We start from the raw sequence: 72089 nt of genomic DNA, 5'->3' as shown, positions 1-72089 counted from the left end.
CATGCAGGAAGAGGAGGAGACAGCATGCCGGATGAGAGGGAGACAGCATACTGGATGAGAGGGAGACAGCATGCCGGATGAGATTGAGACAGCATGCCGGATGAGGAGGAGACAGCATGCCGGATGAGGAGGAGACAGCATGCAGGAAGAGGAGGAGACAGCATGCAGGAAGCGGAGGAGACAGCATGCAGGAAGCGGAGGAGACAGCATGCTGGAAGAGGAGGAGACAGCATGCTGGATGAGAGGGAGACAGCATGCTGGATGAGAGGGAGACAGCATGCTGGATGAGGAGGAGACAGCATGCCGGATGAGGAGGAGACAGCATGCCGGATGAGGAGGAGACAGCATGCTGGATGAGAGGGAGACAGCATGCCGGATGAGAGGGAGACAGCATGCCGGATGAGAGGGAGACAGCATGCTGGATGAGAGGGAGACAGCATGCCGGATGAGATTGAGACAGCGTGCTGGATGAGGAGGAGACAGCATGCTGGATGAGAGGGAGACAGCATGCCAGATGAGAGGGAGACAGCATGCCGGATGAGAGGGAGACAGCATGCCGGATGAGGAGGAGACAGCATGCAGGAAGAGGAGGAGACAGCATGCAGGAAGAGGAGGAGACAGCATGCGGGAAGAAGAGGAGACAGCATGCTGGAAGAGGAGGAGACAGCATGCTGGATGAGAGGGAGACAGCATGCTGGATAAGAGGGAGACAGCATGCTGGATGAGGAGGAGACAGCATGCTGGATGAGGAGGAGACAGCATGCCGGATGAGGAGGAGACAGCATACCGGATGAGAGGGAGACAGCATGCCGGATGAGGAGGAGACAGCATGCTGGATGAGAGGGAGACAGCATGCCGGATGAGAGGGAGACAGCATGCCGGATGAGAGGGAGACAGCATGCCGGATGAGAGGGAGACAGCATGCCGGATGAGATTGAGACAGCATGCCGGATGAGGAGGAGACAGCATGCTGGATGAGAGGGAGACAGCATGCCGGATGAGGAGGAGACAGCATGCCGGATGAGAGGGAGACAGCATGCCGGATGAGAGGGAGACAGCATGCCGGATGAGATTGAGACAGCATGCCGGATGAGGAGGAGACAGCATGCCGGATGAGAGGGAGACAGCATGCCGGATGAGGAGGAGACAGCATGCCGGATGAGATTGAGACAGCATGCTGGATGAGGAGGAGACGGCATGCTAGATGAGGAGGAGACAGCATGCAGGATGAGATTGAGACAGCATGCAGGATGAGGAGGAGACAGCATGCAGGAAGAGATTGAGACAGCATGCTGGATGAGGAGGAGACAGCATGCTGGATGAGGAGGAGACAGCATGCCGGATGAGAGGGAGACAGCATACTGGATGAGAGGGAGACAGCATGCCGGATGAGGAGGAGACAGCATGCCGGATGAGGAGGAGACAGCATGCAGGAAGAGGAGGAGACAGCATGCAGGAAGAGGAGGAGACAGCATGCGGGAAGAGGAGGAGACAGCATGCTGGAAAAGGAGGAGACAGCATGCTGGATGAGGAGGAGACAGCATGCCGGATGAGGAGGAGACAGCATACCGGATGAGAGGGAGACAGCATGCCGGATGAGGAGGAGACAGCATGCCGGATGAGAGGGAGACAGCATGCCGGATGAGGAGGAGACAGCATGCCGGATGAGAGGGAGACAGCATGCCGGATGAGATTTAGACAGCATGCTGGATGAGGAGGAGACAGCATGCTAGATGAGGAGGAGACAGCATGCAGGATGAGATTGAGACAGCATGCAGGATGAGGAGGAGACAGCATGCAGGAAGAGATTGAGACAGCATGCTGGATGAGGAGGAGACAGCATGCAGGAAAAGGAGGAGACAGCATGCCGGATGAGAGGGAGACAGCATACTGGATGAGAGGGAGACAGCATGCCGGATGAGGAGGAGACATCATGCCGGATGAGAGGGAGACAGCATGCAGGAAGAGGAGGAGACAGCATGCAGGATGAGGAGGAGACAGCATGCAGGATGAGGAGTAACACTCACTTCCGTCATCATGAAGTGTTTTGAGTTTATAGATAAGAATCATATCACCTCCACCTTACCTGACACCCTAGAACCATTGCAATTTGCATACCGCCGCAACAGAGCTACAGATGACACAATCACCATCGCACTGCACACAGCCCTATCTAGACAAGAGGAATACCTACAGTGCCTTCAGAAAGTATTCGTACCCCGAGACTTATTCCACATTTTGTGTTACAACCTGAATATTTATTTTTTTCTTCCTCAACCATTTACACACAATACCCCATAACGACAAAGTGAAAACATGTTTTTGAAAGTTATAGCAAAATTATTTAACATTTACATAAGTATTCACACACCTGAGTCAATAATGCCATAATCACTTTAAGCAGTGATTACAGCTCAAAGAAAGTCTCAAAGAGCTTTGCACACCGATATTTGCACATTATTATTACTTTATTTCTTCAAGCTCTGTCAAGTTGGTTGTTGTTTTTTGATAGACAGACATTTTCAAGTCTTTCCATACATTTTCAAGCAGATTTAAATCAAAATTGTAGCGAGGCCACTCAAGAACATTCAATGACGCATTGGTATGCAACTCCCGTGTATATTTGGCCTTGTGTTTTAGGTTATTGTCCTGCCGAAACGTGAATGCAGAAGAAAAACTCCAAAAAAACTCCGTAGTCCTTGCTGATGACAAGCATGCCCATAACATGATGCAGCCACGACCATACTCCAACATTTGAAGAGCGTTTCTCAGCTATGTGTTGTCTTGTCATTGTCCCAAACACTTTGTATTTAGAACATAAAGTTAATTGCTTTGCCATATTATTTTGCAGCTTCACTTTAGCTTATTGCAAACAGGATGCATGTTTTGGAATATTTTTTATTCTGTACAGGCTTCCTTCTTTTCACTCTGTCATTTAGTTTAGTAATTGCAGAGTAACTATAATGTTGGTGATCTGTTTTCTCCTATCACAGCCATTAAACAATCTGGGCCTGGGTGTATTGATACACAATCCAAAGTGGTATTAATACCTTCCCCATGCTAAAATGGATCATCAATTTCTGCTTTTAATTTTTTTACCCATCCACCAATAGGTTTTTATTATATTTTAATTATTTAACTAGGCAAGTCAGTTAAGAACAAATTCTTATTTACAATGACGGCCTACACCGGCCCAACCCGGACGACGCTGGGCCAATTGCACCCTGGTTTCCTTCCTGTCTGCACTCACCTCTCCCAAGGTTCAGTTCACATGGTCCCCAGCTGCTTACCAGGCGTTCCGGGTATTCCCTTCACCACAGCTCCCATATTGGTTCATCCTGACCCATAGCACTAATTCATAGTGGAGGCCGATACTTCGGATGTCGGAGCAGGGGGCTGTCCTGTCCCAGCGTTCTTCCCTGGACCTCAAGTTACATCCCTGTGCCTTCTCCTCCCACCACCTCAACGCCACGGAGAGGAACTACGAAATAGAAAATCGCGAGCTTCTCGCGATGAAGACAGTATTGGAGGAGCGGAGGCACTGGCTGGAGCGGGTGGAACATCTCTTCATTGTGTACGGAATATCCCGCACCACCAAGCGTCTATATTCCAGGAAAGCTAGGTGGGCCCTGTTGTTCACTCGGTTCAATTTCTCCCTCTCATACCGGCCGGGATCCAAGAATGTCAAGTCGGATTCCTTGTCACGCCGTTATAGCCCCACGGCTACAACCGCAGAACCCGAGACCATCCATCCCACCTCAGCTGGAATGCACCATCCACAGCACACAGCTGGGGAATAGGGAAGCAGATCCGTGAGGCGCAGCTTTCCCAGCCGGAGGCCTGCAAGACCTGGAGACGACTCTGCTCTGCCTGCTCTCCGCCAAACCCACCACTTCGGAGTGAGCCAACCAAGACCTGGAGACGACTCTGCTCTGCCTGGTCTCCGCCAACCCCACCACCTCGGAGTGAGCCAACCAAGACCTGGAGACGACTCTGCTATGCCTGGTATCCTCCAACCCCACCACCTCGGAGTGAGCCAACCAAGACCTAGAGACGACTCTGCTCTGCCTGGTCTCCGCCAACCTCACCACCTCGGAGTGAGCCAACCAAGACCTGGAGACGACTCTGCTATGCCTGGTCTCCGCCAACCCCCCCACCTCTGAGTGAGCTAACCAAGATCTGGAGACGACTCTGCTCTGACTGGTCTCCGCAAACCCCACCACCTCGGAGTGAGCCAACCAAGATCTGGATACGACTCTGCGCTGCCTGGTCTCCGCCAACCCCACCACCTCAGAGTGAGCCAAAAAAGACCTGGAGACGACTCTGCTCTGCCTGGTCTCCGCCAACCCCACCACCTCGGAGTGAGCCAACCAAGATCTGGATACGACTCTGCGCTGCCTGGTCTCCGCCAACCCCACCACCTCGGAGTGAGCCAACAAAGACCTGGATGTGAATCTGCTCTGCCTGCTCTCTGCCAAACCCACCACTTCGGAGTGAGCCAACCAAGACCTGGAGGCGACTCTGCTCTGCATGGTCTCCGCCAACCCCACCGCCTCGGAGTGAGCCAACCAAGACCTGGAGACGACTCTGCTCTGCCTGGTCTCCGCCAACCCCACCACCTCGGAGTGAGCCAACCAAGACCTGGAGACGACTCTGCACTGCCTGGTCTCCGCCAACCCCACCACCTCGGAGTGAGCCAACCAAGATCTGGATACGACTCTGCGCTGCCTGGTCTCCGCCAACCCCACCACCTCAGAGTGAGCCAAAAAAGACCTGGAGACGACGCTGCTCTGCCTGGTCTCCGCCAACCCCACCACCTCGGAGTGAGCCAACCAAGATCTGGATACGACTCTGCGCTGCCTGGTCTCCGCCAACCCCACCACCTCGGAGTGAGCCAACAAAGACCTGGATGTGAATCTGCTCTGCCTGCTCTCTGCCAAACCCACCACTTCGGAGTGAGCCAACCAAGACCTGGAGGCGACTCTGCTCTGCATGGTCTCCGCCAACCCCACCACCTCGGAGTGAGCCAACCAAGACCTGGAGACGATTCTGCTCTGCCTGGTCTCCGCCAACCCCACCACCTCGGAGTGAGCCAACCAAGACCTGGAGACGACTCTGCACTGCCTGGTCTCCGCCAACCCCACCACCTCGGAGTGAGCCAACCAAGACCTGGAGATGACTCTGCACTGCCTGGTCTCCGCCAACCCCACCACCTCGGAGTGAGCCAACCAAGACCTGGAGACGACTCTGCTATGCCTGGTCTCCGCCAACCCCACCACCTCGTAGTGAGCCAACCAAGACCTGGAGACGACTCTGCTCTGCCTGGTCTCCACCAAACCCACCACTTCAGAGTGAGCCAACCAAGACCTGGAGACGACTCTGCTCTGCCTGGTCTCCGCCAAACCCACCACTTCGGAGTGAGCCAACCAAGACCTGGATGTGAATCTGCTCTGCCTGCTCTCTGCCAAACCCACCACTTCGGAGTGAGCCAACCAAGACCTGGAGGCGACTCTGCTCTGCATGGTCTCTGCCAACCCCACCACCTCGGCGTGAGCCAACCAAGACCTGGAGACGACTCTGCTCTGCCTGGTCTCCGCCAACCCCACCACCTCGGAGTGAGCCAACCAAGACCTGGAGACGACTCTGCACTGCCTGGTCTCCGCCAACCCCACCACCTCGGAGTGAGCCAACCAAGACCTGGAGACGACTCAGCGCTGCCTGGTCTCCGCCAACCCCACCACCTCGGAGTGAGCCAACCAAGACCTGGAGACGACTCTGCACTGCCTGGTCTCCTCCAACCCCACCACCTCGGAGTGAGCCAACCAAGACCTGGAGACGACTCTGCTCTGCCTGGTCTCCGCCAACCCCACCACCTCGGAGTGAGCCAACCAAGACCTGGAGACGACTTTGCTATGCCTGGTATCCTCCAACCCCACCACCTCGGAGTGAGCCAACCAAGACCTGGAGACGACTCTGCTCTGCCTGGTCTCCGCCAACCTCACCACCTCGGAGTGAGCCAACCAAGACCTGGAGACGACTCTGCTATGCCTGGTCTCCGCCAACCCCCCCACCTCTGAGTGAGCTAACCAAGATCTGGAGACGACTCTGCTCTGACTGGTCTCCGCAAACCCCACCACCTCGGAGTGAGCCAACCAAGATCTGGATACGACTCTGCGCTGCCTGGTCTCTGCCAACCCCACCACCTCGGAGTGAGCCAACCAAGATCTGGATACGACTCTGCGCTGCCTGGTCTCCGCCAACACCACCACCTCGGAGTGAGCCAACCAAGACCTGGATGTGAATCTGCTCTGCCTGCTCTCTGCCAAACCCACCACTTCGGAGTGAGCCAACCAAGACCTGGAGGCGACTCTGCTCTGCATGGTCTCCGCCAACCCCACCACCTCGGAGTGAGCCAACCAAGACCTGGAGACGACTGCTCTGCCTGGTCTCCGCCAACCCCACCACCTCGGAGTGAGCCAACCAAGACCTGGAGACGACTCTGCACTGCCTGGTCTCCGCCAACCCCACCACCTCGGAGTGAGCCAACCAAGATCTGGAGACGACTCTGCTCTGACTGGTCTCCGCAAACCCCACCACCTCGGAGTGAGCCAACCAAGATCTGGATACGACTCTGCGCTGCCTGGTCTCCGCCAACCCCACCACCTCAGAGTGAGCCAAAAAGACCTGGAGACGACTCTGCGCTGCCTGGTCTCCGCCAACCCCACCACCTCGGAGTGAGCCAACCAAGACCTGGAGACGACTCTGCTCTGCCTGGTCTCCGCCAACCCCACCACCTCGGAGTGAGCCAACCAAGACCTGGAGACGACCCAGCGCTGCCTGGTCTCCGCCAACCCCACCACCTCGGAGTGAGCCAACCAAGACCTGGAGACGACTCTGCTATGCCTGGTATCCTCCAACCCCACCACCTCGGAGTGAGCCAACCAAGACCTGGAGACGACTCTGCTCTGCCTGGTCTCCGCCAACCTCACCACCTCGGAGTGAGCCAACCAAGACCTGGAGACGACTCTGCTATGCCTGGTCTCCGCCAACCCCACCACCTCGGAGTGATCCAACCAAGACCTGGAGACCACTCTGCTCGGCCTGGTCTCTGCCAACCCCACCACCTCGGAGTGAGCCAACCAAGACCTGGAGACGACTCTGGCCAGTCTGGTCTTCACCAACCTCACCACCTGGAGCCAGCAACTAGTGTGGATCGAATCCTTGCTCTTCCATGGTTTCTTGCAACATCAGGCAAATGTTTTAATACTTGTTATGAGAACATTTATCGCTACGTAACGAATGTTCTGGGAACTTTCACAGAATCATTTTTTTTTATTTTCTGGGAAAACTTTACTGGTATGTTCTTTTATTTATTACCTGGAAAAACAGATGAGAACTTTGAGGAATGTCCTGTGGTGTTTTTTTACAGATGAGATCATGTACCACTCCGAAACAACACTACAGGAACCTGGATGCAGCAAGGACGCGTTCAGAGAGAAGTTGCCCCTCAATCCTACGAGATCCAAACAGAGCATGGATCACAACCAAGTGGATCTAAGGTTTCAGACGTTCACTCAAAGGTCTGAGAATCATCAGGATGACACGAATGAAGTGTCAAAGGGGTCTTCAGCAATGGGGAAAACAGTCATAACACCCCGACTCAAAACGGACATTGTCCAACTGCTTCAGTAAGCACTCCAGCAGAATGACCTAGAGGACTGTCAAAGCCACAATAGAATATTGTTGGACAGAGACTGTTTTGAGTTGAAAGAAAGTAACTGCTTCGTTCTAAAGATGTTTATTGCATCTTTTATTTGCGTGTGTTTTTTTAACCCCAAAAAAAAGGAAGAAATGTGTGTTAGTGAAAGTTGTTGAGTAAAACCATGTAATATTTGATATGTGACATGATTAGTTAGAGGAGAAAAGTAATTTTATTTTAGAGGAAGGACGATGTGTTATGTGTTAATAACATTACCCATGAGGCAATGCTCCACCCATACAGTAGTTGTCGAGAGTATACCTTGCATGGCTACACACGGTACTATTGCTAGCTGAATCGTTATCAAAACTGGTTATACCTACACCCCTGTTTGTCATTACACATGGAGCAAACGTGGCAAATATTATATAGAATCTCTATGGGTAAGTCCTTATCTATGGGGCAAACCATGAGGACATCTCTTTGTTTCTGAATAATCTCTCTTTAAATCTCTAAAATTAAACAACAGGTTATCAACAGGGCAAACACAGTCCAAGAGAGAAGAGCAGGAAACCTTGAGGACATGTATTTTTTCTGAAAATTAGTAGCGGGAAAGAGAAATCCAATAGATGGCCTCATGATTTGATGTTACATACTGTAAACCACCCTGAATCATTGCTTTGCTCTGTGATTCTGACTTTCAAAGTGTGAGATTTGAATGAGGATGGGATCAAATCTGGGACAGGAAAAGCATAACTCCACTCCAAAAAGTTAATTTTTATATGAGTTGCATGGTTTGTATTATCAAGAGTTTTAAAGCTGTGGTAGTGCGTGTTTGTGTGTGTGTGTGTGTGTGTATTTTGTGTGTGTGTATTTGTGTGTGTGTGTGTGTGTGTATGTGTGTGCGCTTGCTCAAAATAATATTTAACACACTTTCATTTCAGCAACTGACAACCCAAATTCCAACATAACTTACACTCATAGAAAAAGGGTTCCAAATGGGTTATTCGGCTGTCCCCATAGAAGGACCCTGTTTGGGTTCCATGTAGAACCCTCTGTGGAAAAGGTTTTACCTGGAACCCAAAAGGGTTCTACCTGGAACCAAAAAGGGTTCTCCTACAGGGACAGCCAAAAAAACAATTTTAGGTTCCAGATAGAACCTTTTTTTTTTTACAAGAGTGTAGTTGTTAGTTACAGATGCAAAAACACTCTTCAGACGTGAACAAACACGTACTAGTAACCAGGCATCTGCCTATATTTCTCATGATGTGCAGATGTAGGATCTTAATTTGATCACCCTGTTGTTACATGAACTTTAATAAACAGCAGAAAATGTTGAACCTGTAGCGTATTTGAAATGTAAAAACGATTCTGAAATATTCCAAGTAACAATTCACTATTCCCGTTGAATAGACATACACAACTCAGCCACACCTAACAACACAGACCTACCCCATACAACTCAGCCATACCTAACAACACAGACTAACATTATACAACTCAGTCATACCTAATAGGTTTCACTGTGTTGTTAGATATCAAGATCTGATTTCTGTTTTTGTTGTCACAGCACACCAACAAGGCCACATCATTGAGTTCTGACCAACATATTACTGGCCATATAATGGAGTTCAGACCAATACCAGCCTGGCCATATTGGTGATTTATGACCAACCAGTCTGGCTATATAATTTAGTTCAGACAAACACCAGACTGGCCATAAACTTCAGTTCAGACCAACACCAGACTGGCCATATCATTGCCTGTGATAATGCCATGGAGTTCAGACAAACACCAGCCTGGCCATATCATTGCCTGTGATAATGCCATGGAGTTCAGACAAACACCAGACTGGCCATATCGTTGCCTGTGATAATGCCATGGAGTTCAGACCAACACCAGACTCAGTTCTAGTCTGCTGTACAGGAGAAAGACATCAGAATGTAACTACTGTTCTATTTAGTTCCAAAACAACACAAATATTATAGTTTAACTTTCCACTTCCAACACTGCACATTTCTTTTGAAAAATCTCACCACACCAAAAACAACATGCATTACACTGCCTGTGATAATGAACCAAGTCAAGGCTTAGTTTTGTCTTCTGTATAATGGAATAACATGATAATGTGCCCACGCTGTTGTTGCTTCCCTTGGACCCCACTTTCAGATGGAAAAGGCCATACAAACGACAGACAGTGTTCTATGTCATTACTGTTCTACTGAGACAGTGTTCTACGTCATTACTGTTTTTTGTTCTACTGAGACAGTGTTCTATGTCATTACTGTTCTACTGAGACAGTGTTCTATGTCATTACTGTACTACTGAGACAGTGTTCTATGTCATTACTGTACTACTGAGACAGTGTTCTATGTCATTACTGTTCTACTGAGACAGTGTTCTATGCCATTACTGTTCTACTGAGACAGTGTTCTATGTCATTACTGTACTACTGAGACAGTGTTCTATGTCATTACTGTACTACTGAGACAGTGTTCTATGTCATTACTGTTCTACTGAGACAGTGTTCTATGTCATTACTGTACTACTGAGACAGTGTTCTATGTCATTACTGTTCTACTGTGACAGTGTTCTATGTCATTACTGTTCTACTGAGACAGTGTTCTATGTCATTACTGTTCTACTGAGACAGTGTTCTATGTCATTACTGTTCTACTGAGACAGTGTTCTATGTCATTACTGTTCTACTGAGACAGTGTTCTATGTCATTACTGTACTACTGAGACAGTGTTCTATGTCATTACTGTTCTACTGAGACAGTGTTCTATGTCATTACTGTACTACTGAGACAGTGTTCTATGTCATTACTGTTCTACTGAGACAGTGTTCTATGTCATTACTGTACTACTGAGACAGTGTTCTATGTCATTACTGTTCTACTGAGACAGTGTTCTATGTCATTACTGTTCTACTGAGACAGTGTTCTATGTCATTACTGTTCTACTGAGACAGTGTTCTATGTCATTACTGTTCTACTGAGACAGTGTTCTATGTCACTACTGTTCTACTGAGACAGTGTTCTATGTCATTACTGTTCTACTGAGACAGTGTTCTATGTCATTACTGTTCTACTGAGACAGTGTTCTATGTCATTACTGTTCTACTGAGACAGTGTTCTATGTCATTACTGTTCTACTGAGACAGTGTTCTATGTCATTACTGTTCTACTGAGACAGTGTTCTATGTCATTACTGTTCTACTGAGACAGTGTTCTATGTCATTACTGTACTACTGAGACAGTGTTCTATGTCATTACTGTTCTACTGAGACAGTGTTCTATGTCATTACTGTTCTACTGAGACAGTGTTCTATGTCATTACTGTTCTACTGAGACAGTGTTCTATGTCATTACTGTTCTACTGAGACAGTGTTCTATGTCATTACTGTTCTACTGTGACAGTGTTCTATGTCATTACTGTTCTACTGAGACAGTGTTCTATGTCATTACTGTTCTACTGTGACAGTGTTCTATGTCATTACTGTTCTACTGAGACAGTGTTCTATGTCATTACTGTACTACTGAGACAGTGTTCTATGTCATTACTGTTCTACTGAGACAGTGTTCTATGTCATTACTGTTCTACTGAGACAGTGTTCTATGTCATTACTGTTCTACTGTGACAGTGTTCTATGTCATTACTGTTCTACTGAGACAGTGTTCTATGTCATTACTGTTCTACTGTGACAGTGTTCTATGTCATTACTGTTCTACTGAGACAGTGTTCTATGTCATTACTGTTCTACTGAGACAGTGTTCTATGTCATTACTGTTCTACTGAGACAGTGTTCTATGTCATTACTGTTCTACTGTGACAGTGTTCTATGTCATTACTGTTCTACTGAGACAGTGTTCTATGTCATTACTGTTCTACTGAGACAGTGCAATCTATGAAATCTATGTAAATACTGTTTGGTTGGAAGCTTGACATTTTATATTTCCAATCGATTGGACATGAATTCATTATTTATTAGGACATGTAAGTGGATCACCAGTTTAGGTTGAGCCATCAGCCCTCGGCCACATTGGCTGAAGAGCCTGGTACTTTCCCAGTGCTTTTCACTCAGCCACTACCAAGGGAATGGTACGTGGAGGTGTTTGGATCATAAATGCTGGTCCAGGTGATTTAAATCACGACAGGGCTGGTATGTCACCTCTCCTGAACACAAACAAACACACACTATTATGAGTTACTAGAAGGTCAGACGGGAGATGACTCTGGGAAGCTCTCCGGCTGGCTAGTTCTCTATACTCTGGCTGGTAAAAACAGCTCTAACAGCAGCCTGGTTGAAAACTTGGAAATATAATAAGGTCAGAGAGGCTATGGGACCTTGTGTCCTGGCTGTCTCTATAACACTCCCAACACCCTAGTCTAACCATAGCTAAAGTAGCCAGTACAACACTCCCTAAACTCCTTGTTCTAACAAAAAACATTCTTTACTCCATATATCAATATTTATATATATATTTTTTTAATGTGTATATATATATATATATATATATATATATATATATATATATATACAGTGGGGCAAAAAAGTATTTAGTCAGCCACCAATTGTGCAAGTTCTCCCACTTAAAAAGATGAGAGAGGCCTGTAATTTGCATCATAGGTACACTTCAACTATGACAGACAAAATGAGAAAAAAAATCCAGAAAATCAAATTTTTTATGAATTTATTTGCAAATGATGGTGGAAAATAAGTATTTGGTCAATAACAAATGTTTATCTCGATACTTTGTTATATACCCTCTGTTGGCAATGACCAAAGGGGTCAAACGTTTTCTGTAAGTCTTCACAAGATTTTCACACACTGTTGCTGGTATTTTGGCCAATTCCTCCATGCAGATCTCCTCTAGAGCAGTGATGTTTTGGGGCTGTTGCTGGGCAACACGGACTTTCAACTCCCTCCAAAGATTTTCTATGGGGTTGAGATCTGGAGACTGACTAGGCCACTCCAGGACCTTGAAATGCTTCTTACGAAGCCACTCCTTCATTGCCCGGGCAGTGTGTTTGGGATCATTCTCATGCTGAAAGACCCAGCCACGTTTCATTTTCAATGCCCTTGCTGATGGAAGGAGGTTTTCACTCAAAATCTCACGATACATGGCCCCATTCATTCTTTCCTTTACACGGATCAGTTGTCCTGGTCCCTTTGCAGAAAAGCAGCCCCAAAGCATGATGTTTCCACCCCCATGCTTCACAGTAGGTATGGTGTTCTTTGGATGCAACTCAGCATTCTTTGTCCTCCAAACACGACGAGTTGAGTTTTTATCAAAAAGTTATATTTTGGTTTTATCTGACCATATGACATTCTCCCAATCTTCTTCTGGATCATCCAAATGCTCTCTAGCAAACTTCAGACAGACCTGGACATGTACTGGCTTAAGCAGGGGCACACTGCAGGATTTGAGTCCCTGGCGGCGTAATGTGTTACTGATGGCAGGCATTGTTACTTTGGTCCCAGATCTCTGCAGGTCATTCACTAGGTCCCCCAATGTGGTTCTGGGATTTTTGCTCACCGTTCTTGTGATCATTTTGACCCCACGGGGTGAGATCTTGCGTGGAACCCCAGATCGAGGGAGATTATTAGTGGTCTTGTATGTCTTCCATTTCCTAATAATTGCTCCCACAGTTGATTTCTTCAAACCAAGCTGCTTACCTATTGCAGATTCAGTCTTCCCAGCCTGGTGCAGGTCTACAATTTTGTTTCTGGTGTCCGTTGACAGCTCTTTGGTCTTGGCCATAGTGGAGTTTGGAGTGTGACTGTTTGAAGTTGTGGACAGGTGTCTTTTATACTGATAACAAGTTCAAGCAGGTGCCATTAATACAGGTAACGAGGGGAGGACAGAGGAGCCTCTTAAAGAAGAAGTTACAGGTATGTGAGAGCCAGAAATCTTGCTTGTTTGCAGGTGACCAAATACTTATTTTCCACCATAATTTGCAAATAAATTAATTAAAAATCCTACAATGTGATTTTATGGATTTTTTTTCTCATTTTGTCTGTCATAGTTGAAGTGTACCTATGATGAAAATTACAGGCCTCTCTCATCTTTTTAAGTGGGAGAACTTGCACAATTGGTGGCTGACTAAATACTTTTTTGCCCCACTGTGTGTATATATATATATATATTACAAGAATGGATCCAAACTTCTCAGACCACAGCAATTTGATTGGAACACTGATTGGTACTAATTCCATTTCTATGCTAATAACAACTTTTACAATATCCTTGTCGAACCATCTTTACCAAGGCCAGAGACATGAAGAGATTAGTTCAGACTAATCAGAGAAAAGTAGGGGCTCTATTCAATCCGCATCGACGCAGTTCAACTTTACAGCGGGGTTTTGAAATTTAAAGGCAATGTTCCCACGGTAGAAGAGACTGCATTCACCGTAAATGCTGCATACGTCGGCTCAATCGGAAATTCCTTTAACGTTACTATGGTGGAATCTGTAAACGCTTCAGCTTCACAAACTGAATAAAGCCCTACACTATGTCTGATTGGGTCAGTAGGACATGGACTTAAAAGCGTCTTCATTCCTGCTTTCATAATGAGAGCTGTGATAGGTTTGGTGACAGACAGTCCAGATCACAGAGCTGTTGTGTGGAACGAAGGATGCCTAGAATAGTTCTAATGTACCAGAGCTCCCTCTCTTTAGGAATATTTCATCCTGCTCACGTCATCTCTCCTCTCTCCCTGTCTCCCTCTCAAAAACCCACAGGAGGAAAAGGTCAGAGGGGCGGAACCTCTGGCTTCCTCATCCAATGGGTTCTGAGAAGGAGTCGAGGAAAGAGGAGAGAGGACACGAGGAGGATGCAATTTGAGATCGTCCCTGTGTGTATTGGAACAACACTCCAACACTCCAAGTTGAGGAACTTCAGAAGGCAGCATTGTAAGGATCATTGGGAATAAGACATGACTTTTAATCAAACGGGTATCCTTTATGATTGAGAAGTCTGTAATGTCTGTCAGCTCTCTGTGTACATTTACATTTACATTTAAGTCATTTAGCAGACGCTCTTATCCAGAGCGACTTACAAATTGGTGCATTCACCTTATGACATCCAGTGGAACAGCCACTTTACAATAGTGCATCTAAATCTTTTAGGGGGTGAGAAGGATTACTTATCCTAATGTAAAACATCAACCTTCATACTCTAGATGTTAGTGAGATGATGTAAAGAGAGGCACTGTAAGAATGAACAGAATCATTGATCAATCCAAATATGTGATTAGTTCGGTGAGAAATCAATATCTACTGTGGTAAACACTGTACACTTTATTTACATAGTACGTTTGTCTTCTTTAAAAAGCTGAAAGGAGTTGGTGCTTTCAGCTTTCAATTAAAGTGTTGTCTTTGAGATCAGGGATGTGCTCAGTAGGACGGACACTCTTACATTAGGATGATAGTTGTAGATCACGAGCAAACAAAATATGAATGGATGAGGGGACAACAAAAATAAAAACTACTGGGCAGAAGTATGGGATGGGGAGTCCTCTTGAACCGCTCAGTTCTCAACTTTGGTATAGTCAGTCGATTTATAGTCAGTCGATTTATAGTCAGTCGATTTATAGTCAGTCGATTTATAGTCAGTCGATTTATAGTCAGTCGATTTATAGTCAGTTGATTTACAGTCAGTTGATTTATAGTCAGTCGATTTATAGTCAGTCGATTTATAGTCAGTCGATTTATAGTCAGTCGATTTATAGTCAGTTGATTTATAGTCAGTTGATTTATAGTCAGTTGATTTATAGTCAGTTGATTTACAGTCAGTTGATTTATAGTCAGTTGATTTATAGTCAGTTGATTTATAGTCAGTTGATTTATAGTCAGTTGATTTACAGTCAGTTGATTTATAGTCAGTCGATTTATAGTCAGTTGATTTATAGTCAGTTGATTTATAGTCAGTTGATTTACAGTCAGTTGATTTACAGTCAAATGTCAATAGTCAATTTATTTATGGTCAGTTGATTTACGATTGGTTGATTTACGGTCAGATGATTTACAGCCAGTTGATTTACAGTCAGTTAATGTATGGTCAGTTAACATATGGATAGTTGATTTACAGTCAGTTGATTTATAGTCAGTTGATTTACAGTCAGTTGATTTACAGTCTGTTGATTTACGATTGGTTGATTTACGGTCAGATGATTTATAGTCAGTTGATTTACAGCCAGTTGATTTACAGTCAGTTAATGTATGGTCAGTTAACATATGGATAGTTGATTTATGGTCAGTTGATTTACAGCCAGTTGATTTACAGTCAGTTAATGTATGGTCAGTTAACATATGGATAGTTGATTTATGGTCAGTTGATTTATAGTCAGTTGATTTACAGCCAGTTGATTTACAGTCAGTTAATGTATGGTCAGTTAACATATGGATAGTTGATTTATGGTCAGTTGATTTACAGCCAGTTGATTTACAGTCAGTTAATGTATGGTCAGTTAACATATGGATAGTTGATTTATGGTCAGTTGATTTACAGCCAGTTGATTTACAGTCAGTTAATGTATGGTCAGTTAACATATGGATAGTTGATTTACGGTCAGATGATTTACAGCCAGTTGATTTACAGTCAGTTAATGTATGGTCAGTTAACATATGGATAGTTGATTTACAGCCAGTTGATTTACAGTCAGTTGATTTATAGTCAGTTGATTTACAGTCAGTTGATTTACAGTTTGTTGATTTACAGTCAGTTGATTTACAGTCAGTTGATTTACAGTCAGTTAATGTATGGTCAGTTAACATATGGATAGTTGATTTATGGTTAGTTGATTTACAGTCGGTTGATTTAGTCGGTTGATTTTTGGTACGTTGATTTAGTCCGTTGATTTACAGTCACACACACATGCACACACGTACAACCCCCACCCCGCCCCCCACCACCACCACACACATACACATACACACACACAAACACACAAACACTCAATTCAGCTATACCAACCAACAAACATACACACTCTCTACACTGCTATCATGACTCTGCGCTTGTGTGTGTGTGTGTGTGTGTGGATGTGCATACCTGCATGCAGGCGTGTGTAGTGTTTCTGCATTTGTGTGGTTGTGTGTGTTTCTGCGTGTGTGTGTGTTTTCTGTGGCGCAGAGCGGTGGGTTCATACAGTGGCGTTTTTGATGGGGAGAAATTGTCCCTGCTCTCCGGTACGGTGCAGACCACGGGGTATATTTTTAGACATGGTTAATATAGGGAAGCTATTCACTCAGTCAGTCATCTCTCATTCCTCCGTGCAGACCGGGGCTTGTGCAGGCATCGAGGCAGACAGGCCGATCTCTTCACGATGGAACTCGTAAAAATTATAATACCGTGATGATGCTGCTCAAATGGCCAGCAGTTAAATTGAGGATGACGTGAGATAAGCACAGAGAGAGAGAGAGAGAGAGAGAGAGAGAGAGAGAGAGAGAGAGAGAGAGAGAGAAAGAGAGGGAGAGAGAAAGAGAGAGAGAGAGAGAGAGAGGGAAATAGAGAGAGGGAAATAGAGAGAGAGCGAGAGAGAGAGGGAAATACAGAGAGAGAGAGACTGGGGAGAGAGAGAGAGAGAGAGGTTGAAGATGGCAGTTGTCTTCTTCTGAAATGTCTTTTATAGTATTTACAGTGTTGGAACACGTGCAGAAAACATTAATATTAACATGTCAGTGTGTTAATGGAATGAAGGGATAGAAAATTTATTTGAGTGGAGCAGTAGACAGAACACTGCAACGGAGACAGTCTGTACATCACACCACAAGAGAAACACTCCTAGAGATCTATAATATCTCTGTACCTCACACCACTAGAGAAACACTCCTAGAGATCTATAATATCTCTGTATCTCACACCACTAAAGAAACACTCCTATATATCTATAATATCTCTGTACCTCACACCACTAGAGAAACACTCCTAGAGATCTATAATATCTCTGTACCTCACACCACTAGAGAAACACTCCTAGAGATCTATAATATCTCTGTATCTCACACCACTAAAGAAACACTCCTATATATCTATAATATCTCTGTACCTCACACCACTAGAGAAACCCTCCTACAGATCTATAATATCTCTGTACCTCACACCACTAGAGAAACACTCCTACAGATCTATAATACCTCTGTATCTCACACCACTAGAGAAACACTCCTATATATCTATAATATCTCTGTACCTCACACCACTAGAGAAACACTCTTAGAGATCTATAATATCTCTGTACCTCACACCACTAGAGAAACACTCCTAGAGATCTATAATATCTCTGTACCTCACACCACTAGAGAAACACTCCTAGAGATCTATAATATCTCTGTACCTCACACCACTAAATCAAATCAAATCAAATTTTATTTGTCACATACACATGGTTAGCAGATGTTAATGCGATTATAGCGAAATGCTTGTGCTTCTAGTTCCGACAATGCAGTAATAACCAACAAGTAATCTAACTAACAATTCCAAAACTACTGTCTTATACACAGTGTAAGGGGATAAGGAACATGTACATAAGGATATATGAATGAGTGATGGTACAGAGCAGCATACAGTAGATGGTATCGAGTACAGTATATACATATGAGATGAGTGTGTAGACAAAGTAAACAAAGTGGCATAGTTAAAGTGGCTAGTGATACATGTGTTACATAAGGATGCAGTCGATGATGTAGAGTACAGTATATACATATGCATATGAGATGAATAATGTAGGGTAAGTAACATTATATAAGGTAGCATTGTTTAAAGTGGCTAGTGATATATTTACATAATTCCCATCAATTCCCATTATTAAAATGGCTGGAGTTGGGTCAGTGTCAATGACAGTGTGTTGGCAGCAGCCACTCAATGTTAGTGGTGGCTGTTTAACAGTCTGATGGCCTTGAGATAGAAGCTGTTTTTCAGTCTCTCGGTCCCAGCTTTGATGCACCTGTACTGACCTCGCCTTCTGGATGATAGCGGGGTGAACAGGCAGTGGTTCGGGTGGTTGATGTCCTTGATGATCTTTATGGCCTTCCTGTAACAACGGGTGGTGTAGGTGTCCTGGAGGGCAGGTAGTTTGCCCCGGTGATGCGTTGTGCAGTCCTCACTACCCTCTGGAGAGCCTTACGGTTGAGGGCGGAGCAGTTGCCGTACCAGGCGGTGATACAGCCCGCCAGGATGCTCTCGATTGTGCATCTGTAGAAGTTTGTGAGTGCTTTTGGTGACAAGCCGAATTTCTTCAGCCTCCTGAGGTTGAATAGGCGCTGCTGCGCCTTCTTCACGACGCTGTCAGTGTGAGTGGACCAATTCAGTTTGTCTGTGATGTGTATGCCGAGGAACTTAAAACTAGCTACCCTCTCCACTACTGTTCCATCGATGTGGATAGGGGGTGTTCCCTCTGCTGTTTCCTGAAGTCCACAATCATCTCCTTAGTTTTGTTGATGTTGAGTGTGAGGTTATTTTCCTGACACCACACTCCGAGGGCCCTCACCTCCTCCCTGTAGGCCGTCTCGTCGTTGTTGGTAATCAAGCCTACCACTGTTGTGTCGTCCGCAAACTTGATGATTGAGTTGGAGCGTGCGTGGCCACGCAGTCGTGGGTGAACAGGGAGTACAGGAGAGGGCTCAGAACGCACCCTTGTGGGGCCCCCGTGTTGAGGATCAGCGGGGAGGAGATGTTGTTGCCTACCCTCAACACCTGGGGGCGGCCCGTCAGGAAGTCCAGTACCCAGTTGCACAGGGCGGGGTCGAGACCCAGGGTCTCGAGCTTGATGACGAGCTTGGAGGGTACTATGGTGTTGAATGCCGAGCTGTAGTCGATGAACAGCATTCTCACATAGGTATTCCTCTTGTCCAGGTGGGTTAGGGCAGTGTGCAGTGTGGTTGAGATTGCATCGTCTGTGGACCTATTTGGGCGGTAAGCAAATTGGAGTGGGTCTAGGGTGTCAGGTAGGGTGGAGGTGATATGGTCCTTGACTAGTCTCTCAAAGCACTTCATGATGACGGAAGTGAGTGCTACGGGGCGGTAGTCGTTTAGCTCAGTTACCTTAGCTTTCTTGGGAACAGGAACAATGGTGGCCCTCTTGAAGCATGTGGGAACAGCAGACTGGTATAGGGATTGATTGAATATGTCCGTAAACACACCGGCCAGCTGGTCTGCGCATGCTCTGAGGGCACGGCTGGGGATGCCGTCTGGGCCTGCAGCCTTGCGAGGGTTAACACGTTTAAATGTCTTACTCACCTCGGCTGCAGTGAAGGAGAGACCGCATGTTTCCGTTGCAGGCCGTGTCAGTGGCACTGTATTGTCCTCAAAGCGGGCAAAAAAAGTTATTTAGTCTGCCTGGGAGCAAGACATCCTGGTCCGTGACTGGGCTGGATTTCATCTTTTAGTCCGTGATTGACTGTAGACCCTGCCACATGCCTCTTGTGTCTGAGCCATTGAATTGAGATTCCACTTTGTCTCTGTACTGACGCTTAGCTTGAGAAACACTCCTAGAGAAACACTCCTAGAGATCTATAATATCTCTGTACCTCACACCACTAGAGAAACACTCCTAGAGATCTATAATATCTCTGTACCTCACACCACTAGAGAAACACTCCTAGAGATCTATAATATCTCTGTACCTCACACCACTAGAGAAACACTCCTAGAGATCTATAATATCTCTGTACCTCACACCACTAGAGAAACACTCCTAGAGATCTATAATATCTCTGTACCTCACACCACTAGAGAAACACTCCTACAGATCTATAATATCTCTGTACCTCACACCACAAGGGAAAGCACATCTTCTATAATATATGTAATGTCTCTGTACCTCACACCAAGGCAGCACATGGCACAGATATCCCAGTAACCTTCAAACCTACCGTAGCACAGGGTAGTTTAAATCCGTCTCTGCTATAGGTTCTATAGAGGGTCTATGAGGTAAGAAAGAAATGACCTGTGCACTTGTTGCATTCATTCTTAGGTATTCGGCAACTAGACATAACAGGTCTTTGTGATTGGTGCCATTGTCTTGCACCAGATGCCATTATTCTAACACAAAGCATCTCTAGGAGCCATCTGTCGGACCGATCATAAGCTTGCTCATCTGCCTAACACTACGACAAACCGTGCTCGATCAGCTGTTCCAGCTAGCAGCCTCTAGTGCTACCTTGTTGGATTGGCCATTAGATAGATCGTTGGCCAGCTTGTTGTTGAGGTTGTATGGCACTTAAGTTATGGGTACTGTTCTCAGAAATCAACATATTTGACTCTGACAGCTGGCACGGTGGTTCACTACATTTGCCATAAAATCAAAGCTAGAGCAGAACTCGGCGTACTAAACTGACGACAGAACAGAAACTACCTGACACACACACACACACACACACACACACACACACACACACACACACACACACACACACACACACACACACACACACACACACACACACACACACACACACACACACACACACACACACACACCAGTCTAATTCATCAGTCTAATAAACCAGTCTAAATCACCAGTCTATCGACTTCCAACATTTACGAAACAACTTCCAGAGCAAAGAGGACTTCAAGGTGAGTCTGACCTGTAGCTCACACTTCCTCCCGGATACAGTACACTTCCTCCCAGATACAGTACACTTCCTCCCGGATACAGTACACTTCCTCCCGGATACAGTACACTTCCTCCCGGATACAGTACACTTCCTCCCGGATACAGTACACTTCCTCCCGGATACAGTACACTTCCTCCCGGATACAGTACACTTCCAGGCCAGTAGCAACAAACCTACAGTGACTGGTATAGCCTGCATACCAGTCTGTTTAGATAACATTACACTCATCGTACTCTGTGTCATAAGCCTTAGTCAGACTGGTATCCAGGCGATGACAGGTTGCTTTTGTTATGCAAATGTACGGCGCCAGCTTTCATAACACACACCGGACGTGAGAGTCATTGATAAACCTGACACACATATTACTGACATATCATGACAAATTAGTAATATAATATGACAGGCATCTTAGTAATATAATATGACATGTAACTAATATAATATGACATGCAACTAATATAGTATGACATATTACTAATACAATATGACATATAACTAATATAGTATGACATATAACTAATATAGTAAGACATATTACTAATATAATATGACATATAACTAATATAGTATGACATATAACTAATACAATATGACATATAACTAATATAGTATGACATATAACTAATATAGTATGACATATAACTAATATAGTATGACATATAACTAATATAGTATGACATATTACAAATACAATATGACATATTACTAATATAATATGACATATAACTAATATAGTATGACATATTACTAATACAATATGACATATTATTAATATAGTATGACATATTACTAATACAATATGACATATTATTCATATAGTATGACATATTACTAATATAGTATGACATATTACTAATACAATATAACATACCTCCATCCATCCCCCTTTTATAGACACACCTCTATCATCCCCTTTTATTGACAGACACCTCTCCATCCATCCCCTTTTATTGACACACCTTCATCCTTCCTCCTTTTATTGACACATTTCTATACATCCCCCTTTTATAGACACACCTCCACCCATCCCCCTTTTATAGACACACCTCCATCCATCCCCTTTTATAGACACACCTCCATCCATCCCCTTTTATAGACACACCTCCATCCATCCCCTTTTATTGACACACCTCCATCCATCCCCTTTTATTGACACACCTCCATCCATCCCCCTTTTATTGACACACCTCCATCATTCCCCTTTTATAGACACACCTCCATCCTTCCCCTTTTATAGACTCACCTCCATCCATCCACTTTTATAGACACACCTCCATCCATCCCCTTTTATAGACATACCTCCATCCATCCCCTTTTATAGACATACCTCCATCCATCCCCTTTTATAGACACACTTCCATCCATCCCCTTTTATTGACACACCTCCATCCATCCCCCTTTTATAGACACATCTCCATCCTTCCCCCTTTTATAGACACACCGCCATCCTTCACCCTTTTATAGACACACCTCTATCATACCCCTTTTATAGACACACCTCTATCATCCCCCTTTTATAGACACACCTCCATCCATCCCCTTTTATAGACACACCTCCATCATCCCCTTTTATTGACACACCTCCATCCATCCCCCTTTTATAGACACCTCCATCCATCCTCCTTTTATAGACACACCTCCATCCATCCCCCTTTTATAGACACCTCCATCCATCCCCCTTTTATAGACACACCTCCATTCATCCCCCTTTTATAGACACCTCCATCCATCCCCCTTTTATTGACACACCTCCATCCATCCCCCTTTTATAGACACACCTCCATCCATCCCCCTTTTATAGACACACCGCCATCCTTCACCCTTTCATAGACACACCTCTATCATCCCCCTTTTATAGACACCTCCATCCATCCCCCTTTTATAGACACACCTCCATCCATCCCCCTTTTATAGACACCTCCATCCATCCCCCTTTTATTGACACACCTCCATCCATCCCCCTTTTATAGACACACCGCCATCCTACACCCTTTTATAGACACATCTCTATCATCCCCCTTTTATAGACACACCTCTATCATCCCCCTTTTATAGACACACCTCTATCATCCCCCTTTTATAGACACGCCTCCATCCTTCCCCCTTTTATAGACACACCTCCATCCATCCCCTTTTATAGACACACCTCCATCTATCCCCTTTTATTGACACACCTCCATCCCCTTTTATAGACACACCTCCATCATCCCCTTTTATTGACACACCTCCATCCATCCCCCTTTTATAGACACCTCCATCCATCCCCCTTTTATAGACACACCTCTATCCATCCCCCTTTTATAGACACCTCCATCCATCCCCCTTTTATAGACACCTCCATCCCTCCCCTTTTATAGACACACCTCCATCCATCCCCCTTTTATAGACACCTCCATCCATCCCCCTTTTATAGACACACCTCCATCCATCCCCCTTTTATAGACACACCTCCATCCATCCCCCTTTTATAGACACCTCCATCCATCCCCTTTTATAGACACACCTCCATCCACCCCCCTTTTATTGACACATCTCCATCCACCCCCTTTTATAGACACACCTCCATCCATCCCCTTTTATAGACACACCTCCATCCATCCCCTTTTATTGACACATCTCCATCCATCCCCTTTTATAGACACACCTCCATCCATCCCCTTTTATAGACACACCTCCATCCATCTCCCTTTTTATGTTTTTTCTTGAAATGATTCAATTCAAGATGTATGTATTATGATGTATAGCTGGTCTACATAACCTTGTTCTCTCTATCATCAGACAGGATGAAATAAAACATGTTCTTTCGTCCTGGATGCTAACTTTAGACTCGTACCCAGGCTATGACTTTAGACTGGTACCCGGGCTATGACTTTAGACTGGTACCGAGGCTATGACCTTAGACTGGTACCCGGGCTATGACTTTAGACTGGTACCCGGGCTATGACTTTAGACTGGTACCCTGGCTATGACTTTAGACTGGTACCCATGCTATGACTTTAGACTGGTACCCAGGCTATGACTTTAGACTCGTACCCAGGCTATGACTTTAGACTGGTACCCGGGCTATGACTTTAGAATGGCACCCGGGCTATGACTTTAGACTGGTACCCATGCTATGACTTTAGACTGGTACACAGGCTATGACTTTAGACTGGTACCCAGGCTATGACTTTAGACTGGTACCCAGGCTATGACTTTAGACTGGTACCCAGGCTATGACTTTAGACTGGTACCCAGGCTATGACTTTAGACTGGTACCCAGGATATGACTTTAGACTGGTACCCAGGCTATGATTTTAGACTGGTACCCAGGCTATGACTTTAGACTGGTACCCAGGCTATGACTTTAGACTGGTACCCAGGATATGACTTTAGACTGGTACCCAGGCTATGACTTTAGACTGGTACCGAGGCTATGACCTTAGACTGGTACCCCATGCTATGACTTTAGACTGGTACCCTAGACTGGTACCCAGGCTATGACTTTAGACTGGTACCCAGGCTATGACTTTAGACTGGTACCCAGGATATGACTTTAGACTGGTACCCAGGCTATGACTTTAGACTGGTACCCAGGCTATGACTTTAGACTGGTACCCAGGCTATGACTTTAGACTGGTACCCAGGATATGACTTTAGACTGGTACCCAGGCTATGACCTTAGACTGGTACCCCATGCTATGACTTTAGACTGGTACCCTAGACTGGTACCCAGGCTATGACTTTAGACTGGTACCCAGGCTATGACCTTAAACTGGTACCCAGGCTATGACCTTAAACTGGTACCCAGGCTATGACTTTAGACTGGTACCCAGGCTATGACTTTAGACTGGTACCCAGGCTATGACCTTAAACTGGTACCCGGGCTATGACTTTAGACTGGTACCCAGGCTATGACTTTAGACTGGTACCCAGGCTATGACTTTAGAATGGCACCCGGGCTATGACTTTAGACTGGTACCCATGCTATGACTTTAGACTGGTACCCAGGCTATGACTTTAGACTGGTACCCGGGCTATGACTTTAGAATGGCACCCAGGCTATGACTTTAGACTGGTACCCATGCTATGACTTTAGACTGGTACACAGGCTATGACTTTAGACTGGTACCCAGGCTATGACTTTAGACTGGTACCCAGGCTATGACTTTAGACTGGTACCCAGGCTATGACTTTAGACTGGTACCCAGGATATGACTTTAGACTGGTACCCAGGCTATGATTTTAGACTGGTACCCAGGCTATGACTTTAGACTGGTACCCAGGCTATGACTTTAGACTGGTACCCAGGATATGACTTTAGACTGGTACCCAGGCTATGACTTTAGACTGGTACCCAGGCTATGACTTTAGACTGGTACCCAGGCTATGACTTTAGACTGGTACCCAGGCTATGACTTTAGACTGGTACCCAGGATATGACTTTAGACTGGTACCCAGGATATGACTTTAGACTGGTACCCAGGCTATGACCTTAGACTGGTACCCCATGCTATGACTTTAGACTGGTACCCCTAGACTGGTACCCAGGCTATGACTTTAGACTGTTACCCAGGATATGACTTTAGACTGGTACCAGGCTATGACCTTAGACTGGTACCCCATGCTATGACTTTAGACTGGTACCCTAGACTGGTACCCAGGCTATGACTTTAGACTGGTACCCAGGCTATGACCTTAAACTGGTACCCAGGCTATGACCTTAAACTGGTACCCAGGCTATGACTTTAGACTGGTACCCAGGCTATGACTTTAGACTGGTACCCAGGCTATGACCTTAAACTGGTACCCGGGCTATGACTTTAGACTGGTACCCAGGATATGACTTTAGACTGGTACCCAGGCTATGACTTTAGACGGGTACCCAGGCTATGACCTTAAACTGGTACCCGGGCTATGACTTTAGACTGGTACCCAGGATATGACTTTAGACTGGTACCCAGGCTATGACTTTAGACTGGTACCCAGGCTATGACTTTAGACTGGTACCCAGGCTATGACTTTAGACTGGTACCCAGGCTATGACTTTAGACTGGTACCCAGGATATGACTTTAGACTGGTACCCATGCTATGACTTTAGACTGGTACCGAGGCTATGACCTTAGACTGGTACCCCATGCTATGACTTTAGACTGGTACCCTAGACTGGTACGCAGGCTATGACTTTAGACTGGTACCCAGGCTATGACCTTAAACTGGTACCCAGGCTATGACCTTAAACTGGTACCCAGGCTATGACTTTAGACTGGTACCCAGGCTATGACTTTAGACTGGTACCCAGGCTATGACCTTAAACTGGTACCCGGGCTATGACTTTAGACTGGTACCCAGGATATGACTTTAGACTGGTACTCAGGCTATGACTTTAGACTGGTACCCAGGCTATGACCTTAAACTGGTACCCAGGCTATGACTTTAGACTGGTACCCAGGCTATGACTTTAGACTGGTACCCAGGCTATGACTTTAGACTGGTACCCAGGCTATGACTTTAGACTGGTACCCAGGCTATGACTTTAGACTGGTACCCAGGCTATGACTTTAGACTGGTACCCAGGCTATGACTTTAGACTGGTACCGAGGATATGACTTTAGACTGGTACCGAGGATATGACTTTAGACTGGTACCCAGGCTATGACTTTAGACTGGTACTGAGGATATGACTTTAGACTGGTACCCAGGCTATGACTTTAGACTGGTACCCAGGCTATGACCTTAAACTGGTACCGAGGATATGACTTTAGACTGGTACCCAGGCTATGACTTTAGACTGTTACCCAGACTATGACTTTAGACTGGTACCCAGGCTATTAGACTGGTACCCAGGCTATTAGACTGGTACCCAGGCTCTCTCTAATTCTCTCTTTCTTTCTCTCTGAGGACCTGAGCCCTAATACCATTCCCCAGGACTACCTGACATGATGACTACTTGCTGTCCCCAGTCCACCTTACCGTGCTGCTGCTCCAGTTTCAACTGTTCTGCCTTATTATTATACGACCATGCTGGTAATTTATGAACATTTGAACATCTTGGCCATGTTCTGTTATAATCTCCACCCGGCACAGCCAGAAGAGGACTGGCCACCCCACATAGCCTGGTTCCTCTCTGGGTTTCTTCCTAGGTTTTGTCCTTTCTAGGGAGTTTATCCTAGCCACCATGCTTCTACACCTGCATTGCTTGCTGTTTGGGGTTTTAGGCTGGGTTTCTGTACAGCACTTTGAGATATCAGCTGATGTACGAAGGGCTATATAAATACATTTGATTTGATTTGATTTGTATTGTTTTATTTCCCCCTCTAGCATCATAGTGACAACAACTTCACCGAAGCTGACTTTGATTTCAAGGTTTGTGATTTTGACAGAGTGACACACACACACACACCACACACATGCACACACTCAACCTGCTTCAAATCAACTGTTTCTATACTGCACCCTGCAGCTCAGTACTGTAACTAAGTAGCTCTATTCCATTATTAGGCCTCCAATTTCCTCTTCTCTTCTCTTCTCTTCTCTTCTCTTCTCTTCTCTTCTCTTCTCTTCTCTTCTCTACTCTTCTCTTCTCTCCTCTCCTCTCCTCTCCTCTCCTCTCCTCTCCTCTCATTCCCTCCCTTTCCCTCCACTCCTCTTCTCCTTTCCTCGCCTCTCTGTCACAGCCCCTCTCCTCCTCATCCTCATCTCCTCCCCTCCTCTCCTTTTCCTTTCATTTCCTTTCCTTTTCTCCTCTCTACTGCTGAGCGATTAGTGACTTTTGAGCTTGGTTCGTTTTCAGTTAAATTATTAAAAACAATATCACGGTTTGCAATTTTGATAATTGTGGGTTGAATACTGTAACTACACATACTAAAACAATACAAGTCCCATGATGGTAGTGACTGTCCATTACTGCTCATCACTTATTAGCCATCATTTATTCACATTACTTTAACTAAGTATTTCAGTTGTTTTTTATATTACATTTGTTTTATTTGTTAACTTTATTATTTTATTTCCAAGTCATCATCTCATCTCTATAGAGCTGCTGTCTGCTGTCTGACAGAATCACTAAGTCATCTCATCTCTATAGAGCTGCTGTCTGTCAGAATCACTAAGTCATCTCATCTCTATAGAGCTGCTGTCTGACAGAATCACTAAGTCATCTCATCTCTATAGAGCTGCTGTCTGCTGTCTGTCAGAATCACTAAGTCATCTCATCTCTATAGAGCTGCTGTCTAACAGAATCACTAAGTCATCTCATCTCTATAGAGCTGCTGTCTAACAGAATCACTAAGTCATCTCATCTCTATAGAGCTGCTGTCTAACAGAATCACTAAGTCATCTCATCTCTATAGAGCTGCTGTCTAACAGAATCACTAAGTCATCTCTATAGAGCTGCTGTCTGACAGAATCACTAAGTCATCTCATCTCTATAGAGCTGCTGTCTGCTGTCTGTCAGAATCACTAAGTCATCTCATCTCTATAGAGCTGCTGTCTGACAGAATCACTAAGTCATCTCATCTCTATAGAGCTGCTGTCTGACATAATCACTAAGTCATCTCATCTCTATAGAGCTGCTGTCTGACAGAATCACTAAGTCATCTCATCTCTATAGAGCTGCTGTCTGACAGAATCACTAAGTCATCTCATCTCTATAGAGCTGCTGTCTGACAGAATCACTAAGTCATCTCATCTCTATAGAGCTGCTGTCTGACAGAATCACTAAGTCATCTCATCTCTATAGAGCTGCTGTCTGACAGAATCACTAAGTCATCTCATCTCTATAGAGCTGCTGTCTGACAGAATCACTAAGTCATCTCATATCTATAGAGCTGCTGTCTGACAGAATCACTAAGTCATCATCTCATCTCTATAGAGCTGCCAGAATCACTAAGTCATCATCTCATCTCTATAGAGCTGCTGTCTGACAGAATCACTAAGTCATCTCATCTCTATAGAGCTGCTGTCTGCTGTCTGACAGAATCACTAAGTCATCATCTCATCTCTATAGAGCTGCTGTCTGACTGAATCACTAAGTCATCTCATCTCTATAGAGCTGCTGTCTGCTGTCTGACAGAATCACTAAGTCATGTCATCTCTATAGAGCTGCTGTCTGGCAGAATCACTAAATCATAATCTCATCTCTATAGAGCTGCTGTCTGGCAGAATCACTAAGTCATCATCTCATCTCTATAGAGCTGCTGTCTGACAGAATCACTAAGTCATCTCATCTCTATAGAGCTGCTGTCTGACAGAATCACTAAGTCATCTCATCTCTATAGAGCTGCTGTCTGACAGAATCACTAAGTCATCTCATCTCTATAGAGCTGCTGTCTGACAGAATCACTAAGTCATCTCATCTCTATAGAGCTGCTGTCTGACAGAATCACTAAGTCATCATCTCATCTCTGTAGAGCTGCTGTCTGACAGAATCACTAAGTCATCATCTCATCTCTGTAGAGCTGCTGTCTGACAGAATCACTAAGTCATCATCTCATCTCTATAGAGCTGCTGTCTGACAGAATCACTAAGTCATCATCTCATCTCTATAGAGCTGCTGTCTGACAGAATCACTAAGTCATCTCATCTCTATAGAGCTGCTGTCTGACAGAATCACTAAGTCATCTCATCTCTATAGAGCTGCTGTCTGACAGAATCACTAAGTCATCATCTCATCTCTGTAGAGCTGCTGTCTGACAGAATCACTAAGTCATCATCTCATCTCTGTAGAGCTGCTGTCTGACAGAATCACTAAGTCATCATCTCATCTCTGTAGAGCTGCTGTCTGACAGAATCACTAAGTCATCATCTCATCTCTATAGAGCTGCTGTCTGACAGAATCACTAAGTCATCATCTCATCTCTATAGAGCTGCTGTCTGACAGAATCACTAAGTCATCTCATCTCTATAGAGCTGCTGTCTGACAGAATCACTAAGTCATCATCTCATCTCTGTAGAGCTGCTGTCTGACAGAATCACTAAGTCATCTCATCTCATCATAGACCTTCAAAGTAAATAAGTTACTTTATGACCGCTGGATACCAACTGTCAATCACTTAGATGATGTATTTTCAGGTAGAGATACCTCACGGAGAAACTGCTTTCCATCCCTGTCAATCACTTAGATGATGTATTTTCAGGTAGAGATACCTCACGGAGAAACTGCTTTCCATCCCTGTCAATCACTTAGATGATGTATTTTCAGGTAGAGATACCTCACGGGGAAACTGCTTTCCATCCCTCTCAAAGGCGTGTTCTCTCAGACCAGACAAGTAGAAGGGCACAATTGATCATGGCTATTGTAGTTAATTACCACCTTTTCTGTGCTAAACTAGGCATAATATTGTCATGCTGGAGACTAGAACACCCTACCACAGATCATTGCACATTTCGAGCTTGATCTGATTTATCTTTAGAGAAACTGTGTATCGAGCTTACAGAAAAAAAGAATGAAATTGAATTCAATTATTTGTTTCATTAAAAACCTAAAAATAACAAACATTTTGGTTAATCACTCAACAATACTCCTCTCCTCCTCATCACCCTCTTCTCTCTTTCTTTCCCGCCATCCCATCCCCTCCCCTTCTCCTCTCCCCTTCTCATCTCCTCCTCTCATCCCCCTCTCCTCTCCTTTCCTCTCCTATCCTCCTCATCCCCCTCTCCTCTCCTCTCCTCTCCTCTCCTCTCCTCTCCTATCCACCTCATCCCCCTCTCCTCCCCTTCTCCTCATCCCCTCCGCACTCTCTTTCCCTCCCCTTCTCCTCTCCCCTTCTCCTATCCTCCTCTCTTCCCCCTCTCCTCTCCTATCCTCCTCATCCCTCTCTCCTCTTGTTTTCTCTCAATCCCTCTATTTTTCTCTCTCTCATTTGCTCTCTCTGTCGCTCTCTTTCCCTCCCTCCCTCCCCTCTCTATCTTTCTCTTGCTCACTCTCTTTCGCTCTTAGACAGTGGTTAAAAGCTGAGTAAAGGGGAACGGTTCAAAGGGAAGATGAACAAACATAACCTACATACAAATGAACCTCCTGCTTAAAACAGGTCAATAACTTCAATCAACTCCTTTACATTTTAATTAGGAAAGAGGATAAAAACGATGCCCGAAACTTAATGAAAAAACTGATGTTTCCATGAATTGCTGCTTGTATTAAAAAAAAACACACTTTCCATTGAACTGACATGGTATGTCAATATCAATGTCAATATCAACTGAACTGACATGGTATGTCAATATCAATGTTAATATCAACTGAATTGACATGGTATGTCAATATCAACTGAACTGACCTGGTATGTCAATATCAACGTCAATATCAACTAAACTGACATGGTATGTCAATATCAACTGAACTGACATGGTATGTCAATATCAACTGAACTGATATGGTATGTCAATATCAACTGAACTGACCTGGTATGTCAATATCAATGTCAATATCAACTGAACTGATATGGTATGTCAATATCAACTGAACTGACATGGTATGTCAATATCAACGTCAATATCAACTAAACTGACATGGTATGTCAATATCAACTGAACTGACATGGTATGTCAATATCAACTGAACTGACATGGTATGTCAATATCAACTAAACTGACATGGTATGTCAATATCAACTAAACTGACATGGTATGTCAATATGTCAATATCAACCAAACTGACATGGTATGTCAATATAAATATCAACTAAACTGACATGGTATGTCAATATCAACTGTACTGACATGGTAGGTCAATATCAACTGAACTGACATGGTATGTCAATATCAACTGAACTGACATGGTATGTCAATATCAACTGAACTGACATGGTATGTCAATATCAACTGAACTGACATGGTATGTCAATATCAACTGAACTGACCTGGTATGTCAATATCAACGTCAATATCCACTGAACTGACATGGTATGTCAATATCAACTGAACTGACATGGTATGTCAATATTAATGTCAATATCAACTGAACTGACATGGTATGTCAATATCAACTGAACTGACATGGTATGTCAATATCAACTGAACTGACATGGTATGTCAATATCAACTGAACTGACATGGTATGTCAATATCAACTGAACTGACCTGGTATGTCAATATCAATGTCAATATCAACTAAACTGACATGGTATGTCAATATTAATGTCAATATCAACTAAACTGACATGGTAGGTCAATATCAACTAAACTGACCTGGTATGTCAATATCAACGTCAATATCAACTAAACTGACATGGTATGTCAATATCAACTGAACTGACATGGTATGTCAATATTAATGTCAATATCAACTGAACTGACATGGTATGTCAATATCAACTGAACTGACATGGTAGGTCAATATCAACTGAACTGACATGGTATGTCAATATCAACTGAACTGACCTGGTATGTCAATATCAACGTCAATATCCACTGAACTGACATGGTATGTCAATATCAACTGAACTGACATGGTATGTCAATATTAATGTCAATATCAACTAAACTGACATGGTATGTCAATATCAACTGAACTGACATGGTATGTCAATATCAACTGAACTGACATGGTATGTCAATATCAACTGAACTGACATGGTATGTCAATATCAACTGAACTGACATGGTATGTCAATATCAACTGAACTGACATGGTATGTCAATATCAACTGAACTGACATGGTATGTCAATATCAACTGAACTGACATGGTATGTCAATATCAACTAAACTGACATGGTATGTCAATATCAACTGAACTGACATGGTATGTCAATATCAACTGAACTGACCTGGTAGGTCAATATCAACGTCAATATCAACTGAACTGACATGGTAGGTCAATATCAACGTCAATATCAACTGAACTGACATGGTATGTCAATATCAACTGAACTGACATGGTATGCCAATATTAATGTCAATATTACATTTACATTTAAGTCATTTAGCAGACGCTCTTATCCAGAGCGACTTACAAATTGGTGCATTCACCTTATGACATCCAGTAGAACAGTCACTTTACAATAGTGCATCTAAATCTTAAAGGGGGGTGAGAAGGATTACTTATCCTATCCTAGGTATTCCTTAAAGAGGTGGGGTTTCAGGTGTCTCCGGAAGGTGGTGATTGACTCCGCTGTTCTGGCGTCGTGAGGGATATCAACTGAACTGACATGGTATGTCGATATCAACTGAACTGACATGGTATGTCAATATCAACTGAACTGACATGGTATGTCAATATCAACTGAACTGACATGGTAGGTCAATATTAATGTCAATATCAACTGAACTGACATGGTATGTCAATATTAATGTCAATATCAACTGAACTGACATGGTATGTCGATATCAACTGAACTGACATGGTATGTCGATATCAACTGAACTGACATGGTATGTCAATATCAACTGAACTGACATGGTAGGTCAATATCAACTGAACTGACATGGTATGTCAATATTAATGTCAATATCAACTAAACTGACATGGTAGGTCAATATCAACTAAACTGACCTGGTATGTCAATATCAACGTCAATATCAACTAAACTGACATGGTATGTCAATATCAACTGAACTGACATGGTAGGTCAATATCAACTAAACTGACCTGGTATGTCAATATCAACGTCAATATCAACTAAACTCACATGGTATGTCAATATCAACTGAACTGACATGGTATGTAAATATTAATGTCAATATCAACTGAACTGACATGGTATGTCAATATCAATGTCAATATCAACTGAACTGACATGGTATGTCAATATCAACTGAACTGACATGGTAGGTCAATATCAACTGAACTGACATGGTATGTCAATATCAACTGAACTGACCTGGTATGTCAATATCAACTGAACTGACATGGTATGTCAATATTAATGCCAATATCAACTAAACTGACATGGTATGTCAATATCAACTGAACTGACATGGTATGTCAATATCAACTGAACTGACATGGTATGTCAATATCAATGTCAATATCAACTAAACTGACATGGTATGTCAATATCAACTGAACTGACATGGTATGTCAATATCAACTGAACTGACATGGTATGTCAATATCAACTGAACTGACCTGGTAGGTCAATATCAACGTCAATATCAACTGAACTGACATGGTAGGTCAATATCAACGTCAATATCAACTGAACTGACCTGGTATGTCAATATCAACTGAACTGACATGGTATGTCAATATTAATGTCAATATCAACTAAACTGACATGGTAGGTCAATATCAACTGAACTGACATGGTATGTCAATATCAACTGAACTGACATGATATGTCAATATCAACTGAACTGACATGGTATGTCAATATCAACTGAACTGACATGGTATGTCAATATCAACTGAACTGACATGGTATGTCAATATCAATGTCAATATCAACTGAACTGACATGGTATGTCAATATTAATGTCAATATCAACTGAACTGACATGGTATGTCAATATTAATGTCAATATCAACTGAACTGACATGGTATGTCGATATCAACTGAACTGACATGGTATGTCGATATCAACTGAACTGACATGGTATGTCAATATCAACTGAACTGACATGGTAGGTCAATATCAACTGAACTGACATGGTATGTCAATATCAACTGAACTGACATGGTATGTCAATATCAATGTCAATATCCACTGAACTGACATGGTATGTCTATATCAACTGAACTGACCTGGTATGTCAATATCAACTGAACTGACCTGGTATGTCAATATCAACTGAACTGACCTGGTATGTCAATATCAACTGAACTGACATGGTATGTCAATATCAACTGAACTGACATGGTATGTCAATATCAACTGAACTGACATGGTATGTCAATATCAACTGAACTGACATGGTATGTCAATATCAACTGAACTGACCTGGTATGTCAATATCAACTGAACTGACATGGTATGTCAATATCAACTAAACTGACATGGTATGTCAATATCAATGTCAATATCAACCGAACTGACATGGTATGTCAATATGTCAATATCAACCAAACTGACATGGTATGTCAATATAAATATCAACTAAACTGACATGGTATGTCAATATCAACTGAACTGACCTGGTATGTCAATATCAACTGAACTGACCTGGTATGTCAATATCAACTGAACTGACCTGGTATGTCAATATCAACTGAACTGACCTGGTATGTCAATATCAACTGAACTGACCTGGTATGTCAATATCAACTGAACTGACCTGGTATGTCAATATCAACTGAACTGACCTGGTATGTCAATATCAACTGAACTGACATGGTATGTCAATATCAACTGAACTGACATGGTATGTCAATATCAACTGAACTGACATGGTATGTCAATATCAACTGAACTGACCTGGTATGTCAATATCAACTGAACTGACATGGTATGTCAATATCAACTGAACTGACCTGGTATGTCAATATCAACTGATGCCCATTGATCGTGTGACCACCTGTATTTCGTTTATGTTGATTAAAAACCAAACTTACTAGAAAAAGATTCACCATCCGTGGCTTTATAGTGAGAACGTACATGGCTCGAATGCAACGCAATTTCACCTGCTATTATCGGAGAAGAGAATATATGATCCGTAGGGTGGTTCCATGACGTTTATTTAACAGCACAGTATAACGGTGAATGGACATTCCCTCTTTCTATGTGGATCTCTATCAAGCTCCTGAGAAATGTTTGGATGTGCGTAAAACCCTCCGGAGTCTTGCCATGTCTCTATTATTTGCCCACAGGGAGCAATTATGGTCCCTGTTACTGTATTCAGACACAGCCTACTCAAAACACATGGTTTAGTTTTATTAGAATGTTAGGGCAATAGATGAGGCAGGGTAGCCTAGTGGTGAGGAGGCAGGGTAGCTTAGTACAAATCTGTCATTCTGCCCCTGAACAGTCAGTTAACCCACTGTTCCTAGGCCATCATTGAAAATAAGAATTTGTTCTTAAACTGACTTGTCTAGTTAAGTAAAGTTTAAAATTATATCTTTCTTAATGTCTATATTTGGCATGTCCATGTCCAGACTGTAATTTACAGTAGGCCTAGCCCCTATATCAGTGTGAATACTATAGCCTGTGTTTAACAATGTATTTCCATATCTAAGCAACCCATTTAGAGCAATGTGGACTGCAAACGTTCAAAATATTTAGCAAATATGTGGCATGCCATTTAACAAACTAGGCTGTAAAGGACTAAGATTCAAAATGGCGTTGGTGAAAAGGTAACACATAATAGTAAATACACAACTTGAAGCAGCAACATAGTTAGACATGGAGCTCGTTCTGATTGGCCAGTTAGAGGCAATGCTTCGACAGAGCCACAACTTGTTTATTTTTTCAAAAGTCAAGCCTTTAGCGACACCTATAACGCTAACCTGCAACGTTAACCTGCAACGCTATGTTACGCACGCCTCTATGAAGAGGGAACGCAACACCCTGCTACAACTAAACTCTCCGTGAAGTGAAAAAGGTATGGACTGTAGGTGCGAGTAAGGATGACAACAGACAGAATGTGGTACCGTTTACAAGGACTTTATTCCTTTACACGGTAATGTGGGGAAAAGGGGCTGGACAGAACCAAAGCAAAGAAAGTAAATCTCAAAGCGCCCCCCTCTATCTTACCTGCCTACCCACTACTTACCTAATTTAGCACCACCTGGTGCCCTAACCAAAATACAGGGGGTGGTCCGCCCAGGTCTTACCTAGTGTGCCTAGACAGCGAATATGCTACGGGTATATGTATGCCCGCGGGCCTCTTGCCTAAGCACTCCCTAGGTGCCTTCCCCTTCCCCCCTGGGAACAAATGAAACAGAATATTAAACAATTTCACAAACAAACTAAGAAACAAACAAAGGACATCAAATAAGCTCTATCTGAGCAACAAACTCACAAAACATACCAACTCTCAGCAATGAACTCCCAGCAAAATCTCTAGCAAAAACTCTAGCAAAATCTCTTTCCTACAAAATTCTCTCTCCTGAACAGAACACTGGCTTTTATATAGCTTCTGAAGGAATGGGTAATTGGAGACAGCTGTGTCTTGACGAGGGGGCGGGGTCAGCTCTCCAATTAGCCATGGAGTCGACCAATCAGCTGCTTGAGGGATTTCAGGAAATAAACACATGCAAATACACAAACTACAACACATAAACTGGGGAACGTAACAGCTAACCTGTAACGCTAACCTATAACGCTAACCTATAACGCTAACCTATAACGCTAACACCAGCGCTAAAATGTACCATCGCCTTACGTTTGCTAAAATAGATCCCTTTTACTCAAGTGGTAGTTTGCTGGGTGATTTTCACTTGATTAATTTTCTATTAAGGTATCTTCACTTTTACTAAATTATGATTTATTTTTTGTATTTTTTACACCACTGCCATATTACACTGAATAAAAAGATAAACGCAACATTCAACAATTTCATTTAACTGTGTTACAGTTCGTATAAGGAAATCAGTCAAGTGAAATGATTCATTATAGGCTGGCGTGGTTTCACGTGGTTTGTGGTTGTGAGGCCGGTTGGACGCTAAACTCTTTGAAACGACAGGCGGTTTATGGAGAAAGGAAATGTGAAGAGAGGAGAAATCATGGATCTGAGGAAACACCATATGAAGCTGGACCTTCATTCTTCCCAGCATGCACACCTCTACAGTAGCTTTGACTGACAGTTGATGGACAGATATTGTCATAATATTTATTTACTTCTGTACCAACAGAGGTAACAAAGCCTTCACTCAACAGAACTGCCTGAAGCCTACACAAAAAAAGGCATTTTGAAATGGTCAGTCTACCCATGTCTCCCTTTACCCAAGGGGCTTCCTCTCTGGCCATAAAGAAAATCACCTATTTTGTACAGAGCCCCTTGATTTCATACCGTAGTTTATTATTATTTTGTTATTATTATTTCACAAATGATTTGACTGGAGTCTGATGTGACATGCCACTGCCTAGCTGCAGTTGGGTTTCCTATCATAATAGTCTATTTTATCAGCCAACAGAACAAGTAATTGAGTAATTAGCTGATATGATACAGGAGAGTCATCGTGAATAGATTTCTCCATCTAAATCTCACATTCTTTTGGACTGACTCAAATTTACCTAGCTACATTTCCGAAAACAGCTGCCATAAATGGCACGTCTGGTGACGTATCGCTACAGCGGTTACATTTGACTATTTTTTTTTTCCATATTCGAATGAAAACACGTCTTCTTTCCAAATCGAAATCTAGATGCAAGAAAGAAAAAACAAACTAATACATCCCTCAGTTTACCACCTTTGACCTTTTTACTAAAACAGTGCTGAAACACATCTAGGCAGTGCACTCTCATTCTATTACGATAAAAACAGCTACGTTCATCTGTTACTTAGAGCAGCTTATTGTAGATCAATGAGAAACGGTCTAATCAAGGTCTCCATCTTTTTAAATAGTATTATTTGCTGCTACACGTCTACTGTGTAACAATGATATATGCGAATCCACCCTGCAATTTACTATTGTCACCAACCCCCTTCAGCCAGCAAATTACTGATGTTTTATTTGTATCAAACTTTTAGCACATCCTGTTGTCTGTCTGTGTGAGGGGGTTTCCATAGTAACCACAGACATATAAAGAAAGTAGTCCCTGTCTCTTGGTGACTGAGATGAGGTGAGGCATGGCGAAGCACAGACCAACTGATCTATTCATCGCCTAAAATTCTTCCAAACAACAACGTTAACACTTTAAATTTATGAGAGAGGGAGAATGGGAGAGCGAGAGAGAGAGAGAATGGGAGAGAGAGAGAGAGAATGGGAGAGAGAGAGAGAGAGATGGGAGAGAGATGGGAGAGAGATGGGGAGAGGGAGATGGGGGGGGATGTGAATACATCTGCACAGCACCTACGTAATCCAAGCCAAGGTCTCATGCAGAGAGGCTATTCATCAAGGGCTTTCTCTCTTTCTATCTCGGTCTCTCTCTCTCTTTCTCTCAATCAAGACAATATATTTTATAAAGCCCTTTTTACATCAGCAGTTGTTGCAAAGTGCCATACAGATACCAGCCTAAAACCCCAAATAACAAGCAATGCAGATGTAGAAGCATGGTGGCTAGGAAATACTCCCTAGAAAGGCTGGATCTAGGAAGATACCTTCTGTAGCTCAGTTGGTAGAGCATGGCGCTTGTAACGCCAGGGTAGTGGGTTCAATTCCCGGGACCACCCATACGTAGAATGTATGCACACATGACTGTAAGTCGCTTTGGATAAAAGTGTCTGCTAAATGGCATATATAGAGAGGAGCTAGGCTCTGAGGCGTGGCCAGTTCTCTTCTGGCTGTGCTGGGTGGAAATTATAAGAGTACAAAGCCATAGAGGCCATTCATGTTCAAGTAAAATAACAGCCACCACTTTACTCTGGTGTTGTCTCTTCCTTTTCTATGCCAGCTAGATATGTCGGCAGGAAGTTAGGTTCTATCAGCTCTCAGGGTGAACAAAGAATCTCCAGCTGTGTTGTCAGTTGGGTTCTATTTTTCCTCCCTGCCTCCCCCTCTTCATCCGTGGCTTTTTCACTGTGCTGTTAACACACAGGCTGTTAGACTTGGCAGTACATTCTGTCCACTTTAACTGCTTCAGTTCTCAACCAGATTATCCCAGTAGGTGAGTGGTGAGGTGAGCTGATCAGAGAGAGGAGTGCGTCTGGACTAGTGAGATGAGAATGGGGTCTTCTCATCCAGAATAATACAACATCGAGAGCAGGGTTCCCCAATTGGCAGCACCGCCAGTGTTTTTTAGGGGGGGGGGATATAAATGACTGTAAAAACACAAGGAAATCTGGTTACAAATACTCCAACACATAAAAGACACGTGGTCGTATTCAAATGTAAGCCAGGTCAAATATGATATCTGTTTGGGCTCCTTACGGTCAATTTGCAGTCTGAAAATGATTTGCAATTATGTTCTGGTCCCCCAACCATCCGCTAAAGAAAATAACTCTAGTTGAGACTGAGTTCTAGATTTATAACATATTTTCAATATGAAAGAAGAAGGGCTACTTTCTTAAAGATGACATGGGAATGTTGGTTTTCAAAGGAAGTTTGGTTTGTGACACTGAATAAATAAGAGAATAAGCCTAAAGCCTAAAATAGATGTTTCTAGGGGATGGCATAGCAGATAAGACACTCTGAGAGAGAATAACACAACCCTAGTTCAAAACAACTATACCTTAACAAGATGGGGCTACCTCTAGGGGTTTGCAGATTTATAGTGGGCAAAAGTGGTTTGTGAAATAGTGTCCTCCTGTAGCCAATTCTGTCCATTCTGTCCACCATACTTAATCGCCTGGCTAGGGACTTAACTAGTGACCTTCCGGTTCCTCATGAAGGTCTCAAGTTTTGTACCCATGCACTCTTTCAAAATAGGAACACCACTCTTACGTCGGCTTGCTGCAGGTGTGCGGGAACATTTTGATGGAATCTTTGAAGAAATTAAATAAAGTGAAAGAATGTGGATCTTTCTTTTCTCAAAGGATTCAATAATTTTGAAAAATGTTCTTGACAGGCAGTAAATGATGGATAATGACTTCTTTCACTCGTCTTAATGTACAATGGCAATGAGAAAAATGAACATGTTACTCAATCCCGATAACCTTGAAAGTACATTCACTGCCAGCCTAAAGCTCTTGACCTAACATCTCTCTATAACCACTACTTTACCTAACATCTCTCTATAACCACTACTTTACCTAACATCTCTCAATAACCACTACTTTACCTAACATCTCTCTATAACCACTACTTTACCTAACATCTCTCTATAACCACTACTTTACCTAACATCTCTCTATAACCACTACTTTACCTAACATCTCTCTATAACCACTACTTTATCTAACATCTCTCAATAACCACTACTTTACCTAACATCTCTCAATAACCACTACTTTACCTAACATCTCTCAATAACCACTACTTTACCTAACATCTCTCAATAACCGCTACTTTACCTAACATCTCTCAATAACCACTACTTTACCTAACATCTCTCTATAACCACTACTTTACCTAACATCTCTCAATAACCACTACTTTACCTAACATCTCTCAATAACCGCTACTTTACCTAACATCTCTCTATAACCACTACTTTACCTAACATCTCTCAATAACCACTACTTTATCTAACATCTCTCAATAACCACTACTTTATCTAACATCTCTCAATAACCGCTACTTTACCTAACATCTCTCAATAACCACTACTTTACCTAACATCTCTCAATAACCACTACTTTACCTAACATCTCTCAATAACCGCTACTTTACCTAACATCTCTCAATAACCACTACTTTACCTAACATCTCTCAATAACCACTACTTTACCTAACATCTCTCAATAACCACTACTTTACCTAACATCTCTCAATAACCACTACTTTACCTAACATCTCTCAATAACCACTACTTTACCTAACATCTCTCAATAACCACTACTTTACCTAACATCTCTCAATAACCACTACTTTACCTAACATCTCTCTAAAACCACTACTTTACCTAACATCTCTCAATAACCACTACTTTATCTAACATCTCTCAATAACCACTACTTTACCTAACATCTCTCAATAACCACTACTTTACCTAACATCTCTCAATAACCACTACTTTACCTAACATCTCTCTAAAACCACTACTTTACCTAACATCTCTCAATAACCACTACTTTACCTAACATCTCTCAATAACCACTACTTTATCTAACATCTCTCAATAACCACTACTTGACCTAACATCTCTCAATAACCACTACTTTACCTAACATCTCTCAATAACCACTACTTTATCTAACATCTCTCAATAACCGCTACTTTACCTAACATCTCTCAATAACCACTACTTTATCTAACATCTCTCAATAACCACTACTTTACCTAACATCTCTCAATAACCACTACTTTACCTAACATCTCTCAATAACCGCTACTTTACCTAACATCTCTCAATAACCACTACTTTATCTAACATCTCTCAATAACCACTACTTTACCTAACAACCTATACAAACATGTACCTTATCTAACAACCTATACTAATGTTTACCTTATCTAACATCCTATACAAACATTTACCATATCTAACAACCAATATTAAGGTAAATGCTATCTAACATCCTATACTAATGTTTACCTTATCTAACATCCTATACAAACATTTACCATATCTAACAACCAATATTAAGGTAAATGCTATCTAACATCCTATACTAATGTTTACCTTATCTAACATCCTATACTAATGTTTACCCTATCTAACATAATTATTTAACATTTCCCTTCTATAACATCCTATACTAATGTTTGCCTTATCTAACATTTTATAAAAACATTTACCTTATCTAATATTCTATATTAACACTTACCTTATCTAACATTTTATACAAACATTTACCTTATCTAATATCCTATAACATTTACCTTATCTAATATTCTATATTAACACTTACCTTATCTAACATCCTATACAAACGTTTACCTTATCTAATATCCTATAACATTTACCTTATCTAACATCTTGTATTAATGTTTACCTCATCTAACATCACTTCCAAAGAGTCCGTTCATAAAATATCTGCTCTACTAAAACTGCCCCGGTCAAATGTAAGTGCTGTTATTGTGAAGTGGAAATGTCTTGGAGCAACGTCGGCTCAGAGCTCACAGAACGGGACCTCCGAGTGCTGAAGAGCGTAGCGAGTAACAGTAATCTGTCCTCGGTTGCAACACTAACTATTAACTTTTAAACTGCCTCTGGCAGCAATGTAAGCACAAGAACTGTTTGTCAGGAGCTTCATGAAATGGGTTTCCTTGGCTGAGCAGCTGCACACAAACCTAAAATCACCATGGGCAATGCCAAGCTTCGGCTGGAGTGGTGTAAAACTTGTCACCAACTTGGAGTCTGGAGCTTTGGACACAGGTTTTCTGGAATGATGAATCACGCTTCACCAACGGCTGTCCAACGGACAAATATGGGTTTGGCGGATGCCAGGAGAACATTACCTGCCCCAATGAAGAGTGCCAACTGTAACGGTTGGTGTATCAGGAATAATGGTCTGGGGCAGTTTTTCATGGTTAGGGCTAGGCCCCTTAGTTCCAGTGAAGGGAAATATTAATGCTACAGCATACAGTAACATTCTAGACGGTTCTGTGCTTCCATCTTTGTGGCAACAGTTTGGGGAAGGCCCTTTCCTGTTTCGGCATGACACATCCCCCATTTACAAAGCGAGGTAGGTACAGAAACGGTTTGGTTGAGATTAGTGTGGAAGAACTTGCCTGGCCTGCCCAGAGCGCTGACTTCAACCCAATCTAATACCTTTGTGATGAATTGGAACGCCGACTGCGAGCCAGGCCTAATCGCCCACCATCAGTGCCCGACCTCACTGATGCTCTTGTGGCTGAATGGAATCCCCGCATCGGTGTTCCAACATCTAGAGGAAAGCTTTCTCAGAATAGTGTAGCTTGTTATAGCAACAAATGGGGGGACCAACTCCATACTAATGCCCATGAATTTGGAATTCAATTTTCGATGAGCAGGTGTCCACATACTTTGGTCATGTAGTGAACTTCACTGTACTTCACTGCAAAGTACTTCCTGGAGTATGAATGCAATAGGAAGAACAACAGTTATACAAATCTTCATACGTACATTTATCTTTTATGTCTGCTTTATAACTGCTGTCGGATGTGGAGTTCGTTCATTTGATCGATTGTTCATTCATTCGTTTGTTCATTCATTCATTCATTCGTTCATTCGTTCATTCATTCATTCATTCATTCATTCATTCATTCATTCATTCATTAATTTGTTTGTTCATTCATTCATTCATTCACTTGTTTGTTCATTCATTCATTCATTCATTCATTCATTCATTCAATCCATTCAATCATCTATGCATTCAATAATGAATTTTTCCCGTAAATGTTGTGCATTAATTCATTCATAATTGCATTGATTAACAACATCTGTATGGAGATTATCTTACAGTGGTGTCTATCCTTTCATGGGGCGGCAGGGCAGCCTAGTGGTTAGAGCTTTGGACAAGTAACTGGAAGATGGCAAGATCAAATTCCAGAGCTGACAAGGTAAAAATCTGTTGTTCTGCCCCTGAACAACCCACAGTTCCTAGGCCGTCATTGAAAATAAGAATTTGTTCTTAACTGGCTTGCCAAGTTAAATAAAGGTAAAAAATAATATATATAAAAAAATATCTTTCCCCTTCAGAACCTAGATATTTGTATATATCCCCATAACTAAGCACAAGAACTGCTTACTTGCTCCGGTGACCTTTCAATATATCCGAGTCTAAAACAGTCTGCTCTTTGTGTGAGTTAAGTTTAGAAGACCACTAGAAGGTCTGCATGAGTGTTTCAACTAAAACAGAACAGAGCTACCGTATGGCTTGAGTCAGAGGGAACGAGAGAGAGAGATGGAGTCACTGGGGGAGGCAGAGATCTAAAGCTGTCAGTTGTTGTGTCCCAAATGGCACCCTATTCCCTATATAGTGCAGTACTTTAGACCCCTAAATAGTAAGTATGGTACCATTTGGGACGCATGCAGTGCTGTGTGGGCAGGCTTGTTGCTGGGAGGTAACAAACTCTAAACATTCAACAGCTCTCTGGGTCTCCATGGAGACAGGATGCCCCCCCTGTAGAATGCCTTGAGAGTGACGGACGACCCTGGTTCCATTCAGTTCCTCCCTGCCTCCCTGCAGTGTCACCCAGCCTCTTAACCCAGAGCCCCCTGCCTTAGTCCTGCACCCCGGTCTTACCCCTAACTCCCCCAGGGCAGACACTCGCTAGTCAGGCCCTATTCCCATTCAGCTCCTCCCTTCCTCCAACTACCTCATCCCTGCCTCCCCCAGCCTCCTCCTGCATCCTCTAGTCCCTGCCTCCTCCCTGCCCTCGCTGCCTCCCCTAGTGCCTCCTGCCTCATCTAGTCCCTGCCTCCTCCCTGCCCTCACTGCCTCCCCCAGTGCCTCCTCAACAGGCTCCCACAGTCATGACGCCAGCTCAACTCTGACTCCATCCTCACAGACAGCAAAGCCAGCTTGAATAAATCAGATTGGTTCTGGAAACAAAGGGGGACTGGGAATCTCACGCCCTCGCCTTAAGGAGATTACACTAATGGGTTGTGATTCCAAACCAATATAATGGTTATGGCGTGGACATGAGTAAGAGGGAAAGTTGAGTATGTGTTGGTATGTGTGTGTGTCCGTCCCTTATCACATGTGACAGTGCAAAAAATAAACTTATATATCCAGTGGTGAAAAGTACTTAAGTAAAAAGTACTGTAAAGTACGACTTATTCAGTTTAGGGTATCTGTACTTAATTTTACTATTTATATTTTTGACAACTTTTAACTTTACTTCACTACATTCCTATGTACTTTTCCATGACGTCCAAAAGTAGTCATTACCTTTTGAATGCTTAGCAGGACAGGAAAATGTCCCAATTCATGCACTTATTATGAGAACATCCCTGGTCATCCCTACTGCATCTGATCTGGCGGACTCACTAAACACAATGCTTCGTTTGTAAATGATGTCTGACTGTTGGAGTGTTCCCCTGGCTATCCGTCAATAAAACAAGAAAATTGTGCCATCTGGTTTGCTTAATGAGGAATTTGAATGTATTGAATTTCAGCAATTACATTAACTTTTGATACTTAAGTATATTTAAAACCCAAATGCTTTTAGACTTTTACTCAAGTAATATTTTGCTGGGTGACTGTCACTTTTACTTGAGTCATTTTCTAATAAAGTATCTTTACTTTTACCAAAGTATTATCAGGCCCTGACCATAGAGAGCCTTTTTATTCTCTATTTTGTTTAGGTCGGGGTGTGAATAGGGGGGGGGGGGTGTTCCTATCTAGGTTGTTTAGTTCTATGTTGATCTGGTATGGTTCCCAATCAGAGGCAGCTGTTTAAAATCTGAGACTTGACTTAAGCCCTGAGAACGCTGTCTCGGGGAAGGCTGCGCTGCATTGAGGCAACGTGGCAAAACGGGCAAAACGGACTCCAACCCAGGATTGAACCTGTCTCGGGGAAGGCTGCGCTGCATTGAGGCAACGGCAAAACGGACTCCAACCCAGGGTTGAACCTGTCTCGGGGAAGGCTGCGCTGCATTGAGGCAAAACGGACTCCAACCCAGGATTGAAAACGGACTCCAACCCAGGATTGAACCTGTCTCGGGGAAGGCTGCGCTGCATTGAGGCAAAACGGACTCCAACCCAGGATTGAACCTGTCTCGGGGAAGGCTGCGCGGCATTGAGGCAAAACGGACTCCAACCCAGGATTGAACCTGTCTCGGGGAAGGCTGCGCTGCATTGAGGCAAAACGGACTCCAACCCAGGATTGAACTTGCGGTCCAATCAATAACGGGGTTTTTTAAGCCAAGAAAATCCCAAAACAACTGGAACATGGGGAGACTCAATGAGAAGCAGCTGTATAGCCTCACTGTGATTTCCTGAAAGCCGTAGGTTAACAGGAACAGTGCTGTGGGCAACTCTACCAATGGAGCCTCCGTGCAGTGCTCTAGCGTCCCTGGGAACAGAGAGAAATTGAGTGGGAATACCTCATTCAGAAACTAGAGTAGCATCCATAAAACTGTCATCTGCCCCAGAGTGAATGAGCACCCTTAGATTTAGACTGGTCTCCCGACAGCAGTATACCAAAGGAGGGAATATGGTTAATGGTATTAAGAAGATTCCCAGTCTTGCTCATCGGAGTATTTGTGCCTACTATAGAGTTAGGTCTCTTAGCCTCCCTGGGATATTTGGGACGCTTTCATTAAATCACACATGCAGATAGCATGTGATAGCAATTAAAGCTACACTTGTTGTGAATCCAGCCAAAATGTCAGATTTCAAAAAGTATTTTCGGCAAAAGCGAACAATGCTATTATCTGAGGATTGCACCACAGTAAACAAAAAGAGAAAAGCTAATTTCAACCCTGCAGGCGAGACACAAAACGCAGAAAAAAATATATAATTCATGCCTTACCTTTGACAAGCTTCTTTTGTTGGCACTCCAATATGTCCCATAAATATCACAAATGGTCCTTTTGTTCGATTAATTCCGTCGATATATATCCAAAATGTCAATTTATTTGGTGTGTTTGATCCAGAAAAAAAAACGGTTCCAACTTGCGCAACGTGACTACAAAATATCTCAAAAGTTACCTGTAAACTTTGCCAAAACCTTTCAAATAACTTTTGTAATACAACTTTCGGTATTTTTAAACGTAAATAATCGATTCAATTGACGACGGGGTGATCTGTGTTCAATACAGGAGGAAAACAAACTGTAGCATGTTTTCTGATCACGCACCTCTATCTAACAGTACACGTCAAGTTACCCTCGTTCAAGATGGCTGTACTTCTTCATTACACAAAGGAAAAACATCAACCAATTTCTAAAGACTGGTGACATCCAGTGGAAGCGGTATGAACTTCAAGAAGTTCCCTTAGAAATCTGGATTCCCAATGAAATACTATTGAAAAGAGGGTAACCTTGAAAAAAAAATCTGAATGGTTTGTCCTCTGGGTTTCGCCTGCTAAATAGGTTCTGTTATACTCACAGATTCATGATTTAAACAGTTTTAGACACTTCAGAGTGTTTTCTATCCAAATCTGCTAATGATATGCATATCTTATCTTCTGAGGATGAGTAGTAGGCAGTTGAATTTGGGCATGCATTTCATCCGGACGTGAAAATACTGCCCCCTGTCACCAAGAAGTTAACTGGGCAGGTGGCTATATAATGTCCCGCAGCCCCACAGTACGACAGCTGTTGGAACTCAACCTATGTGAACGTTCCTTAGGCGATAATCTAGCTCTGCACAGTTGAATAGGTTCTGGAGTATCTGACTCACCCATCGCTTATGATTCCCGAGGGAGCTCGGGTGGCTTTGGATCCTCTCTGAAAAATACCTTCGGGATACCTTCGAAGATGAGCGAGCCACCGCAGATGAACGAGCGACCCAGGCCAGACCTCCTCTCACTCCTGCGTTCACTTAGCCGCCCATCAATTTTAATGGTGAGGGAATCGAGGTCCACTGGCAACTCCAGAGCGGATCGTTCATCCTTTATCTCCTCAGATAGTCCATGAAGGAAAGTTTTAAAAAAGGGACTCCGGATTCCAGGCAATCTCAGTGGCCAGCGTGCAAAAGTCAACAGCATAGTCTGCCACACTACAATAATTTTGGCATAAATCCAGCAGTTTATGGGCGGCCTCTCTTCCGAAAATCGGAGAATCGAAAACATTTCTCACCTCTACCAATAAAATCCTCCAGATGACGACAAATGGCAGATTGTTCCTCCCAAACAGTCGTCGCCCAGGAGAGTACCCTTCCCAACATTAGCGTAATAACATATGCTATCTTAGATCGTTCCGAAGGAAACAAAGATGGCTGTAGCTCAAAAATAAGCAAGCACTGAGAAAGAAAAACCCGGCAGGTACCAGAAACCCCAGAGTATCGTTCCAGAGTAGATAAGCGGGGTTCTTGGGGAGCCGGGGTAGGCTTTACAAACTCACCACTAACAGAAAAAAGTTTCTGAGTGGTTGGTGTTTCTCAGAGATGGTAGGCTGCCTATGAGCTAACTCCCTGATTTGCTCCATAATTGCCTTAAATCCCTGGTCGTGGTGTTCCGTCAGGGAACGAAGCCCTTCCAGAAGGTCCTGAAGTAGGTCCTCATGCCTCCCAATGGTGGCTCCATGCAGGGAGACAGCGTTGCAGGGCTGGTCCAGTCCTGCTTGGTTGGTCATAGCCAGTTCGTACTATAATTGCACAAGGCGAGACACGAATGCAGACACAGGACGCAGATGGTTAGAGTCCAAAAAATGTATCAACAATCCAAAATGGGTAAGCAAGAGAATGGTCGTGGACAGGCAAAAGGTCAAAACCAGTTCAGAGTTCCAGAAGTACAGAATGTCAGGCAGGCTTAAGGTTAGGCAGAATGGTCAGGCAGGTGGGAATGGAGTCCAGAAAAACAGGCAAAGGTCAAAACCGGGAGGACTAGTAAAAGAGAATAGAAAAGCAGGAGCACGGGAAAACCACGCTGGTTGACTTGAACATGCAAGACCGACTCGCAGAGAGAGACAGAAAACACAGGGATAAACACACCAGGGAAAATAAGCGACACCTGGAGGGAGTGGAGACAATCACAAGGACAGGTGAAACAGATCAGGGAGTGACAATTTTGCTTTCGGAATGATGTTATTAAGATGACATTTCCTTCCTTTTTGACCTATGACCTAAGGACTTGTATTATCTAGTGGACGTGTGTACATCAAATGACATTACATTTTATTTATTTGTATACAAATATTTTGCAGATGTTATCGTGGATCTAGCGAAATGCTTATGTAAAAAAGAGCTTTTATATCCTGAACAGTTCCAAAACAATATATTGTTAGAAAAATTCCAGAATATATAATTATATGATGATGTGTATAAATAGTATGGAAAGTATATGAATATAAAAGGTGTGTACAGCAGTAGGATGGTGTGTATAGACAGTTTATACAGTCGTGACCAAAGGTTTTGAGAATTACACAAATATTTTTGTAATTTTTGTGTTTTTTTTAAGTCTGCTGCCTCAGTTTGTATGATGGCAATTTGCATATACTCCAGAATGTTATGAAGACTGATCAGATGAATTGCAAGTAATTGCAAAGTCCCTCTTTGCCATGCAAATGAACTGAATCCCAAAAACATTTCCACTGCATTTCAGCCCTGCCACAAAAGGACCAGCTGACATCATGTCAGTGATTCTCTCGTTAACACAGGTGTGAGTGTTGACAAGGACAAGGCTGGAGATCACTCTGTCATACTGATTGAGTTCGAATAACAGACTGGAAGCTTCAAAAGGAGGGTGGTACTTGGAATCATTGTTATTCCTCTGTCAACCATGGTTACCTGCAAGGAGACACGTGCCGTCATCATTGCTTTGCACAAAAAGGGCTTCACAGGCAAGGATATTGCTGCCAGTAAGATTGCACCTAAATCAACCATTTATCAGATCGTCAAGAACTTCAAGGAGAGTGGTTCAATTGTTGTGAAGAAGGCTTCAGGGCACTCAAGAAAGTCCAGGAAGCGCCAGGACCATCTCCTAAAGTTGATTCAACTGCGGGATCGGGGCACCATCAGTACAGAGCTTGCTCAGGAATGGCAGCAGGCAGGTGTGAGTGCATCAGTGAGGCGAAGACTTTTGGATGATGGCCTGGTGTCAAGATGGGCAGCAAAGAAGCGACTTGTCTCCAGGAAAAACATTGGGGACAGACTGCTATTCTGCAAAAGGTACAGGGATTGCACTGCTGTGGACTGGGGTAAAGTAATTTTCTCTGATGAATCCCCTTTCCAATTGTTTGCGACATCCGGAAAAAAGCTTGCCCTGAGAAGACAAGGTGAGCGCTACCATCAGTCCTGTGTCATGCCAACAGTAAAGCATCCTGAGACCATTAATGTGTGGGGTCACTCACAATTTTGCCTCAGAACACAGCCATGAATAGAGCAACTTTCCCAACCAACCAGGAACAGTTTGGTGAGGAACAATGCCTTTTCCAGCATGATGGAGCTCCTTGCCATAAGGCAAAAGCGATAACTAAGTGGCTTGGGGAACAAAACATCAGTATTTTGGGTCCATGGCCAGGAAACTCCCCAGATCTTAATCCCATTGAGAACTTTTGGTCAAACCTCAAGAGGCGGGTTGACAAAGAAAACCCCACAAATTCTGACAAACTCCAAGCATTGATTATGCAAGAATGGGCTGCCATCAGTCAGGATGTGGCCCAGAAGTTAATTGACAGCATGCCAGGGCGGATTGCAGAGGTCTTGAAAAAGAAGGGTCAACACTGCAAATATTGACTCTTTGCATCAACTTCATGTAATTGACACTTATGAAATGCTTGTAATTATACTTCAGTTTTCCATAGTAACATCGGACAAAAATATCTAAAGACACTGAAGCAGCAAACTTTGTGGAAATTAATACTTGTGTCATTCTCAAAACCTTTGGCCACGACTGTACAGTATATGAATTGAAAAGCTGTGCAGAGCCATAGTTATATAGGATGAGCCTTGACTGGAATACAGTATATACATATAAAGTAGGTAAAACAGTAAGTAAACATTATTAACGTGACCAGTGTTCCATGACTTAATGTACATAGGGCACAGCAGTCTCTAAGGTGCATGGTTGAGTATCGGGTGGTAGCCGGCTAGTAACAGTTACTAAGGTTCAGGGCAGGGTACTGGGCAGGGCCGGCTTATGGTGCCTGTTAAACAGTCTGATAGCCTGGAGATAGAAGCTGTTTTTCAGTCTCTTTAGTCCCAGCTTTGATGCACCTGTACTGTCTCCACCTTCTAGATGGTAGCGGGGTGAACATTCAGTGGCTCGGGTGGTTGAGGTCCTTGATGATCTTCTTGGCCTTCCTGTGACACCTGGAGGGCAAGTAGTGTGCCACCTGTGATACGTTTGGCTAACCATATCACACGCTGGAGATCTCTTTGGTTGCGGACAGTGCAGTTGTCGTACCAGGCAGTGACACGATGCTCTCAATGGTGCAACTGTAAAATTCTGTGAGTCTTAGGGGCCAAGCCAAATTTCATCAGTCTCTTGAGGTTAAAGAGGCACTGTTGCTCCTTCACCACACTGTCTTGTGGATGGACCATTTCGGTTTGACATTGGTGTGCACGCTGAGGAACATGAAGCTTATGATCAGGGCCTAAAAATTAATTAACAGCCACCGTGGCAGTTGGACTTCAAAATCCATCAGCCAATCAGCTCCTTAGTTTTGTTGTTCCTGGCACCACTCTTTCAGGGTCCTCCTCCCTATTGGTTGTCTCTTCGTTGTTGTTAATCAGGCCTACCACCGTTATGTCATCTTCAAAATTGACGATTGAGTTGGAGACATGCATGGCCACGTTGTCATGAGTGAAAACGGGGGGAGGAGGGGTAGAGCCTTGTGGTTCCCCATTTTGAGGATCAGCATAGCAGAAGTGTTGATGGCTACCTTCACCACCTGGGGTCGGCCATCAGGAAATCCAGGACCGTTGCACAGTGCAGGGTTCAGAACCAGGGCCCCGAGTGATGAGTTTGGAGGGAACTATGTTGTTGAAGGCTGCGCTGTAGTTGAAGAACGGCATTCTTACACAGTTATTCCTCTTATCCAGATAGGATAGGGCAGTGTGCGGGGAGATGGCGATTGCCTCATTCGTAGTTGGGGTGGTATGCAAAATGTAGTAGGTCAGGTACAGTGTCTTGTGAAAGTTTTCACCCTCCTTGGCATTTTTCCTATTTTGTGGCCTTACAACCTGGAATTAAAATATATTTTTCGGGGGTTTGTATCATTTGATTTACACAACATGCCATCCACTTTGAAGATGCAAAATATTTTTTATTGTAAAACAAACAAGGAATAAGACAAAAAAACTGACAATTTGAGAGTGCATAACTGTTTACACTCCCAAATGCAATACTTTGTAGAGCCACCTTTTGCAGCAATTACAGGGTACCGTACTAAACCACAAATCACCTCTAAGTCCCGCAGCATAATCTCAAAACTTTTAGTTGAGCAACCACTGTAGAATTAGCATCTCTGTTTTCTCCAAGTTTAAATGTAAAAAATGTAAAGGGTTAATAATCTCTCCAAAAGAATGTGGTGATCTATGGTTCCAAAAGCCTCACTAAGGTCTAGGAGCACGAGAACAGATGCAGAGCCTTGGTCTGATGCCATTAAAAGGTAACTTGCCACCTTTACGAGTGCAGTCTCAGTGCTTTGATGGTGTCTAGAATCAGACTGAAGCATTTCATATACATTATTTTGTCTTCAGGAAAACAGCCATTTCAAAAAAGTTTGAGAAGAATGGGTGATTCGATATAGGTTGACAGTTTTTTACATTTTCCGGGTCAAGATATAGCTTTTTAAAGAAAAGGCTTTATTACTGGTACTTTTAGTGAGTTTGGAACACGTCCGGTGGATAGAGAACCGTTTATTGTATTCAACATAGGAGGGCCAAGCACAGGAAGCCGCTCTTTCAATAGTTTAGTTGGAATAGGGTCCAGTATGCAACTTGATAGTTTAGAGGCCGTGACAATTTTCATGAATGTGTCAAGAGATACAGGATTAAATAACTTGAGTGTCTCCATTGATCCTAGGTCCTGGTAGTTCTGTGTAGACTCAGAAGAACTGAGCTTTGGAGAAATACAAAGATTCAAAGTGGAGTCCGTAATTTGCTTTCTGATGATCATGATCTTTTCATCGAAGAAGTTCATGAATTAATCACTGCAGAAGTGAATACTATCATATTTTATTTAAAGCTGATTTTAGTTCGTTTTGTGACAGTATCAAAAATACATATTGGATTGTTCTTATTCTCCTCAATTAGGATGGAACAATAGGATAATCGAGCAGCAGTTGGGGCTCTTCGATATTACATGGTACTATCTTTCCAAATTAGTCGGAAGACTTACAGTTTGGTGGAGCTCCATTTCCGTTCCAAGTTTCTGGAAGCTTGCTTCAGAGTTCTGTTATTTTCTGTATACCAGGGAGCTAGTTTCTTATGACAAATGTTTTAAGTTTTTAGGGCTGTGACTGCATCTAGGGTATTGCGCAAGGTTAAAACCTGTTGAGGCGAGGGTTCCCCTACGGGAACTCCACCCCCCCGTTCAGCTGAAAAGGTGGCGCAGGGAATGCAAAAATATTTTTTAGAAATATTTAACCTCCACACATTAACAAGTCCAATACCTCAAATGAAAGATAAACACCTTGTTCATCTACCCAGCATGTTTTACGGCGAAAACACAACATATATTTATGTTAGACCACCACCAAACCAAAGAAAAAACGTAGCCATTTTTTCCAGCAAAAGATAAAAATCACAAAAGCAGGATAAAAAAAAAATCTATCACTAACCTCTTGAAGATCTTCATCAGATGACAGTCATATGACATGTTACACAGTACATTTATGTTTTGTTCGATAATATGCATTTTACATCCATTAATCTCGGTTTACATTGACGCCATGTTCAGAAAATCCTCCAAAATATCCGGAGGAATTATAGAAAGCTACGCCAGATAACAGAAATACTCATCATAAACTTTTGACTAAAGATACATGTTCTACATATAATTAAAGATACACTGGTTCTTATTAACTTTTAATTTTTGGATAAAAAACGTTCCCGTTTTAAACAAGATATTTTGTCACAAAAAGATGCTCGACTATGCATGTAATTGACAGCTTTGGAAAAAAAAACTGTGACGTTTCCAAAATTGCAAAGATATTATCTGTGAGTGCCCCAGAACTAATGTTACAGGCGAAACCAAGATGAAATTTCAAACAGGAAATGCCCCAGATTCTGAAGGCGCTGTGTTCCAATGTCTCCTTATATGGCTGTGAATGCGCCAGGAATGAACCTGCACTTTCTGTCGTTTCCCCAAGGTGTCTGCAGCATTGTGACGTATTTGTAGGCATATCATTGGAAAATTGACCATAAGAGACTACATTTACCAGGTGTCCGCCCGGTGTCCTGGGTCAAAATTATTGCGTAATCTCCAGGTCCATGCGCGTTCCATTTCTTCAGAGGAGAAAGTCAACTTCCACAAATTATTTATCATCGATAGATATGTGAAAAACACCTTGAGGATTGATTCTAAACAACGTTTGCCATGTTTCTGTCGATATTATGGAGTTAATTTGGAAAAAAAGTTTGCGTTGTAATGACTTAATTTTGAAGTTTTTTCTTACCTAAACGTGATGAACAAAATGGAACGATTTGTCCTTCACAAATAATATTTTTGGAAAAACTGAACATTTGCTATCTAACTGAGAGTCTCCTCATTGAAAACATCTGAAGTTCTTCAAAGGTAAATTATTTTATTTGAATGCTTTTCTTGTTTTTGTAAAAATGTTGCATGCTGAATGCTAGGCTTAATGCTATGCTAGGCTATCAATACTCTTACACAAATGCTTATTTAGCTATGGTTCAAAAGCATATTTTGAAAATCTGAGATGACAGTGTTGTTAATGCAACCGCTGTGTCACATTTTTTTTTACGTTATGGAAAAAGCCTAACATTGCAATAATCTGAGACTGCGCTCAGACGTAACAATATTTCTCCGCCATGTTGGAGTCAACAGAAATACAAAATTACAACATAAATATTCCCTTACCTTTGATGATCTTTCATCAGAATGTAGTGCAAGGAGTCCTAGTTCAACAATAAATCGTTTTGATTCATAATGTTCAATTCTAGTGTCCAAGTAGCAGCATTTGCCACCACTTTCAACTCAAATGCCCAAAAAATGACTTCTGGTCCAGGATAACTTTGCATCAAAACTTTCAAATTACATATTACAGGTCGAAGAAACTGGTCAAACTAAGTGCAGAATCAATCTTCAGGATGTTATAATCATATAGATCCAATAGCATTCCAACCGGATCATTAGTTTTCATCTGGGGCTGATTGGAACAGCCGAAGCACTCAAAGGCAAACGCACCTCAACAAAATGGAATCCTTTTGCGACACCATCTTCTTTCCTTCCCATTAGGTCAAAGTTCACAGAAAATGCTCCATTACACTTTGTACTGAAAGAGGACATCTAGTGGAAGACATAGGAAGTGTTTCCAGATCCATAACTTGTTGGGAAGGGAGGGGGCGATGATGCCAAAGTTGCCCCAACTTTCAGGATTTCAAAACTTGTTTGGAAGATTGCCTGCCCTGTGAGTTCTGCTATACTCACAGACATAATTCAAATGGTTTTAGAAACTTCAGAGTGTTTTCCATCCAATATTAATAATAATATGCATATATTAGATTTAGGAAAGATTTTGATGCAGTTCACTATGGGCACGCAATTCATCCAAAGTGGAAATACTGCCCCCTATCTCTAACTGGTTTAAATGTAGATCCTCAGTTAGGTGGTTAACTGATTTTTGTACTCTGACATCCTTGAGTAGATGCAGGGAGTATAGAAGGGCATCTAGGAATCTTTGGGTTGTCCAAGAACTTATAGCAGGGCTGTCATGCCTTGGTCTTAGTATTTTGTGTTTTCTTTAATTATTTGGTCAGGCCAGGGTGTGACATGGGTTTATGTTGTTGTATTTCGTATTGGGGTTTTTGCATTTGGGATCGCGGCTGATTAGGGGTGTTGTTAGGCTTGGCTGCCTGAGGCGGTTCTCAATCAGAGTCAGGTGATTCTCGTTGTCTCTGATTGGGAACCGTATTTAGGTAGCCTGGTTTCGCTTTGTATTTTGTGGGTGATTGTTCCTGTCTCTGTGTAGTGTTCACCAGATAGGCTGTAATTAGGTTTCACGTTCCGTTTGTTGTTTTGTATTTTGTATATTACGTTATTTTCATGTATCGTCATTTCATTCATTAAAGAACATGAGTAACTACCACGCTGCATTTCGGTCCGACTCTCATTCTACAAACGAAGAACGCCGTTACAGAATCACCCACCACACTCGGACCGAGCAGCCTGTTTACAGGCAGCGACAGCTGGAGCAGAAAAAGGAGGACGTTATGGACAGCAAAGGCATGGAGGATACGACGTGGGAAGAAATCGACAGGTGGGCGGCCGACCCAGAGAGAGTGCAGGTGCCCGCCTGGGATTCGCTGGAGCAATGCGAAGAGGGCTATAGGCGAATGGAGTCAAAAAGAAAGACACGTCGGCGCAGAGCTAAAACCGAAAGTAACCCCCAAATATTTATTGGGGGAGGGCGCAGAGAGAGAGTGGCTGAGTCAGGGTTCAGACCTGAGCCAACTCTCCCTGTTAATCGTGAAGAGCAGTTGCAGTGGGAGAGGCTGCACCACTTGGAGAATTGGACATGGGAGGAGGAATTAGACGGAAAAGGACCCTGGGCTCAGCCTGGAGAATATCGCCGTCCCAAGGAAGAAATAGAGGCGGCTAAAGTGGAGAGGCGCTGGTATGAAGAGGCAGCACGGCGATGCGGTTGGAAGCCCGAAAAGCAGCCCAAAAAAATACCAGGTAGGAGACCTGCGCAAACTCCCTGTGCTCACCGGTGGGCTAGAGAGACCGGGCAGACACCGTGTTATGCCATGGAGCGCACAGTGCTTCCAGTGCGGGTGCATAGCCCGGTGCGGTTCATACCAGCCCTTCCTATTGGCCGGGCTAGAGTGGGCATCGAGCCAAGTAAGCTTGGGCAGGCTCGGTGCTCAAGAGCTCCAGTGCGCCTGCACGGTCCGGTCTATCCAGAGCCACTTCCACACATCAGTCCTCCGGTAGCAGCTCCCCGCACCAGGCTTCCTGTGCGTGTCCTCAATCCTGTAGCACCAGTTCCAGCACCACGCACCAGGCCTTCTGTGCGCCTCGCCTGTTCAGCTCAGCCAGAGCCTTCCTTCCCTCCTGCGCTGTCGGAGTCTCTCGCCTGTTCAGCACAGCCAGAGCCTTCCTTCCCTCCTGCGCTACTGGAGTCTCCTGTCTGTTCAGCGCTATCAGAGCCTTCCTTCCCTCCTGCGCTGTCGGAGTCTCCCGCCTGTTCAGCGCTATCAGAGCCTTCCTTCTCTAGAGCGCTGCCGGAGCCTCCTGCCTGTTCGGAGCAGCCTGAGCTGTCAGTCTGCATGAAGCAGCCAGAGCTGCCAGTCTGCATGAAGCAGCCTGAGCTGCCAGTCTGCATGAAGCAGCCAGAGCTGCTAGTCTGCATGAAGCAGCCAGACCTGCCAGTCTGCAAGGAGCTGCTAGTCTGCAAGGTTTTTGTATTTGGGATCGCGGCTGATTAGGGGTGTTGTTAGGCTTGGCTGCCTGAGGCGGTTCTCAATCAGAGTCAGGTGATTCTCGTTGTCTCTGATTGGGAACCGTATTTAGGTAGCCTGGTTTTGCTTTGTATTTCGTGGGTGATTGTTCCTGTCTCTGTGTAGTTTCACCAGATAGGCTGTAATTAGGTTTCACGTTCCGTTTGTTGTTTTGTATTTTGTATATTACGTAATTTTCATGTATCTCGTCATTTCATTCATTAAAGAACATGAGTAACTACCACGCTGCATTTCGGTCCGACTCTCATTCTACAAATGAAGAATGCCGTTACAGGGCTTTTGATGATCCTTGGTTGTGGTCTGAGCAGATTATTTGTTGCGATTGCAAATGTATTAAAATGGTGGTCCGATAGTCCAGGATTATGAGGAAAAATATTTAGATCCACTATATTTATTCCACGGGACAAAACTAGATCCAGGGTATGACTGTAGCAATGAGCAGGTCTGGAGACATGTTGGACAAAACCCACTGAGTCAATGATGGCTCCGAAAGCCTTTTGGAGTGGGTTTGTGGACTTTTCCATGTGAATATTAAAGTCATCAAAAATGTGAATATTATCTGCCATGACTACAAGGACTGATAGGAATTCAGTGAACTCAGTGAGGAATGCTGTATATGGCCCAGGAGGCCTGTAAACAGAAGCTGTAACATCTGCTTCCAACCCACACTCAAACATGGAGATCCCCTGAACGCAGCTCACTTTCCAGCCCACTTTTAGGCTCACACTCTCAAACACATAGATCCCCTGAACGCAGCTCACTCTCCCGAAACAAATCACCTGAATTCTGATCACCTGTTCACACACCTGTATGTCATTATCACACACTATTTAGTTCAGTTATTTGCACCCCATCTATGTGAGATATTGTTTTTTTTGTGACACACTTCTATTCGGAAGATCTGTTTTTCCCGTGATTTACTCCTCCCGTGTATGATCGTTTTTGCCCGCCTCACTAATGCTGCCTTTTGCCTGACTTTAGCATATCGGATTTCCTGTTATCAACCTATTGCCTCATCTCCCGGTCGACGTTACTAGCCTTCTCCCTGCCTGTACTGTTGCCTGTTTGGACCCCCTGTGTATGACCTTCTGCCTACCCCCTGAACCCAGCTACCTGCCTCCTCCTGTGTTCCTTCACGGATAAACACCTGCTGCATCCCTGCGCTTGAAACCAGCTCTCTGTCTCACATCGTGTTCATTACAGTAGCTATAAAAAGTGATTTAGGCTGCATAGATTTCACGACTAGAAGCTCAAAAACGCAGTCGTTATTTATTTTATTTGCTGTCATAAATGTTAGCAACAACTCCGCCTTTGCAGAAGGCCTGGGGGATATGTTCACTAGGGTAACCCGGAGGAAAGGCCTCATTTAACACAGTAAATTCATCAGGCTTGAGCAATATTTCAGTCCAATCACATCAAGATTATGATCAGTGATTATTTCATTGACTATGACTGCCTTGGAAATGAGGGATCTAACAATAAGTTACCCTTTTCAATAATGACAGTAGTGGAGGATGTCTTTGTTCCAGTGAGATTGCTAAGGCAAACACCGCCATGTTTTACTCAACCTAGATCGAGGAACAGATATGGTCTCAATGGGGATAGCTTAGCTGACTAGAATGACTGTGCTAGTGGCAGACTCCAATAAGCTGGCAGGCTGGCTAACAGCATGCTCCTTGGCCTGCACGCTACCTTATTGTGGAGCTTGAGGAGTTAGAGCCCTGTTTATGTTCATAGATAAGATGAACACTCCTCGGCAGGCCAGTCTTGGTCCTGTTTGTGGGTGAGTCCCAGAAAGAGGGCCAATTATCAAGAAATTATATCTTTAGGGAGGGGTAGCAAACAATTTTCAACCCTATACACTCTAAACTCGCAAGTTTCAGCCTTAGCCAGCACTGTCTTCAAATTGGTCTTTATGTCGGTAGCCCAGCCCCCTTGTTAGAGTGTAAGATTGCTGGATGATTATTAAGTCTAATATTGCGGATAATAGAGTCGCAAATGACTGGGGTTTTCAATTTGTCATAGCTAATGGTGTTAGGCTTTGGCTGCAGGATGCCAAATAAAAAAAAACAGAAATCCCATAATTAAAATTCCTCAAACATACAAGTATGTTACACCATTTCAAAGATACACTTGTTGTAAATCCAGCCACAGTGTCCGATTTCAAAAAGGCTTTAAACCTGTTAAGTCTACCCCCTACTTTTTCGAACATTCTGTTAAAAATCGCGCAACATTTCAGCATCCTACTACTCATGCCAGGAATATAGTATATGCATATGATTAGTATGTGTGGATAGAAAACACTCTGAAGTTTCTAAAACTGTTTAAATCACGGCTGTGACTATAACATAACGTGTGTTTCATTGTAAAGCGGAAGAAAAACTGATCACCAAAATCTGAAAAATATATCAATGCGCCACTTGCATGTATTGTCTATTGGAAAGCAAATTAGATGGGGCTGAGATTGAAAGTCCTACAGCTTCCACACGATGTCGCCAGTCTTGTCAATTGCCTGTGCTTTGTTTCTTGGTCAAACGAGTAAGAGAGAGCCCATTCCTTCCGGTCTCCGACAGGATATTTTGGAGTAGAAATTTCTGAACATGATTTCAAGAGGTGGAGCTATTGAATACACATCGCCCCGTGATCAATTTGATAGATTATTAACGTTTACTAATACCTAAAGTTGGATTACAAATGTATTTCGAAGTGTTTTGTGAAAGTTTATCGTCAACTTTTTTAATTTAAAAAAATGACGTTGCGTTTTAAAACGCAGTTTTTTCCTGGATCACACACTCTTCATATATGGATATTTAGGGTATATATGGACCGATTTAATCGAAAAAAAGACCCAATAGTGATGTTTATGGGACATCTAGGAGTGCCAACAAAGAAGATCGTCAAAGGTAATGAATGTTTTATATTTTATTTCTGCGTTTTGTGTAGCGCCGGCTATGCTAATTATTTTGTTTACGTCCCCTTTGGGTATTTTGGGGTGTTGCATGCTATCAGATAATAGCTTCTCATGCTTTCGCCGAAAAGCTTTTTAAAATCGGACTTGTTGGCTGGATTCACAACGAGTGTAGCTTTAATTCAGTACCCTGCATGTGTGTTTTAATGAACGTTTGAGTTTTAGCGAGTGCTATTAGCATTTAGCGTAGCGCATTTGCATTTCCAGATGGCTAGATGGGACGCATTCGTGTCGGGTCGACGTAAGAGGTTAAGATGAAAGCACACCAAATTATTATGTTAGGTCAGAGCCAAGTCCCAGAAAAACACAGCCATTTTTCCAACCAAAGAGAGGAGTCACAAAAAGCAAAAATAGAGATAAAAATGAATCACTAACCTATGATGATCTTCATCAGATGACACTCATAGGACTTCATGTTACACAATACATGTATGTTTTGTTCAGTAAAGTTCAGATTTATATCCAACAATCTGGGTTTACATTGGCGCGTTATGTTCAGTCGTTCCAAAACTTCCAGTGATTTTGCAGAGAGCCACATCAATTTACAGAAATACTCATAATAAACATTGCTAAAATATACAACTGTTATGCATGGAATTTTGATCCACTTCTCCTTAAGGGGCACTATTTTCATTTTTGGAAAAATAACGTTCCCAAAGTAAACAGGCTATTTCTCAGGACCAGATGCTAGAATATGCATATAATTGACAGCTTAGGATAGATAACACTCTAAAGTTTCCAAAACTGTGAAAATATTGTCTGTGTGTATAACAGAACTGATATTGCAGGCGAAAGCCTGAGAGAAATCCAATCAGGAAGTGACTATTATTTTGTGATTTTTTTTCCAAAATCTTCCTAGAAAATCTTCCTATTCATGAAAATCACAAGTGAAATATATTGGAACACAGCTTAGCCTTTTGTTAATCACCCTGTCATCTCAGATTTTCAAAATATGCTTTACAGCCAACGCTAGACAAGCATTTGTGTAAGTTTATCATAGCCTAGCATAGCATTATGCCTTGCAAGCAGCAGGCAAACTTGTCACGGAAATCAGAAAAGCAATCAAATGAAATCGTTTACCTTTGATGAACTTCGGATGTTTTCACTCACGAGACTCCCAGGTAGACAGCCAAAGATTATTTTTGTAGGCGTAATAGCTCCCTTTGTTCTTCACGTTTGGCTGAGAAATCGCCCGGAAATTGCGGTCACCACAACGCCGAAGAATATTTGACAGAAACATGGCAAACGTTGTTTAGAATCCATCCTCAAGGTGTTTTTCTAATATCTATTCAATAATATATCAGTCGGGACAATTCGTTTTCCACTCTGACCGATTGGAGTAATGGCTACCTCTGTATTTTACGCAAGAATCTCTCTCAGAGCCACCATGTGACCACTTGCGCAATATGGCTGCCTACGGCTATTCTTCAACAGAAATGCGTAAAACTACGTCACAATGCTGTAGACACCTTGGGGAATACGCAGAAAGCGTAAGCTCGTTGATGGTACATTCACAGCTGAATAGGGATTCATTGGAACGCAGCGCTTTCAAAACCTGGGGCACTTCCGGATTGGATTTTTCTCAGGCTTTCGTCTGCAACATCAGTTCTGTTATACTCACAGACAACATCTTTACAGTTTTGGAAACGTTGTTTAATTATAATTAATTATAGTTAATTATATGCATATTCTAGCATATTTTCCTGACAAAATATCCCGTTTACTACGGGAACGTTATTTTTCCAAAAATGAAAATACTGCCCCCTAGTCACAAAAGGTTAACAAGAAATTTGTGAAGTGGTTGAAAAATGAGTTTTATTGACTCCAACCTCTATGAGAAGTAATTGGTGAACCAGGCGAGGCAGTCATTAGAGAGACAAAGAATATTGAGTTTGCTGATAAGAATGCAGTGATTGACAGAGTTGAATTCCTTGGCCAAGTCGATGAAGACCTCTACACATTACTGTATTTTATCGATGGCGGTTATGATATCGTTTAGGACCTTGAGCGTGGCCGAGGTGCACCCATGACCATCCCGGAAACCAGATTGCATAGTGATTGCATAAAGAATAAGTCACCACAACAAACCTGCCAAGAGAGGGCCTCCGACCAAAACCAATGGACCAGGCAAGGAGGGCATTAACAAGAGAGGCAAGATAGAGACAAAAAAAACAACCCTGAAGGAGCTGCAAAGCTCCACAGCGGACTTTGGAGTATCTGTCCATAGAACCACTTTAAGCCGTACCCTCCACAGAGCTGGACTTTACAAAAGAGTGGCCAGAAAAAAAGCAATTTCTTAAAGAAATAAATAAGCAAACCTGTTTGGTGTTCGCCAAAAGGCATGTGGGAGACTCAAGAAGCTACTCTGGTCAGATGAGACTAAAATGTTGCTTTTTTGTCATCAAGAAAAACGCTAGTTCTTCCAGAGATTTGAGACTGGGACGGAGGTTCACCTTCCAGCAGGACAATGGCCCAAAGCATACTGCTAAAGCAACACTCAAGTGGGTTAATAAGGGGAAACATCTAAATGTCTTGGAATGGCCGAGTCAAAGCCCACATCTCAATCCAATTGAGAATCTGTGGTACTGTATGACCTAAAGATTGCTGTACACAAGCGGAACCCATCCAACTTGAAGGAGCTGGAGCAATTTTGCCTTGAAGAATGGGCAAAAATCCCAGTGGCTAGATGTGCCAATCTTATAGAGACATACCCCAAGAGACTTGCAGCTGTAATTGCTACAAAAGGTGGCTCTACAAAGTATTGACTTTTGGGGTGTGAATAGTTATGCAATCGCATGTTTTCTGTTTTTTTTTTGTGTCATATTTCCTGTTTGTTTCACAATGAAAAAACATTTTGCATCTTCAAAGTGGTAGGCATGTTTTGTAAATGAAATGATACAAACCCCCCCAAAATCCATTTGAATTCTAGGTTGGGGGGGGGTTCGAAGAATGGATCCAACTCAGGAAAGATGCATTTTTGTTTGAAATACTGTTGACTGACCACTGATTGGCCGAAGGGAGGGGGGTACATAGGGTAATAATGCAAGAAAACATAGTGAACAAATAATGTAATCAATACTGCAAAGTTGGCTAGGGGGTAGGGAAACGGCGACCATGTCTGTCGGTGTGATCTTGTAGCATATGGGGGTATGTGTGTGTTTTCCTCTTTGTGTGCATGTGTGTGTGAGTGACATTTACAGTACATAACACCTTGCTCCCCAGCTACTAGAATGTTCAGTTAACCTGTCTTCTATCCTCTCTCGTTAAGCCACAACATGAATAAGTAAATACCTGCTAAATCCTACACTCCATGGTAATTTAAAGCACCTAGGGCATATTGGATTTCCATGGAAGTTCTATAATTTTTGCAAATCCAGTTTTAGGCTGATCAACAATCTAAAAAAAACTCATAACACAAAACTGTTGCCATCGGCACAAACTACCGGGGAGGTTAGTTTCAACAACACACACACACGCACACACACACACACACACACACACACACACACACACACACACACACACAAACAGACACAGACAGACACACACACACACAGACACACACAGACACAGACACACACAGACACACACACACACACACACATTATAATAACAGCTCTTTCTTCTCTCCTTAAGATGTTACATTGGATCTGGACCTTTGGGGCTAGAGTATGTGTGTGTGTGTGTGTGTGTGTGCATGCATGTGTTACATAGTGTAGTGTATGTATGTACATATATATTTTTTTGGGGGGGGCAATTAATTGAATTTGTCCTTACTGCTATTAGCACATAGAAATGCATTAAAAAACGAAAGGAAGTTTTTTTCTGAAGTGTCTGTTCTATATCTGAGAGATATAAGTAAGATCAGGAAACATGAATGATTATTTTAAAATATTTAAAATTTTCGTTGTTAAAAATAGAGTGGTTTTGACAAGGGTTAAAAATATATGATTGCATTGAAAACGCAACCCTCGGCACCAGAGTGCGGCTTTTATTCCCATCCACCATCTCTGTCCGCAAAGTCTCATGCAAGCCGCCAGCTTACACTCGGACAAAAAAAAGGTTCCACACGGGTCTTTCTCCCAGAAATCCTTTTTGGTTACAGTTAGAACCCTCTTTAGAAAGGGTTCTTCATTCAAATAACAATAAATTGCTGAAATAACCCTTTAAGGTTCTAGATAGAATGAATGTAATCACTGTTGCCCCAAGTGGCTGGTTTTAAAGGCCATTCTAGATGTTCTTGGGACCTATATGGACATTGACTTTAAACTAGCTCTGACTTTAAAATGGAGAAGCCTCCCTGATATTTAAGCATATCCCAACTCCCCCAGAACACCCTCAGAGAGTGGAGGCAGTGTGCTTGTGTGTGTGTGTGTGTGTGAGTGTGTGGTCAGGTGTGTTTGAGTCTTTGTGTGTGTGTGTGTGTGTGTGTGTGTGTGTGTGTGTGTGTGTGTGGTCAGGTGTGTTTGAGTGTGTGTGTTGTGTGTGTGTGTGTGTGTGGTCAGGTGTGTTTGAGTCTTTGTGTGTGTGTGTGTGTGTGGTCAGGTGTGTTTGTGTGTGTGTGTGTGTGTGTGTGCGTGTGTGTGTGTTTGAGTCTTTTTGTGTGTGTGTGTGTGTGTGTGCGTGTGTGTTTGAGTCTTTGTGTGTGTGTGTGTGTGTGTGCGTGTTTGAATCTGCGTGCGTGCGTTCGTGTGTGTGTGTGTGTGCGTGCTCACGCGTGCGTGCCCGTGGGGGGAAAACGGAAGTAGAAATGGATAGAATCCTCTCGGGGTATATTATAGATCATTTCTCATTCTTTTCTAACCCAGGTCACCCCATGAAACAAGTCAGTATTCTCTTTTCTAACCCAGGTAACCCCATGAAACAAGTCAGTATTCTCTTTTCTAACCCAGGTCACCCCATGAAACAAGTCAGTATTCTCCTTTCTAACCCAGGTCACCCCACGAAACAAGTCAGTATTCTCTTTTCTAACCCAGGTCACCCAGGTGATACAAGTCAGTATTCTCTTTTCTAACCCAGGTCACCCAGGTGATAGAAGTTAGTATTCTCTTTTCTAACCCAGGTCACCCAGGTGATACAAGTTAGTATTCTCTTTTCTAACCCAGGTCACCCAGGTGATACAAGTCAGTATTCTCTGTGGAAACTGGCCTCTAAGGGCAACAGCGAGTGCTGTTATCTTTAAGTAGGTATTGTTTTTGCTGGGTTGTTGTGGACATTGATGGAAAATGGGCATAAGCATAATGCCTCTGATACCAAAGATTTTTGTTTTAAAATTCTTGCGACTAGCAATCCCGTATCCGGGAGCGTAATCATAGCAGCAAGCGCATTACCATAACGCAACTTTTCCTATTCATGAAAATCGCAAATGAAATGAAATAAATATATTCAAACACAAGCTTAGCCTTTTGTTAACAACACTGTCATCTCATATTTTCAAAATATGCGTTACAGCCAACGCTAGACAAGCATTTGTGTAACTTTATCATGGCATAATGCTATGCTAGGCTCTGCTGGCAGCAGGCAACATTTTCACGAAAATAAGAAAAGCAACCAAATTAAATCATTTACCTTTGAAGAACTTCAGATGCATTCACTCAGGAGACTCCCAGTTAGATAGCAAATGTTCCTTTTTTTCAAAAACAATATTTTTGTAGGCGAAAAAGCTCCCGTTTCTTCATCCTGCTTGGCTGAGAAATCGACCGAAACTATAACGCCAAACTTTTTTCAAAATTTGCTCCATAATATCGACAGAAACATGGCAAACGTTGTTTAGGATCCATCCTCAAGGTGTTTTTAACATATGTATTCGATAATGAGGCGGTTTCAAAAAATGCGGAACTTCCTGATTGGATTTTTATGTGGGTTTCGCCTGTAACATCAGTTCTGTGGCACTCACAGACAATATCTTTGCAGTTTTGGAAACGTCAGAGTGTTTTCTTTCCAAAGCTGTGTCATAGTCAAGCATCTTTTCGTGACAAAATATCTTGTTTAAAACGGGAACGTTTGTCATCCAAAAATTAAAACAGCGCCCCCTATATCCAAGAGGTTAAAGCCTATCCCAAACCTTAACACTTAAATAAACCATTCATAACCCCCTCCCAAACCTTAACCCTTACCTTAACCATTCATAACCCTCTCCCAAACCTTAACTCGTACCTTAACCATTCAGAGTTAATGTCTAACCTTACGAGTTCATGCCTAACCTTAACCTTAGAAAACAAATGGAAATTAACATTTGCAACGACTTTGAAACATTTGCGAAACACGGATAAACATCTGATTCTGCCGTGAGACTGTGAGAGCTAGTTGACTTTTCCCTCCATCAGGGGATTGTATTGTGTTTAGCAAAAACATGCCAACCAGAAATCAATTACCTGACATTTCCACAACCACAACCCCTGCAGTGGTTGTCTGAGAAGAAAGGCCTCCATCCGACTAACAAGGGGAGAAATAGGGCATGTTACTCAAACACACACGCACGCACACACACACACACACACGCACGCACGCACGCACGCACGCACGCACACACACACACACACACACACACACACACACACACACACACACACACACACACACACACACACACACACCACAGTGCTGAAAGAACAGAACCCCAGGAGAGCTCTGACTGAAAGGGTGGAAGGGTTTGAGAAAAACAGCTGTAACCAACAGACACTGTGATATAGTAAAGTTAGGGTTGAAAGGGGCAACATGCAGTGCTTTACCTTCCAGAATGTGTGCCCCTATTTGACCTTTCGGTTGTTAATTAGGCACATGCTGGGTCCATGCAGGGGTTCCCAGTCAGAGATCACTTTTAGTTATAAAGGTGAGACTCCAGCGTGCCCTTGTTCTGTATCAGTCGTCTGCTAGTCATAGTGAGAGATGCGGACCAAGACACACACATATAAACATATAGCTTGCTCGGACCATTATCGCTTTCCAGTCACCCTGAGAGCAGTTACAGTTGTGAAATGGGCAGTGTGTTTGCGCATACTAGAAAATCCTGTGCATGCTGGGAAGCCAGCCCTGGAGCAGTGCTGAAGGCCAAAAGAGCTTTACTCTGGCGCTTACAAACACCTGGCCATCAAACTCCCGGCCATTAAACCCCCAGCCATCAAACCCCCGGCCATGAAAGTCCCGGCCATCCAACTCCCGGCCGTAAAACTTCCGGCCAATAAACCCCCGGCCATCAAATCCCCGGCCATCAAACTTCTGGCCATCAAACCCCCGGCCATTAATTACCCAGCCATCAACCTCCCGGCCATTAAACCCCTTGTCATGAATCCCCAAGCCATCAAATCCTCGGCCATCAAACTTCCAGCCATCAACCTCCCGGCCATTAAACCCCTGGCCATCAACCTCCCGGCCATCAAACCCCCGGTCAATAATCACCCGGCCATTAAACTCCCGGCAATTAAACCCCCGGCCATTTAACCCCCGGCCATCAACCTCCCGGCAATTAAACACACGGCCATCAACCTCCCGGCCATTAAACCCCTGGCCATCAAACCCCTGGCCATTAAACCCCTGGCCATTAAACCCCTGGCCATTAAACCCCCGGCATTCAAACCCCGGGTCAATAATCACCCGACCATTAAACTCCCGGCCTTCAAACCCCTTGCCATCAATCCCCCGGCCATCAAACCCTCGGCCATCAAACTTCCGGCCATCAAACTCCCGGCTTTCAACCTCCCGGCAATTAAACCCCTGGCCTTCAAACCCCCGGCAATCAAACACCCGGCCATCAAACCCCCGGCCATCAAACCCCCGGCTATTAAACCCCGGCCATCAAACCCCCGGCCATTAAGCTCCAGGCAATTAAACCCCTGGCCATCAAACACCCGGCCATCGTTCTCATCACACATAGTCTATTGACTAGTCTCAGCGGAAAGCTAGGTGTGACACACACACACACACATAAACACACAAGCATGAACACACATCGAATAAACAGGCAGCTTCAGGTCTGATGTGGTCACTGGCATTTTGTTTTTTTGTCACCCATTGTCTGCTGCTATTAAATAGTATGTGAGGGTGTATTATCAGCAGGGTTTAATGAGACAGACCAATGTGAGATGGAACTATCAAGGTTTATTGGGACCCAGACCAATGTGTGATGGAACGATCAGGGTTTAATGGGACTGACAGATGTGTGATGGAACTATCAAGGTTTATTGGGACCCAGACCAATGTGTGATGGAACTATCAGGGTTTAATGGGACTGACAGATGTGTGATGGAACTATGAGGGTTTATTGTGACCCAGACTGATGTGTGATGGAACTATGAGGGTTTATTGGGACCCAGACCGATGTGTGATGGAACTATCACGGTTTATTGTGACCCAGACCGATGTGTGATGGAACTATCAGGGTTTAAGGGACTGACCAATGTGTGATGAAACTCTCAGGGTTTATTGGGCCTCTGACTGATGGAACTATCAAACAGACACCTTCAATAAATTACAAGTAGTGCAGTTCTTCAGAATCTCAAGCTTATCTAAAAATGACTGAACATCCTGGGCCAGTTTCTCAGGCAAATTTTAAGCGTAGAAAGCTATTTCAATGGAGATCTTTATCTGGGAGGTGGGAGAGTAATACAATTCACACAATGATAAAAACTGCTGTCCTGCCAGAGCCACATGTGATCTGCATTGGACTGGGACACATCACAGCCTGGTGTTTGGTCCATGTCCTGTGAGAATGTTTCTGGGGGAGTTAACTGTTGGTCGCGGTGCTCTGTGTGTGAGTGCTGGCCTGTCTCCTGTTAGAAGGCTTCTGGAAGGATTTAGACAGTCCTTCAGAAGCCAACATCCGGCTGTGTGGCTTTGCCCCTAGTACTGTGATTATGTGTGTGTGTGTGTGTGTGTGTGTGTGTGGGGGGGTCTCATCCTCTGAGCAGAGTTGGGTAAACACAGCAGATTACATGGTGAGAAGACAAGATGGACAGACCACACCACACTGGTCCTGCCTGGAAGCAGCTGAACACTCACAGATGTGAAAAATATATCTGAAATTACCACCAGCGACATTTAACCTGTTACGAAACCAATTAACTAGTCTTTTAACATTGTTGCACTCACCATGTCCAGTGGTCTTAGACCTAGTTAACTGGTCTGTAACCTGATTTAAGATGCACATCCACAGTATGTAAGAAATCAGCATGAGGATCATCTTGTATCAGAGTATGTGAGTGGTGTTGAGCGGTTGGAAATCCCGCTCATTGGTGATTTTGCACTGCTCTTCTTGTGACTACCTGGATCTACCATTTGGTTTTGAAGTATTGAAACCAAACCATATGATTTGAAAGAAAAGTATTTTAATAAACATGAAAAAGTGTATTTACGAAGCACTCATTATTTCAAATGGGCTACATGTCATATTAAACAGCATATAAACACTGAAGGTCAAGGGTCAGACAGGGAGCTAAATAATACATTATTTAGGCTGTATTATTTCAAGGCTGTAGCATATAAAGAAATACATTGAAGCATTTGCGAGTGCGACACAATAGCCTGGCAGGTACATTAAGCGCTTGTAACGTATACGCTTGGGAGATGGAATGCAAGAGTTGAATAATAAACAGAACAATAACAAGAAACACGAGTAGCGTACAGACATGAAAGACGGTCAATACAGCCTGGAGAATGAATGTAAGGGAGAGACAGATTAAAGGGGAGGTAATGGAGTACAGGCCTATTGATGAAGTGCAGGTGAAATAATGATGGGTGACAGGACCGGGGGTTAGTAACCAGCGTTGTCGGTGACAAGGGCCAGTCCGGGAAGCAAAGATGGAAATCACGGATGATGTTAGGATCCAGATTGTCCTCCACCGGAAACCGGCTCCTTTGGGCCGTACCTGTCACCGGCCTGAGGAGGGAGACATTAAAAGGTGAGATATGGTCGTCTCTGGGAAGCTGTAACCTATACTTCACCTCATTGACTCCCTGGACAACCTTGATCAGCCCCACAAACCGGGGGTTCAGCTTCTTGCAGGGCAGGCAGAGTGGGAGGTTCCCTAGTAGAAAGCCAGACGCGATCTCCAGAATGGAACACGGGCGCCTCACTGCGGTGGCCATCCGCCTGCTCCTTCCGGTGACGGACAGCATGCTGGAGCCTCACCTGAGCTTCACTCCAAAACTCCTCTGCGTGCCTCCACCATTCGTCCACCTGCCGTGGCTTCAGTCTGGCTCAGAGTCCACGGAGCCAGGGCTGACTAATAACCCAGGACACACTGGGAAGGAGTAAGCCTGGTGGAGGAGTGACATCATGAATTATGGACATATTCTGCCCATTGAAGGAATCTGGTCAAATTCTCCCGCCGGTCCTGACAGTTACTCCTCAGGAACCTCCCCAGCTCCTGGTTCATCCTCTCCACCTGCCCGTTGGAATGAGGCCGGTACCCAGAAGTGAGGCTGACCGTGACCCCCAGTTTCTACATGAAAGCCCTTCATACCCGTGACGTGAATTGGTGGCCACGGTTGGAAGCAATGTCCTCTGGAAGGCCATATTGCCGAAAAACCTGATGGAACAGTGCCTCAGTGACCTGGAGAGCTGTGGGGATACCAGAGAGAGGAAACCGTCAGATGAGCGGAGATCTGTAACAAAGTTAATGGGCAGATGAGACTAGGGACGCTGAGGCAAGAAGGAAGATGAAGGAACTGTTGGAACATTACGTAGATAAGAAACACATCAAATTAGTTGATGTATCAAACAACATCTTGATCCAAGGTGGGCCACCAATACTTCTCAGAAAGAGATTGAATAGTACGAGTGATTCCAGAATGTCCAGCGATGATAGCTGTGTGTCAACAGTCGCTCCCTTACCTAGATGCGCTCAGGAGTACAAGTAGTGGGAGCGGGTTCGCTCTCCAGAGCCTGGCTAATGTCCACATCTGCCACCCAGACCAAAAAGAAAAGAAAAGGAAAGCAGGTCCTCCAGCATTCGGGTGACCAATCCATGATTTTCATCCTCGACCATGGTCAGTGGTGAG

This window comes from Oncorhynchus keta, chromosome 21 (assembly GCF_023373465.1).
Source record: "Oncorhynchus keta strain PuntledgeMale-10-30-2019 chromosome 21, Oket_V2, whole genome shotgun sequence".
In the NCBI taxonomy this organism is placed as follows: Eukaryota; Metazoa; Chordata; class Actinopteri; order Salmoniformes; family Salmonidae; genus Oncorhynchus; species Oncorhynchus keta.
This window is presented reverse-complemented; position numbering follows the sequence as displayed.